The sequence below is a fragment of the Mytilus californianus genome, unplaced genomic scaffold (genome assembly GCF_021869535.1).
Source record: "Mytilus californianus isolate M0D057914Y unplaced genomic scaffold, xbMytCali1.0.p SCAF_15, whole genome shotgun sequence".
Classification (NCBI taxonomy): domain Eukaryota; kingdom Metazoa; phylum Mollusca; class Bivalvia; order Mytilida; family Mytilidae; genus Mytilus; species Mytilus californianus.
The window spans coordinates 7,542,391-7,593,763 of record NW_026262637.1 but is presented as its reverse complement, the minus strand read 5'-3'; the positions used below and the strand labels follow the sequence as shown (position 1 = coordinate 7,593,763).

The 51,373-nt window shown below is 32.4% G+C and overlaps 1 protein-coding gene and 1 long non-coding RNA gene across 3 annotated transcripts; one reads left to right on the top strand and one right to left on the bottom strand.

Moving 5' to 3' along the window:
* The first annotated feature begins 234 nt into the window (after positions 1-234).
* LOC127725309 (uncharacterized) lies at positions 235-12,206 on the top strand. 2 transcript variants are annotated; one of them, XR_007992911.1, is made up of 5 exons: positions 235-302; positions 6,158-7,233; positions 7,598-7,659; positions 8,593-8,641; positions 12,069-12,206. It is a non-coding gene; the product is annotated as an uncharacterized LOC127725309 (long non-coding RNA). The 2 variants fall into 2 exon arrangements; XR_007992912.1 differs by lacking the exon at positions 6,158-7,233.
* Positions 12,207-20,029: 7,823 nt separating this feature from the next.
* LOC127725951 (baculoviral IAP repeat-containing protein 8-like) lies at positions 20,030-43,213 on the bottom strand. The gene is made up of 10 exons (XM_052233256.1): positions 42,714-43,213; positions 41,904-42,070; positions 38,286-38,409; positions 32,379-32,542; positions 31,926-31,980; positions 29,657-29,755; positions 29,260-29,343; positions 26,769-26,807; positions 24,350-24,556; positions 20,030-23,489 (listed from the first exon to the last, which is right to left on the bottom strand). Exons 1-9 carry the CDS (start codon positions 43,012-43,014, stop codon positions 24,360-24,362), a joined length of 1,230 nt encoding a protein of 409 aa, XP_052089216.1. The 5' UTR covers positions 43,015-43,213; the 3' UTR covers positions 20,030-23,489; positions 24,350-24,359.
* Between the last annotated feature and the right edge of the window lie 8,160 nt (positions 43,214-51,373).

Sequence of the window (51,373 nt, the reverse complement as noted above, 5' to 3'; positions counted from 1 at the left end):
TACCTTTAGAAAATAACTTATAAAATCGAACAAAGGGTACTTCATCAAATTTATCATATTGTGTAGCAAATTTTGGTATCTATCGTTAGATATTTACCCGTTGATTGTCATTATTCATACAAGCATATTCCAAAAAGACACAATTATTATACATGTTATAATAATAATTAAAATCCAACATTGTGTCATGATACATGTGATCTTATTTAGTCCATTTAAATCATTACTTCCTGTGTTTACATATATTCATAACTTACGGTCACAAGGAAATGGTAAACAACTCATTGCATTGTGGAAAAAAGGTTGGTACTAACTGGTTTTTACAAGTTTCTGTTGTTTGAATAGATTAACAGTAAATATATAAAGTATTTGCTAAAGAGGTCTGTTTATAAGTCTTAATATAAAAATGTTTGTGATATGTGTCAAATTGTTAGTTTACATAAACAATACCGGAAGGTAAATAAATTCCTGGAAAAGAAAATAAACTTTTTTAACATTTTTAAATTTAAAGCATAGAATCAAAGGAGCTAACCGTACTTCTTCAACGATAAGAGAGATAAAGGATTGGGAAACTTTATGTACCATAACTATTTGGCAAAGATGGATATATGCTTACACTATTAAATGCAAACCTATGAAAATGGCAGCCTGTTTAGGCCCGAGAACTTATAAATTTATATGTAAACGTATTTTGTGTTTCAAAAATTAAATATTTTGGGGGTTTAGAGATTGATTTTGTATATCTGCAGAAGACGTTGAAATAAACAAACACCTTAACTTCATTTTACACGGTTTATGTCATCTTTTGTGTACAGATATCAAATTTTCTCTATTGTCTATGTCAATTACTTAAACATAAAACAGTTATAAACCGAGGAGAATGTCTCTTTAAATATTATTTTAATGTTTCTGTAGCACCGTGAAAATGCACATCAAAATTGGGAAAATGTTTAATTTTCTGAACAAAAAACGCACGAAGGTCCTACCAAACCCCTATGCACTTGTTTCGCTGTACTTTGATTAAATGTCGAGGAGCAAACACAACCATTTTTGTGCTATCTAAAAGCTGAACCTTTCATAACTAGGACATGAAAGCCAGGCAATGCAAGGGGAATTACTGACAAAGGAGGATCAGCGAGTGACTGCTCACTGGAATTCAAATGTATTTTTAGGGGATTATCTTAGAGAATTTGAAAATCAGCATGTTTTGAAAAGTCTTTCAATAAACGGAATGGGGTACCCATGTCTCAAAGTGAACTTTTCTGATTGGGTTCCATTAATATATCCTCCAGAACTAGAAATTAAAGAAACAATAGGCACGGCTTCCTCCGCCTCATTTTTACCGGACTATTTACCGGATTTGTAAGAACATAAGCAACACGACGGGTACCACATGTGGAGCAGGATCTGCTTACCCTTCCGGAGCACCTGAGATCACCCCCAGTTTTTGGTGGGGTTCGTGTTGCTTAGTCTTTAGTTTTCTATGTTTTGTCATCTGTACTAATATTTGTCTGTTTGTCTTTTTATTTTTGGCCATGGCGTTGTCAGTTTGTTTTCGATCTATGAGTTTGACTGTCCCTCTGGTATCTTTCGTATCTCTTTTAGACTTATACTTCGAATTTGACAAGCGGTCATCTCAGTACCAGAATCTATGACAAACGAGACGATTTCCCTCACCTTAGTAGCAATATACTAGCTTCCCCTACATATGGGATATACATTTCCAGACTTATTCGGTATTCAAGAGCTTGCAGCTGCTACTCAGACTTTATAAAACTTCACCAGTGTCTGAGCAGAAAGTTAATGAACCAGGGTTATGTCGCAGAATATCTCGTCCTTTTTTTTTTAAAGTTCATCGGAAGATACCAAGACCTTGTTGATAATTATTCTGTATCATCTTCACAAATAATACATGATGGTCTTGAAGAATAAAATGTATAGGTACTGACGTTGTTTATCATCTTGATAACGTGCTATAGTGTTCTTTTATTTGTCTTTGTAAATTTTTGACTTTTACTGTTAAGTCCATTTTTGGTAATATCCTTTTGGCGTGGCTCGGTACTTATACATCCCGCCATTATGTTATTGTGCTATGGTCATTTTTTTGTATTCATGTCTTTCATTTTTGCTCATGTGCTTTGTCTATATGCTATTTTGTTTTTCTTTGTTGACATATTTGTTTGTTTTCATAGTGATTAAGATTATAACACAAAGTTGACTGCTGTACCCCTATTTTTGACATATTTACCTATTATGTCTGTTTGTTTTGTTCATACATTGTTGTCAATATAATTGAATTTTATGCGACTGTCATACAAGTGAGAGGTTTAGCTAGCTATAAAACCAGGTTTAATCCACCATTTTCTACATAAGGAAATGCCTGCACCAAGTCAGGCATATGACAGTTGTTTTCCATTCGTTTGAGTTGTTTGAACTTTTGATTTTGCCATTTGATAAGGGACTTTCCGTATTAAATTTTCCTTCGAATTCGTTTTTTTTTCTATTTTATGTTTTATAAGTCTTAAAATAAAAATGTTTGTGATATATGACAAATTTTTAGCTGACATAAACAATGCAGGAAGATATATAAATTCCTGGAAAAGAAAATAAACTTTTCGTACTTTGACCTATAATGGTTTACTTTTATAAATTTTGACTTGGATAGAAAGTTGTCTCATTGGCACTCATACCACATCTTCTTATATCCATTTTATAACATTTTTGAATTTAAAGCATAGAATCAAAGGTGGAAGTGATACTTATTGACCAATAAGAGAGTTAAAGGATGGGGATACGTTTTGACAAAGATGGATATGCTTACACCATGAAATGCAAACCTTTGAAAATGACAGCCAGTTTAGGCCCGAGAACTCATAAATTTATATGTAAACGTATTTTGTGTTTCAAAAAATTAAATATTTTGGGGGTTTAGAGATCAGCCAAATACAAACGAAGGCACCTCGGCAAAAAGATGTTATTAAATTTGGGGACTTTATATCAGGAATCTAAGCAAACATTAAATTATTCGTGTAAATTAAATTTTTTTGGCATAGCATTTCTAGTGTAAAGTAAACGCAAGCCTACAATCCTAACTGTGTTCCTTTCAGTTTGCTTTCCTTGGACATAAACATAGTTATACTTAGTTTTAAAAGATAATTTGGTTAATACACGTTAAAAATAAGTTTTATCTCGGAGTCGCTTCTTCAATGTTTTCATCTAAAGTTTATTTGTATTTATATGAAAAAACACATTTTATACAATGATACAGACGTTAATACGTTACTATGATATTCATAATTTCTGCTCAAAAACACCACCACTTTCATTTGTGTAAATTGATTTGAACTAGTAGTTTGGGACAAATATTAGAAATAATAGAAGTTGGTAAGTAGACAAAAGAGCCTTCTCATGGGCTTTTTGATTATGTGATTACTTGACCGTTTTTATATTGATTATTTGATTATCAGACCAAATATTTCATGATTATTTGATTATTTGTTAAGCTAAGACTGTATTTTTGATTATTTGATTATTTTGTTTAAAAAAATAACTAATGATTATGTGATTATATTGGCAAAAAAGTTATGATTATGTGATTACTTGGACACACCATGAGGGGCCTCACAAAAAATTTTAAAAAATCAATGTTATCATCATTTTTCATATGACTATTCTTTATCGTTCCTGGTTATCAGTTTATTTATTTATGCTTAGATCAGCCAAATATAAAGGAAGGCATCAAAGAAAAAGCATATTATTGAACGTAGTGACTGTAAATAAAAAAGGTTTGTGAATGAAGTTCATTCAAATTCATAGGAGGCTTAAGAGCCTGTGTCACGCACCTAATTCTACTTATTGTAAAAATAGACTAGAAGCATAATAGATACTGCCGATCGTTCGTTCTGCCTGTTTTTCTATACATCTAGTTGCTTCAGTTCTCTCAGTTTGAATTTCTTGTTCATTTGAAAACAATATACACAAAACAGATGTTCCATAACCTTTTTACCAATTGTTTTAACACAAATAACATGCACTGTGGATTTAGTACTTGTTCTTTGCTAACGTAAGGTTAAACAACAATGCCAAAACCGGATCAGCACAAAAGTATACTAATGAGACGCTTATCCTAGAAATATGCATAAATTATTATAAAATTATACTTTTATTTCTGTATATCTAGTTTTTATGACTTTAAGTTTGCTATTCACAAAAATATTTTTTCGTCAGATACTAAGTATTTAAGATTTATTATTTTCCTAGATCCATGCCCACCAGCCCCCATCTCATGTTAATGTATAATGATGTAATAGTGTAATCTGTATGAAATATAAGAGATGGAAGGAGCATTTAAACAATTTAAATCGTGACTTACTGTTCATTTAAACTTTCAAGGAATAAGAAAAAACAAATAATGATAAGTCTATATTTATTTTTTATCAAATCAAGGATCTTTAAATTATTGATAATCCCTAAAATCATTTCAGGGAATTTGTAGAATAATTATAAAAATCTTAAGTGATTATGTAAAGTCACTGGTCATTTTAAGGAATTATATATAATCACTAATGATTTAAGTGATTCTACATAATCCCTGAAAAATCAGGGATTCTACATAATCCCTGATTATACAAATTCACTGTAACATATATATAGTTTTGAGTTGTCCGTGCTCTGATTTTGTTTTTTTTAGTGACTGCTTATAACTGTAAACAGTTTCATCATGCGAAGTGACAGCTACGTATTGTATAGAATCATTGAAAAGTATGCATGTTCGTTATACAAGAAACAATTAAATTTGACATAATTTCATTGTTCACAAATCAGTATTAGGTTTCCGTGATTAGGTCCATTCCTAAAATAGCATAAACAATAGGTCGTCTGACCGGGTTCATCCGATCTAAATTTATAATACTTTTTCATGGTTCGTAAGTGAACGACAAGTTCGTTTCGGGGGTAGGATGAGCGATGGGTCAACATTTTGGGGATAAACAATGATTGTAAGGACGATATGCCCATCTTGTTAGGTTTGTGTAACATTGATTTTATTTTTTCATGGTTCATTGGTCAATACTAAGTCTTGATTATATCCGTTTAGCGGTTACTGTATACACTACGTCAACTTTATTTAACGTATACATTTACTATATCTGACACTGAGTTTACAACACCACAAAAAATGTTTTTAGACGCTAATAATAGATTTTAATTTAGCCCAAAGAGTCTATCCAGCCTTTTGGACACTGCAGTCATATTTCATAAATATCCGACATTTTTATATTTCATTTGTTAGAAACCGAATTCATTTGTAGTTTATCCTAGTCTTGTTACGATATGTGCATTATATGTTATTTAGCATACATGTAGTTAATAATGTCAGTAATTTAAATAGTAATCATACGTCACCAATCAATATTGAAGGGAATTGTGTATTCTTAAAGATGTTTGCATACTACCTCATTGTACCTGTCAGTACAATACATTTTAATAAATGTGTATGCACTGATAATTATCAATCATATCAGTGGTTATTCAAACAATTAACTAAGCTATTTATTCCAACTTGAAAATGATAATAAGAATATTAAATGTATTGGTAGAATATTCCATAAGCGGAAACGAGAAATTTTAGCAAATACTGGAAAAGATGACTGGTATGTGTTACAAAATATACATTATGTTAATATAGTAAATTTGCATACATATATTTTTTATCCCTGTAATGTAAACAAGTTGAGCTTGTCATGTACACGTTTCTAGTTATCTTGATTTTCCTGGTAGTCATATCATCAGAGAATGCAGCAATTTAAATGGGAGTTATTCACCTCTGACTAAGCAAAGTACAGGGTAGCTTTTTTGTCTTTTGATTTCATTTGAAGGATAATTGAAAAATGATGATACTTGGGTAAACATTTGTGTTACACAATGAAAAATAATTATAGAAATATAGTCAGAAAAAACAATAATTTATGGACGATATAACGACTCACAAATTTGGAAAAAAAGATAAGTTTAGGAAAAACCAAAATATCAAATAATTTGTTTCTATGATATTTACATTGAACTAGTAAAAAGTTACCAAAAAACTGAAAAAGTATCAACAATCACATTATTTTGAACATGTTATATACTAGTAATTTGTTCACTCTTATTATTTCAGATCATGGTCTTTAAAAATAAGACTACTCAATATGGCTATATCAGGTCCAGTACTCATACACATGACCTATCTATTCTTTTTCGTTACACATTCGTGCATTCGTGTATAAATGGAATGGTTGCTAATATCATCAAGAATTAATTGTGTGTGCTGTCCGAATAACTAATGACACAGGTGCAGACAGACAAATAGATCTAGTTATAAACCAAACTTTAAATGAAATAACAGAAAATCAAAATAGTGCCTTAATATTGTATTATCCTAATCCTTCCGAAGACAGGAACAGTCAATACAGATTACGTGAAACTGTTGATACAAGTATTCGATCGGACAGAAGGAATATAATACAATCTAATTCCAGAATAGACAGTAACAGGTTAACACATACTTTAGGCTTTTCATTGTTATCGAATCACCCCAAAATCGTTATAGATCTAATTTGCAACCGTCTCCATATATTATGGTTTCAAGTTCACGAGACATGGAAGGAATTTCTCCTTTTGATTATGACCACAATGAACACCAAAATAGAAATAATGCATGTATTTCGATGCACGAATCTCCTTTCATTGATATTCATCGTAACAGACCCAATTGGCGGAATTCTGCAAATACAGAAACCACAAGACAAAGAATATCGCGAACTGGTGTTATGGCTATCAACAATTACTCACATTTGATATGTAGCATGAACAGCTTTTTTAGATCGTTTCCTCCTGCTGCTTTCACCTATACACCAAACAATAACTCCTTACGAGAAACAAATCGTCGTCATTCATATAGTTCAAAAGGTACTAGCAAACAGAAACCGACTGTTTCTGAATTATCAGAACTTAACAGAACAGAAGCCAACATTCATTTAAATAAAAGTAATGAAAAAATGCAATGATATTCATCTGTCGTACACAGACAAATCTCATCTAGAAAACAATCACGTCGAAAGAGATATAAGCAGTCTAACAATCTAACTGATGAATTAGATGGTGGACGTAATACTGCAACAAGACAAGACGTTACAGGACAAAAAACGACAAACTCAGAGCAATCTTCAATTTCTAACCACAACCACAACAATCGTAAGTTTAATTTTTATGATTATCGTATGCAATTTGCTAAAAATACGAATGATCAATCTATGACACTCGTAGATGAAAGTCAGTTTTAAAAGCTCCACTTGGAAACTGACAAGAAGGGAATTCGCTTGCGTAATAATAACATATAACTATTTTCACCTTTCGTGAAATGTTTTCCTGGACAACACATAATTTTGTAAGATAAAATATGGATATGGGATAAGGTTTTCTTTTCGAAAAATCAAAATTCTATATAAAAAAAATTAAGCGGACTTAGGCTTAAAAAATATGAAGAAAGAATAATTTGTCGTTAGATTTGTTGCTTGATAGAATAATATCCTGAAAAGTTTAACTCTAAATTGTACAGGAATTATCAACCACCAAACGATAAGAACAGCTACAAGCTTTAATAATCCAGGCCCTGTCATGGTGAGTATACAATATTTTACATGTAGGTCTTTTTTGTATACATTTATAAAACGATTGGAATATAAGTGGTCCGAGGACACAGTTATCGTCCTTTGATTTTTGTTGTCTACAAAAATAGTCCCTGGTGTGGACAGAGTATAACTTGCAAATTTTTTTCATACACTTTCCAATTTATTTCTTTATCTTTTATGCATGAAATATTAAGTAAGGGGATGAAACTACATGTTAAAAAAAGTTGGGAGCTGAATCTTTATGTAAAGTAGTGTTTTGGTCAAGTTAAAAAAGGTCAAAAACTAGTATGTCTGAAGCTGTCAAACTGAGTTTTAGAACCCTAAACAAAGAATTGTCAATATTTTGAGTAAGAGCTGGTAAACTTTTCTATAATTTTAATATTATTTGTCCTGAAAGTAGTACACTACACTGTAAAAATCTTTTTGAGATAGAGCAGGTGCGATTTTTTTAATTTGAATTTATTGTCTAAAAGAAATGCATTTCGAAATAACTGTGTTCTCGGCCGGCCAATTGCTTGATCAATTCACACAGCCAGTTTGGCCACAGGTGAATCAATTTTAAATAATATATCCAGCAAATCATTACATTTGAAACCGACGATCAAAACAAACAAGATATGGAACAAGTCGGAAGCCAATATTTCAACGACAACAGTTAGTCGTGCTTTAAGTGCTGATAGAATGGATAGAGTGGACAATAACTTAGAACTTCAAAACGATCTTCCATCAATTAATACATAAATGTATTCCATGATACGTTTTTATTTCCAACATTTCGGAGCTTTTTTTTTTTGGATTATATAGTAAACAAATGAATAACTATGAAGATAATGAAAATATATGTTCTGTATAATAAATGTCTGTGCTAAAACTACACCATTCACTTAAACTGGCATTGATAAAAAAAAATCGTTTATTTGAGACAAGAACAGTTGATCCAAGTGATGAAACGGATGTCCAAAGTCGGTCAGGTAATGAAAACTTACAGAAATATTGCATGTCCTTTTTATAAAGATTTTACATTTTGTATGTACTTAGGTGGATGCATAAAATAAATGATTTTTAACATCTACACGATTATACAAATAACTTTTTAACAAATAACGTCATTTTAAGACCCATTAGATAATGCATTTCAGTCAATACAAAATGTGAAAAGGAGGCGAAAGATACCAAAGGGATATTTAAACTCATAAGTCGAAAACAAACTGACAATGCTATGGCAAACAAAACAAAAGTGATCAAAAGACAAACACGAGTACACAAGACACAAAACATAAAAAAAACTAAAGACTGAGCAACACGAAACCCGCTAGATCCGGTGGTGATCCCAGGTGCTCTAGAGGGATATGCAGGTCGTGCTCCACAGGTTGCACCCGTCATGTTGATCATGTAAGTACAAACCCGAAAAAGTCTAATTATATAGGTCACGTTGAGGGAAATAAAGGCAACAGTAGTATACCGTTGTTCGGGATTGTCCTTACGACAATTGGAACATATCCGTCGTCATCTGTTAAACAAATATTCCATAACGGTCAACAAACTCGTCACGGCGTCCCAAAGATTTTGGAAAAGATAAATTCGTCTTTACCACTGGGAACTCGTAGTATAATAGCTTCCTTGTAACCAGCAACCCTCTATCAAGAAAATCATGATTTGAAATGCAAGCTCTGGAATATCGTATCAGCTGGAAGATCTATACTACAATTGAAAGCGCTGCTGAAATGTTTCTACATATAAATGGAAATTTCAAAATAGGGAAGCTGCAATCATCTATTTTGTCGTAAAGTTTTGTTCTCAACCGCCCTTCATTACTGATTTCTAAATTTAAGTCAAGATATGATGCAAACTTTACTGTATCTGTTATATCCTTTATTTTAAGTTCGATGGAAAAGATGCGTTCAACATAGTCACCACATTTGAATTATTTAGTGAGAGGACATCATTTATATAGCGGAAGAAATTTATTGCATGCCAAGTAAACTAGTTTAGTAAGAGATACTAGTTTGTGACCGATGTTTAAATCTCTTAAATCATATGAGAAGTTATACATCACGATAAAATAAAAATAAGTCCAGCCTTATTCTAATATATCGGTCTTTGTTTTGTACTCATGGTCACCTGGTCGTCGTACAGGCACATGCGTACAGGACAGTAAATTTCGTCGTGAGAATCCAATAATGATGTATATCCCATTTTCGTAATCGTGGTAACAATTAAAATTTAAGTCTTAAATATTTGACTGAGACAAAAAAAAAGTTATATAGGAATCGAATTTACGTACATGAAGAGTAACTCCTTGTTTGATTGTTTTTTTTATAGACACGCAACTTAGATAAATAAAGCATACCCTTTTCTGGAGATAGATCATTTCACTACAAACAATGTTGTTTTAGAAATTCATCCCTAAATTTCTATACGAGATAGTTCATGGATTTTTTAACTGTGTAATAATCCCAATTCTAAACTGTTGGATTTGCTAAGAAATACTCATAGATTGAGTTTAAACCATGCAAACAATTTAACACTATAAGATTCACACGACGATGTATGCATAGTTGATAATCTCTAGATATTTTTTCGCGTTCAGTTTTGCACACAATTACGAAACAGTATTATTTTGTATGCATCATGACGATACAAGAAAAACATACTGCCGATATGATTAAGTTAACACTTTCAAATTTAATAAACAACAAGTACTCAAAGGAAAGGCCAGTGAGTATTTATTTTCGTATATTGTTCATTTTTGTTATTATCATACGCGTGCGTTTTCTGTTTAAGGTAGCACTACAGTTTAATGATGAATTTTAGTGTTTTTTTTCCACGCTATTTAAGAGTATTAATCCATCTGAACATTTTGTAAAAATCCCAGAGTCATAATGATGTCACATCAGGGAGTTAATTAATAATTTAATTATGTTAATAGAAGCACATGGTTAATTCTTTATATTAGAGCATATGGGAGGAGCTAATCTTTCAATCATTTGTTGATACCAAGTGTCCAGCTGTTACCAGTAATTTCTGAACACAAGAAAAATAATGTGGGCTTATCTTATTATTTTGCTATTAAATCTAATTTATTTTATAATCATGGAGGTAAACAAAGAAAAAGAAAAAAACAATTTTTATGGGAATTGTCATCAAAAAATGAAAATAGAATCTTTATGGGTTCCCCCTTTAGTTTGTCTTTGATTTATGTGATTAAATGGAGTATTTTTTACAGGACCGTGTCCCAGTTTTGGGATAATTTGTTTCTGTATGATTTTAGGGGTCTTCAAAGATGAAAGGTAAAATGAGGTTTGGCACCCAGCAGTAAAACCAATATATCTTCTAATTGGAGGTATTTATAAAAAATCTGAGGCACTATTTTGTAGCTTGTGTATGGCCAATTAAAGGGATGAAAACAGATTTTTACTACCATTTGACCTGAATGTGCTAATTCCATCCAAGTAGGGAAAGCACTTTTTTGGCAGTTAATGAGATATATTTTTTATTCGATTATACCAAAAATAACTGTATCTATAGATTAATAAAAGTAATACTTTAGCTTAAAAATGAGTTAAAGCTTTTAAAAATCCATTAGCAGTTTTTGAGAAATCATTCTTTAAAGACTGTTAGTTGAAGTCAAAAAAATCAAACTGTAGTGCTACCTTAATACATTAGATATTTTTCTACAATTATTGATTTTAAATTGTTTCTGTTACCTAAAACCAGCAGAAACTAACTAAACCTTCATAAACATCATGTAACTGTTAATTGAAATTGAAAATAGTTTAAAAGATTTCTATTTAGAATAAACAAATGTATTATAAAAATATGACACAGTGCATACGACACGATTTACATGTCCGGGTTTGGAATAATTTTGATACTGTTTGGTTTTATCAGCTCTTTACTAGTTGTATCAAGGTTCGGCCTCTGTCATCACTCAACAGACTTTAATTGTTGAAATGCGTATTTAATGCAGTAAAATTGGTACCGTTTATATTTTTACTAAATGAGCTCTATGATTTTGTAGAACAAATGAATGATAAAATCATTTTAGACCGATTTTCGTTCGCAAAGCTTGTAATTATCAAAGATAAAGAACTGTAATGGACAGGCTTGAAACAAAAGATTAATAATCATTAACAGTGAATCCGTTTTGCGGGAGTTGTAACTTTAAAAAACAAAAATCAAAAATCAAATCAAAATTCAATTTGAATTTTGAAGGTACGACAGCTGTGCTTTCTGGGCATGTGATAAACTCGAAATTAACTCGAGTCTGACAGTCCACCTGTAACGTTTACGTTTATAATGCCAAACCGGCAGTGGTTATGTTTATATTGTCATCAAATTCATTTTTTTGTTGTTGTTGTGTAGTACAATATTGAATGATACCTATCATATATACAGATACCAACATAGGGGAATATGGAAGGGCTCTTGAACTGCAACAAAACAGTCTTCCAGAAGCCGCTAGGTCACTTATTGACAGTGGTCATAACGAACGTAATGTTCGGACAGCATTAGTCAGGTTTTCTCAGACAAGAGGCAAGTCGTATCCATTAATCGAAATTCTTCAAAACTTATTCTAAAAATTACTCTCGTATTCCAGTCAAAGATGAATATATATATTATATTTAACGTATAAAATAAAAGTACTCATAGATCGTTTATGTCTGTCATAAAAGCGTTGATCGGATTACATTGTATTACATGCGGACGGGTTTCCTAATGTCAATACGAAAAATGAAAAAGACACGAAAGAAAATAATAACTCTTCACAAAAGCATTTTAATAATAAGATTATAGCAAATTTAACTTTCAATCAAGTTTGCATTAATTTTTGGAATGTTTTTGTTGTGTTATATGCCGACGTGATGAGTCGAGCCATTTCCGACTGATTGTTACAGTTTGTTCTTATGTTTTGCTGTTACAATACTGTCTCTGCTAAGGGAAGAGTTCGCATAAACATGTTGTGTCTACTGACATGTTCAACGTCAGATACTGTACCTGTAATTCAGTGTTAGTCGTTTATTACTACTATACTGTATGTGTTTTGTTCATTTTTGGGGGACATACGATGAACTATAGTTGATAACATCCTCGTCCTTTTGTCTTGTGAAGATGAAAACACACCTCTTGATTCTAAAACGTCCAAAATATATGTAATGCAATCAATATTCCACCGTCCATATGAGACGTTGAAGTCTCATTAAACGTTTTCAACTTTTTTAACCATACAAATCAAAATATAGAAAATTGGAGGGAACACAGTTTGAAGACTTATTGTTTTGCTCAGATCTACTTGTCATTCTTCCTCATCTTCGCATCTGAATTTGTCCGCAGCTAATCTCTGAAACAGCAATTCATACCTACTTACGGGTCTACGTCATATGTCAGACCTACATATCCAACCTGCATTCAGGTTTGTGTATGGGGTCTATAAAGGGGTACATTGAGGGGCCATGAGAAGGGAGGGTTTACTATAGAACCATATGGAAAATTTATGTTCATGCTTACACGGCTATAATTTAAAAACATTAAGTGATAATGGTATGGGGTTTTCAATAATAATCATGAGACCATTTGGCCTTTTTAAGCGTCAAAAAGTCAATCAAATTATTGAAAAAAACGTAAATGATATGAATAATCTAAAGAATTAAACATTTTCAACATGACAAGGCAAAATAGAATGAATCATAGGATGAGTCCAAAGGAGCCTTACCCATCCAATCTATTTAAGTTAGATTAACTGTATACTGCCATCTTGTACAATAGCAGTACACAATCAGTCTATAGTTCTTTGCCTAAATCTGCAAATTTTGAGAAAGATTTGCAAGTTATGTGTAAGACTGTTTATTTGTATAAAAAATAAATAAGTGATTTATTGTATTATCGAAATGTTTTAAACAAATTCCAAATATTTGTGTTTTTAAATCAATTTTCAACGTTGCCATTTAAGGGGAGATAACTATTATAGTGAAAAATTTATACTGGAATGATAGTGAAATTTTCACTTTTCAATTGTAGCAAGAAAAAGTTCGGTGACACCATTTTTTTTTATTTTCTTAAAGCATATTATAAAACCTATCTTCTCATATTTCATTTCAAAATTCTATCTCATAGATGTTTTTATTCACACAAATGTGTTTTTACATGAACAATCTATGCATATTTGGGCAATTTTGCACGACTTGCAGCGTGAAAAATAGCACGGCGACCCATTCTTTTTATTATATTTTTGAAAAAAGTAAAGTAAAATCTCCATTTTGGCAAAGTATAAGAAAATTCTATCTAAGGAAATATATACCGATGATTCACCTCAAGAATGTTCAAATATTATTATAATGATTATTCACCTCCCCTTATCGATATATTTTCTTCGTTGTCATGTCAAGATGCTTTGGATGGTCAAACGGTAAAGTCCCCAGGGGTATGTATTAATGGGGATACATTTGTGAAACTTCGTAACTGCATCCTATTTTTATGTAAAATCGTGTACAGTTGCTGAAGCAAAGATTTGAAATCAGTTTGAAACCGATCAAGTGTGGGACTAATAACCTTCGTATTGCCAATACATGGCTTATGTCGGGTATGAATTATGAATATTAACGCTAACCGAAGGCCAGATTCATCCCTAACAATGCTACCTTTAGGTAAATATCTAAACGCACATATCGCAGTATAGATTTTAATTCTCAGTGTACGTATCTTTTTTTTTTTATTTTGTTATATTTAGTTCTCAGTGTGTATGTTTGAACCGTTGAATTCTCGATAACATTTTTTAATAAATCCTGTGTGTATTTTGTAATTATGAATTTATATTTTCTTACAGGTCATAACTGTCCGACGTTAAGTGACCTACGCCATGTGCTGGTGGTTGAAATGAGTTGTGAAATTGATGACGACTAGAATGTTGTTTGAACATTGGAATACAAGGGGAACGGAACAGACTGCTTATAATAAAGTACTCCAATATCTTGTGTATGATTTATGCGTTATAGGGTTAACCATTTTTGATACAGAAAATTTACTTTGGCCACAAATAAGTCAATAACTATAGGATAATTGGTGCCCTTATCAGCTTACTGATTCCATCTGGCTAGTTTTGATCCCAACTTGTTAATGTATGGGTTTAACCCCACACAACAGTTAAAGGCTCGCGGATGTCAATATGTGTTGGCCTTGGGGTAACTCATACTGGTCAGGTAAATGTGTTAAAATCACACTGAAAGGGCAATAGTTGTGCTAATAACTCATCAAAGATACCAAACTTATAAATGTGTACTCAAGACGCGCATTTAGTCTACTCGGGACTCACCAGTGACGCTCGAATCAAATTAGGTTGAAAGCCAAAGCAAGTATGAAGTTGAATAGTATTGATGACCCGAAATTCCAAACAATTTTGAAAAAATCGGGAAGGTTATCTATGAATGACGATAAATATTCACTACTGTACTCGTACTCTGAACAAGAAATTTATTATACTTAAATTGACCTGTGTACGTTGTTTTATTTAACGCCAATTTGTCCCAGGTAAGAGTTGTCCTATTGACACTCTTCCTACATCTTTTTTTATTACTACCTGTAACGTCTATGTTATATAGGCACCTACGTTTTGATATTGTATTTATATTGTGTCATAGATCAAACTTATTCTATCAGTGTATGTTTACTTGTTTTTGTTTAAATGTCTTTTTGATCGAGTTAAAATTGAGAATGGAAATGGGGAATATGTCAAAGAGACAACAACCCGACCAAAGAGCAGAAAACAGCCGAAGGCCACCAATGGGTCTTCAACACAGCGAGAAAATCCCGCACCCGGAGGCGGGCTTCAGCTGGCCCCTAAATAAAAATGTGTACTAGTTCAGTGAAACGTCATACTAAACTCCAAAACATATAAATGAACTAAAATTAATAAAAAAAAAATACAATAAGCCAATTCAATTGATATTTTATAGTGTTTCTTTTTATGTTGTAATGTTACACTTCTGTCTCAGGTAAGGGTGAAGGTTGGCGCCTGTTAAAATGTTTAAACCCGCTGCATTTTTATGCACCTGTCCTAAGTCAGAAGCCTGTTGTTCAGTGGTTGTCGTTTGTTGGTTTGGTTCATAGGTGTTTCTGGTTTCTCATATTTTATATAGATTAGACCGTTGGTTTTCCTGTTTGAATTGTTTTACTCTAGTCATTTTGGGGCCCTTTATAGCTTGCGTGTTGAAAGCCGTACTTTGACCTATAATTGATAACTTTTGATACATAGTGACTTGGATGGACAGTTTTCTCATTGGCACTCATACCACATCTTCTTATTTATACCTGGTTACAAAATCCGTAGTATTTCGAACAATTCAAAGTTTTGTTGACATTTAAATTTTAATAATGACCGATCAATGATATGTCATGTCATTACACAAATGCTGAATACCGGACTGGTGATACCCTCGAAGACGAAACGTTCACCAGCAGCGGAATCGACCCCTTGGTTGTTGAAACTCAATAAAGATACCTGGCTTATCATGTTTGTTTTTTCGTTTATTATTCTGTAAATGAATTGTTTACATTTGTCATTTGGGGGCTTTTATAGCTTGCTATGTAGTATGAGTTTGTTGAAGTTCGTATTTTGTGTTATAGTTAGCAATCATACCACATCATCTTGTTTTTAAAATATAATAGTGTACACCAGACGCGTTTCGTTTACACAAAACCAAACAGTGACGTTCGAATAAAAGTAGTTTTAAGCCCAAAGCAAGTATAAATTTGAAAGTATTGATGACCAATAATTGCCAAAAAGTTTAGCAACATTTGCCGAGGTAGTATATGACCGGGTTAAACAATCTTGAACAGTAATTGAATAAAATGACCAATAAATGATATTCCATGCTAACACAGAAATGCTGACTACTGGTCTGGTGAAACCCTAGGGGACGAAACGTTCACCAGTGGCATGGACCCAGTGGTCGAAAAAATGTTTTACCAGGCTTAATTTTTTTATAAATTACATAATAATTGCAAAATTAGTAGCTTGGAAGGTTTAACTCAATTTTCGAATTGCATCCACTGAAAAGCTGTAAATAATCCGAAACATTCCTGTAAATACAAAACATTCATGTCAATCATGTCAATAGTTTCTTTTCTTCCGTAAAACAAATTGTGATTTGATCTTTTAAAACTGTGAAAATAAATTTGATAAAAGACTTACAAAACACAAACATAGAGCTTTACATACCATCTTTATGGCGGACAAGCTTGCAAACTGGATTCTGAACTATTCACTAATTTACAAATATACAGGTTTAGGTGATCTTAATGTATATAGGTAATTTGATTAAAAATTGAACATAAAATGTAATTAAAAAACAATGAAGCACGACGTATAAGTTAATGCGACACTATTAAGGGCATTTCTGCACACATAGATTTGGTCTTACTAAATATGCCTATTTCGGTATGAACTTACACCTTAAACACTGTCAACGAACACAGCACAGTAATGTGTTGTCATTTCTAAGGTTCACTAATATCAACAAATTGTATTTATTAAACACCTCCATTTGCTGCAAGATGAGTCATGACCATCAAAATTATATACTGCCTAATCTGCAATCCTCTGCCCAAACACAATTATGAATAATACATATTGGTACAAAAATGTTTTACATACCGTTTATCATAATCAGTCAAGACTTCCAGATATATTCCCAGTAAAGATACACATTCTGCTGGCCATAGACTGCGTGCAATAATTACGGATATTAAAGATAAAAGTTCAAAACAATAATACAAATACTATTGACATGATAATTGCGAAGCGCTTATAACAGATCCGCAAATTAAATAATTGATTTGTTAATATGCCAATCGAATATCGCCCTGTCCTCATTAGATTTTAATACACATGGATTATAATTTTATATGACATTTTGTATAGCCACATTATACAATAGCTCAACAATACAGTATACACCGGAAGACATCTTTAAATCCGGATATACCATCCGTAGGACAGGAAATCTACAGCAACAGGCAAAAGAGACAGAAAATACAAAATGGAAAATCAAAATTCGTAAATCGAGGAAAAACAAACGACACAATGGCCAAAAATAAAAACGACAACAAGACAAAATACTGTAAAAAAATAAGATATTTCGCGCATTGAGCAAAACGAACCCAACTTAATAACAGGGTTGGTCTCAGGTGCCCTGGAAGGGTAACCAGATCCTGCTTCACTAGTAATGTCGTCTACACTACGCATAATAAAATGCGTTTTTGAGTCATATTAATACTTACGATTCATATGTAATAGCAGATTAGAGAATGTCTTTGTTCTAACCCTAAGTCATCACCAATCCATTAACCATCGGCAAATTCAAAAATACATATTCATAAATTTCGGTTGAATACCTGTTTTTAGACCGGCTCCCAAAACTTTGCAGTAACTTCGGCAGGCACGTCAACATGAAATAAAAACGCCCTTCATAATTAATATGTCCTTCCTCCCATAATCATGGTCCTTTATTCGCTGATGATTGATCTTACCCAAAGAACTCAATGATTAACAAAATAAAATGGCGTTATATCTTGCAATTGGTGACATTAGAATTAGTATGTAATACATTTAGAAGCTGCCCCCCAAAATATTCTGTTTTTTTCATAAATTGATCAATCTTTTGTTTTTCTTCGATTACCCCTGTTTTACAATATCCCTAAGCAGCCCAGAAAAGCAGACTTGGGGGTGCTTTGTTATAGAAAATTGAGTATTTTTCCAGGGGGAAATGACATATTCACAATAGATCTATATAAACGAACCACGCGTTCGGACTTTCTCTTTTTTGAATTTTCCTTTGAATTCGGTATTTTTGTTATTTTACTTTTTTCAATGGATTAATAGCAAGTGCACGTGTATCACATACAAAGATTTCCTCAATCATTAAACTCATCCAAGAATTAGATTATTTGAAACCTCCATACAACTTTGAAGAGAATTGTATCCCCATTTTATATTTTAGTAATTACTGTACATGTACTTTTTTAGCGTGTAGTTATTTTTGCTAAATCAGTATTTCTGATGAATTTGTGTGTATTTAATTTCGCGGTATTGCCGAAAATATCAAAACATTAATACATACTTGTGTAGATATTTTCATAAAATATTCAAATTTTCATAATTAAGTCTTTATTTGTTAATCAAAATATAAACTAATAAAGAATAGGTCAGTGATATTGATTACAAAATAAACAAAGATTATTCAATCATCAAAACAGTCGTCCGTTAGAAAGAGATTATTTTCCGATTAATTTGTAGTTACACTCTAAAACTGTCAGATTTCGCTTGAGTCATTATTTGTTATCTTTTGTCCCTTATTGATTTTCTGTAATGATCACACGTGCTGTTTTAACAGTTCCACAGTTCAAATGGGGTTATGAAGAGAGGGAAACCAGGATACCAGTTGTAAATTCTGGAGAAAATTGTTCAAAGGTTTTTACATCCATTTAAGCTGCATATGTATTCGCGTGTATTTATTTTCGCGAAAATATGTCTACCACGAAATTCATGAAAATAAATACACCACGAAAAAAGTACATATACAGTATTTGATTTTAGATTTTACTGAATATCCAACTCATCCATGGTTTTCCTTAAAAGGCCGCGTAATTCAGATTTGAAGAGGATCCGACAACAAATTAAGACAATATTGAGATAGTGAACGTACTCGGGACTAAACAATATAACCTCCGTAACGAAGGGATATCATATTGCAAAGTGATTTAAAAATTCTATGTTTTACCCAATTTGTACCAGATTGTACGTTTAGAAACGTGATAATTTCAACTTCTCAATTTTATACATTCCATTTCTCACCAGTAACATATCTCATTGGATGACGTTTACGTATATTAATGAATACGTCACTTTCATGTTAACATTATACGGACTTCATTTAAAGGGTGTGCTCCTGACACAAGATCTGCTCCAACAGATTTATGAGGAAAAACGACTTATTGACACTAAATAAGTTTTACGGTCAACCTCACAAATTGGTTTTCTGGTACGATGTGTCTGTGTCTCAACTCACCAACAACTTGTTTTTTGCGGTCTTAGATCATTAGGTACTAGTCGTCTCATCTGTGATCACCGATTATGATTAGATCCGCATGGCGGGTTTTGCATGAATAGCAGAAGATGCTTATTCTGTCGATGCACATGGTCTCGCTCCTTTTGGAGTTCATGTGATTCCCTCAGTTTTTGTTTTTCCACAATGATTTGTATCTTTTTTATGGATTTATCTGATTTGAACATCTGAACATTTCAACTCCTGTATGCAAATTAACCTGGTTAAAACCATGAAGTATTATAAATTAAGATAGGAAAATTAAAATTTTCTTTTTGTTTATTATAACACACTCGTGAGTAGCACAACATTTATAAAACTATAGGTATGCTAAGAGTAAAAGAAAATTAATAACGTAATTTTAAATCTATATAAATAAGCTTTTATTGTATATTTTCACATAAAAAAATACTCAAATTAAAAAAATACATTTATCAAAGATTTAAATTTTTTTTTAAATGTGACAAAATGAAAGAAAATATATTACAAAACGAATTCTCATTCAATAACTGTTCAAACCCTCTCTTGTATTTATAAACAAATTATATATCAAAACAGTTCATTTTACTAATCTTTATCAACTTATGAGTAATAACTCAAATATATGAGCACCTGTTCTTATACTTTCCAAGCTATCTTTGCAAAAATTAACATCAAATGCGCGAACACAGACCGGGACCATATGACCCTAGATTATCATAATTGCATGTAATAGAAGCGAGAGTTTGAACGTTCAATGGAGGCAATTCTACTGACAATAAAATTATAATAATGATAACAGAAATCACGCAACTGGTGACATTTGCAGATTACACATATCAAAGAAAACAGGAATGAATATAATATATCAATCTAACCCTCTAAATGGCACATATGCATAGTACATGTAATCAAATTTAGAACACAAAAAAAGAACATGTATTTGATATCACGAATAGGCCATCAAATTATAAGCCAAAACGATTCATTCCTTCCCATGATCGACTCTCCAAAAACGACCTGAAATCTTTAACCAATAAAAACGCATCACGAATCTATGATTTTGATTGGTGCACCCTGGTAAAAAAAAAGCCAGTTATCAGATAGATTTATTATGTCGAAATAGGAAAGTCCCGATAATTCCGAATAGTTATTGTGGATTTTTCATTGGCTAGGCCTTCATGCGTTAGTTAAGCCATCGTAGAGCAGCTTGTATAACGACTGATTTCTTTAGGTTTTCAAATTATTTGATCCAAGTTTTTATACAGTGGTGAAAAACCTCAGCAGTTAACGGTTGAGGAAACCTATAGATTTAGCTTACATTGTAAAATGAATTGTGTATGAAATCAAACGGTACATATCCGAAATGAGAGACAGGAATCACACAGTATGCACAATTGACAAATTTATCATACAATTATACTTTAAATCTAACTATTGTATAGTGCAAAGTAACATTAGATACATAATGTGTAGATGATAACCCATTTAAAGCATGTTGATATGTGAAAAGCTAAACATTAATAATGACTAAAACGTTGATCATTTGTTACAAAGGAATTAGAATAATACAATGTAAGATACAGAGTTATTTTCAGAAACTTATGTTTCTACATACAACTTATTTGTAGACGCCTCTTTAAACCACATATACGTAATTTATCACTGTCGATTTGTATTCAATGAATTTTTAACTCTTAATATTGGTTCCATTTGAACGATGCCTTGTTTTTCCAGTAAGAATAAAAACAACAGTAGTTAACCATTGTTCAAATATCATCAATATATACGCTTCTCGCTTCTGTTGTCTCCAATGTCTGTAAACTCGATGAAACATCAAATAGTGCAATCAGCGGCCAACTGTCACACGATCCCTAATGCCAGGCACTTATATCTCAAACACTCTAGTCATCAAGATGTATGACGTTGGCCGCTGACTTTCAGTATTACGATTTTCCATCCTATCCCGCTCTTCGCTTAAAGTGCTTGGTTTCCTGCTTGATAATTATCAGAAGCACTTTAACCCGAAGTCTACGGGATATATATTTTGTATGAATTACCTGTATTGAGGTCAATTTTTAAAACGGAAAACTTGCTGGAACAAAATACTTTTCTAGCTATTTGGGTTCATCCTGTCCACAATTGGCGCTTAACAATTCAAGAGTAAATCACAACAGATCAATATAACGAACCACGCAGTTCGATGGATAACTAGCACGTGCACGTGTATCATAGTAAGAGGTGATTGGTTTTTTCTTTCTTTCTAATCTTATTAATTTTTAAAAGATGGACTATGTTCAAATATACAAGGATAGAGAGAGTGCAAATTTTATACTTCATGATTAAAGTAATCAATTTACTGTTAGTGGTGAGTATTTAAGTAAAATAATAGACATATGCAATCGTATGTGCAGTTAGTAGTATATACATTATGTATAATTACATAAATTAAGGTAAGGTTGATAGTTAAAATGTATTAAACTAATTAATCAATCCGGGTTAAGAGCCAAATAATAAGTCATTAAAAAAGAAAATAAGAAATTATACATTGGCTATAAAAAGTAAGTATCTTGTGAATGAATATAAAAATTAGAAGAGTATAATTAGCTAAAAGTTAGAAAATTAACTATGTTTGTAAAATGATAGTTTTGTATGCTTCCCATTTGAAATATTTCCGTACATTCCTTAAGAATAAATTTCACTATCTTTTGTTTTGTCGTGTTTTTCTTTTGGTACTGTAGAATGTTCCTTTCTTTCTAAAGTGAAATTTCCCTGTTTATAAGACCGTTTTTACAGTTTCCACAACTGTTCTATTTCAGTTGAACAATGTGTGTCTTGTAGGCATACAATATCATTTTTTTTTACACCATACAAATATAGCATTTCTCTTTTTTAATCTCGCATTCCGTTCACATTTAGAGATACTATATACAAAAAGACATAAAGCATAATCAAAGGGCTACAAACTAAATTACAATGTTATAGTTTAGGTCTACATAATTAAAACAATACAGTTAATATATGTTATGACATATACGATAAACACGAAAGTTTCTATTTTCACATTCGATTTTTTTGTTTATAAATATACATTTAGATTGACTTTCAATCAATGTTTTTCTATTGATCCTGGTGTTGCGCTGGAGCTTTTGATACGCGTTTTGCTTCGTGGAGTTTGATACACTATTTCGCTCGAGTACTGCATATATCCTAGAAGAGTATCACTCATTTGCTGTGCACCATCTGTGTTGATATGCGCACCCGTTTGATCGTTGTTATCGTACAGTGTTTTATTTTGATAACCGATATGTACAAATTCACTCCATAAGTTTATGTAATCAAGAAAGGGAGTTTTGTTACACATTTTGCGCATGAAATTGTTTACGATTAATGTCGCTGTGTTTAGCGTTTGAATATTTAGAGATTTGCCAATTCTGGGTCGAAATAACACAATGCAATGTAAGCATTTGGAAATGTTGTTTTAACTTGATTAATAGCACTTATAATGTTAACAATTTTTAAAACCACAATGACAATACCATTAATGATCCAAATTTAAAAGCAAACTGCAGGCGGTATTGACTATTGAAGAACGTTACAAAAATGATTTACAATATAAGAAAAGAAATATGTGCCTGTTTCTTGCATTTGATATCATAAGGGGTAACTCTTTTTATTTTTATATATTATTAAATGATTTATCTTTGTATGAGCCGTTGTTTTTGTCACATTTTGTTACAATCTGCAAAACAAAATTAAAATTTATTAATATTTATTAATGTCTTAAAATTTTGACTTTAATTCGTCACCTCTAGTTATATATATATATAATATATAAAACGATGATCCACTTAAACAATTGAAACCATAAGAACACTGTCTTAATATGTTTTACATTACTGTACTTAATTCATAGTGAACGCACTGTATAACCATTGTCTCTACGAGGTTATTTTTTCATATATACTCAATGTATGGCAACAAATCAATCGAGCAGATAAACCATCTCTCTGCCACTACATAACTTATACTTTTACCAATCAGAATGGGACAAGGGACCCAGATCATTGGCGTATTTTACCAGTAGCTACACTGCGGGTGTCAACAGTGGCAGCTAGGATTACTGTGTTTTTTTTTAATTTTTTTTTTGTATTAGTCAATCTAAAGTGTTCTGTAGTGTTCTTTGTTTTGTGGACTTATTTATGTTTTTCGTCTTTTTCTTATTAGCTCTCTTCCACTTATGGTGTTTGATGAACATCTTTTGAATATTTACCACATATCACTATATTTTATGGATGTCTCGTGATTATTTAGACAACAGTCACGTGATGTTCGATGTCCAAATAATAGGCACGACTAAAGGTGCTCCTGGTGATGTAGCAACGATACAACCGAATATTGGACACAAAATATAAGCTAATTTGATTAAAGTGTAATTCACTATAGTCTTAATATTAAAATGAATTTGTATAGAATTAAATTTTTTCTTTCGTATATTTATCATTTTTGGTATGAAAATGAGGAAACCCTTCCGAATGTAAAACATTGTAATCCGATTATTGCTTTTAATAAGAGACGAAAACTACGAAAGGGGATTATTACCTTCGTACTTTCACGATAAAAAAGTTTTTAATCTTTTCTTTATCCTTGTATCACAAATTGGACAGAAGTCCATAAGGTCAGCACACTCCTCACAGGTCTGTCGATGTCCACAGTTAACAAACAGCATACAAATATCATTTGTTCTACATCGAATACATTTCATCTTGTCTTTCAGTTTTCTATTCAATTCTTTTATTTTCTTAGGATCTAAATTAAAATAAAGTTAATACCAACATGTGTATTATGATATAAAATGCAGATGTTGAAATCTGTTAGATAAAGTATATACTTTTCGTGTTTCAAGAAAACGACTGTGTTGATATATATAGGACATCTGTCTGAAGGCCGTGTCGTATTTCTGATACATCATTTGGTTAACATTAACATTTTTTTGTTACATATTAAAATTTGGTTTATCTTTACCGATTTATTGACGATCTTATGGATATCTCACATTTATTTGTTGATATGGTAAAAAAATCGTAAGGGCTCCGCGGAACCCAGTGTCTCGTCTACTTTTCCTGCTAGTCACAGGCTCAACAAAAATGCGGAAAAAAATTATTAAAAATTTTCCTATAGATACTATCTTTTGATTTTAAGAAGCTTCTGTCCAAGTTTGGTAAAAATCCAGAATGGTTTATGAATCTAATAAATGTTTCAAAAACTGTAACTACAGACTGTATGTAATGTTAACTGGTTCATTTATAAGTTGTATAAAGAAAAACAGGAAATATATTTTTACAAAATTTCCTTTTAAATACTAGCTTTTGATCATAAACAAGCTTCTGTCCAAGTTTGGTACAAATCCAGGATAGTTTAAGAAAGTTATTAAAATTTCAAAACTTTAACCACAGAGTGAATATTTGTGGACGCCGCCGACGACGACGACGACGCCGACGACGGATTGTAGGATCGCTATATCTTGCTTTTGCGACAAAAGTCGCAGGCTCGACAAAAATCAGGCCATTAGTTTTCTCGTTTGAGTTGTTTTACATTTGTCATTTCCAAGCCTTTTATAGCTTACTATGATGTATTGGTTTTGCTCATTGTTGAATGCCTTACGGTAACATATAGTTGTTAACTTCTATGCCAATTGGTCTCTGGTGGAAAGTTGTCTCATTTACAATTATATCGCATCTTCTTATTTTTATATTAAAGTCGTGTACTCATTTTTTTGTTAAGGAATCAGGTACAAGTTAAAAAGTGAAACGTCGAGAAAAGCGTTGGCAATTCATTTTTTTGCGGGAAAGATAGCTACATCTACATTCAAATAAATCAAAATTTTACATCCGATGATGCTCTTATTATCATCTGTATTGTCCCCATAAAAAAAATTATATCCTAAAGATGATGATCAGAATAGTAAAATTTGAAAGAAATTTGACAGATCTACCAGGTTCATTAGAAGATGTGGTTTGATTGCCAATGAGACAACTCTCCACAAGAGACCGAAAGATACAGAAATTAACAACTATAGGTCACCGTACGGCCTTCAACAATGGGTAAAACCCATACCGCATAGTTAGTATTACTTTATACTTCCTGACTCATTGACTTTGAAACTGCTTTAAAGGGTAAAGTACAACGTATTGCAGATCGAATACTAATTCCCGTCGACCATTATGATTCGGTGTTATGTCATTATCTGTTTGGTTGTCTTTTATTTTGAATGATTCTTCATCTCATGACGTTTGAATGCAACAAAAGAAATCAACGCATTTCCCCCTAATCCGTCATCATATCAGATTGATATTTAAAATCAGACCTTAAAATTGAAGGATTTGAGAAAACACGGTATGGATTGTGTCTACAGGAGACAACGTACATATACTTAAAGAATATTAAATCCAAAACTTCAATTTCAAAATATATTCAAAAAGTTACCGAATAATACATTAAATTTTCTATCCATGGTGAATCATCATTGTTGTTCGGTAACGAATTGAATTGTTTTCGATATTTGATTCTTGATTTAGCAATCCTTTTTATTACATTGACCTTAAATGAAAAGTAGTTAATATTAAGTAAAAAATCAAAGAAACTATTATATCTTACCCATGCATTCTAACTTCGTTTTTATACCATTATTAGAGTGCGGATACGAAAACAATTGCAATTTTCCAAGTTATAAAGGGACATAACTCTAGAACGGTAAGGGGCATAACTCTTGAACAGTAAGTGACTCACTGTCCGAATTCGAACTTGTCTGCAAGTTTTAGTTCCTGGCATTGTGAATGAGTTTCATAAAATTTATATAATTAGATAAAGAAAACTTAAGTTAGAGTGAGGAAACGAAAATGAGACGGACGGAAGGACGGGGCATAAAAGGATGACGACTGATTTAAACTTCAACTGTCAGAAGGTTTGCGTGTTTCGTAATTTGAACAGCTATACTTCAGTTGTTATGATATGAGCTTACCTTGTTCCTCTGGTTTTTCTGTTTCAACAAAGTTCTTTGCTGTCATAGATAAATCAAATATATCAATGTTACATCTCAATAAACTGGATACATTCATTTAGAAGTTCCGATTATACAAGTGATTTGTATCGGTGTTCGAACGTTGAATTGTCATTATTGACAAACATATCTTATTTTAACTTTTAAGATCATATAAAAACGGGATATCAAAAGTATAATACAAAAAGCAGACACCAAATAACACCAAACAGTTCATACTGATGAAAGACAATATGTTACCCTAAATATTCATTGCCGTTTGTTTTTATTATTTTATACTTTTTTATTTATTTTGGTGCTGTTGTATACTGTTCAGACGAATACAGTTATCTATATAAAGGATGAATGAAAAATATTGTCGATAGCAATTTTGTGTCTCCTCCAATATGAGAAAAGTGCGCATTTTGAGAATATAGTTTACTTTAAACCACAAAATATAAAATGCTCCGTAGGCCGCAGCTTGATACGACCGCAGAGGTCAAATCCTGAACAGTTGGGGCAAGTATGGACACAACATTCAAGCTTCAAGCTTGATACAGCTCTGGATTTGGATTCTGATATAATATTTGACACAGCATAGGTTTCTGACACAAAATGAATGTGGTCTAAAATCTTGAAAATTTTTGAAATTGGACGTTTACCTATTATGGTCCAATATCCAAAATCTAAATACGTGGTTAGATTCAGCATATTAAAGAACCCCAAGAATAAAATTTTTGAGGAAATCAAACAACAAATTTTAATTTTGGACCCTTTGGACCTCAATGTGCACCAATTTGATAGCGGGTCCCAAAATCCAGAAACTAAATACACGGTTAGGTTCAGCATATCAAAGAACCCCATATATTAAATTTTTGTTGAAATCAAACATTTATTTTAATTTTGGAACCCGATCTGGACCAACTTCTGGGCCCAAAATCAAAAATCTAAAAGCATGTTTAGATTCAGAATATTAAAGAACACCAATAATTCAATTATTGTTAAAATCAAACTAAGTTTAATTTTAGACCCTATGGACCAATTTGAAAACCGGGCTAAAAATCAAAAATCCAAATAAACGGTTAGATTCAACATATCAAATAAAGAACCCCAATAATTCAATTTTTGATGAAATCAAACAAAGTTTAATTTTGGACCCAAAATCCAAAATCTTATTTCACGGTTAAATTCCCCAATAATTCAATTTTTGATGAAATCAAACAAAGTTTAATTTTTGGCCAAAAATCCAAAATCTTATTTCACGGTTAGATTCGGCATATCAAAGAACCCTAAGAATTCAAGACTTTGAATAAACCCCATTAAAATTGGTCAAAAATAAGCAATGTATACAGAGTATAAGAAAAGAATTGTTTTTTGTCCCTTTTTTCCTTACGGGTGGGGGCCATAACCCTCAAAATTATTCCCAATCTTCCTTTTTTGGTATTAAACCTTGTACAATTTCATAGAGATCCATATACTTATACGGGTGTTATTGGCCGGAAACCAGAGAATTCTTTTTTTTTAACCCTTTTTGGCTCCTAATTCCTAAATAGTTTGGGCAATAACCCCCAAAATCAATCCCAACCTTTCTTTTGAGGTATGGAACCTTGTTGTACAATTTGATAGAGATCCATACAAAACAAAATGCTTGCTTTTGTCCTCTTTTGGCCCCTTATTCCTAAACAATGAGGACAATAACCCCCAAAATAAATCCCAGCCTTCCGTGTGTGGTATGGAACCTTGTGGTACAATTTCCATACATGTATACTCAAGTAGTTGTCTGAAAACCAAATGTCTTCGGACGACGACGACGGTGACAACAATGTATGACGTCCATTATCACTGAACTAGTATACATATTTGTTTAGGAGCCAGCTGAAGGACGCCTCCGGGTTGGGGAGTTTCTCGCTGCATTGAAGACCCATTGGTGGCCTTCGGCTGTTGTCTGCTCTATGGTCGGGTTGTTGTCTCTTTGACACATTCACCATTTCCATTCTCAATTTTACGTATCATTATACGACCGCAACAATTTTGCGGTCGTATAAAAACAAATATCAATCAACAGTCAGTAAACATGTTACCATTTCTCTAGTGAACTAATACCCGAAACCTTATCAATAAATGATAGTCCCAATTATAAGGAGTATATAGAATTTATATCACAAAAGTATGCATATTTTCGAAACGTATGTATATTCGTTTATGATTTACAGAAAATAAAGTATAATTAAGTGAAAAGAACTAATTCGATAGTAATACTATGTAATTTCGGTATTTAAACACAATGGTAAGATTATCTTTTGTTGAGATTGGGAAGAAGGGATTTGACAAACACAACCTTGTAAAGTTTTTTTGTGTTAAGAAATGTTATAATTTCATGGTGTCGTGTTTTTGTATTTTGTATTTGTAAACATTTGACTTTAGGAATGTTTATATATGAAAACAAATTTTGACGTTTTGTTAGTTAACATACCTGCAAATGGACTGTTGATTTGTTGCTGATCATTCCTGTTAAATATCAATTCTGTTAGGGCTTCAGTGGTAAAGTTGCTGTGACCTTTAACATATAAAATAAACTACTGAAAAATATTTCATTTTTATATACTTACATCATTCATGTTTTGTTAGATATCAGTGTTCTTTTGTTTATTGGGAACACCGTGCAATATTGTTCAAATGAACTTTATTTGATGATGCTATTTAATGTTTTTGATACGGTCATCTTAAAGAGATAGTATAGTTTTATGGTTAAATTATCCTTTTAGTAGAGACAGAACTATGTCTGTTATATGTGTTCATGTACTTCAATTACATTTCATAACAGTCAAGTTAAAAACTGTACAAAATATATTCATATTGTCTAAAACAACCTTTTCTTTTTCTGAATTCTGTTACGGCATATCTGATATTTTCCTCATCTATTTCTAGTGTCTTCAATTGTTTTACAACCGGAGAGTCTCTGATATCGTCTACAAAATGTTGAATCACACATTTATTATATTCATTACACATATTTAAGTACATGTATTTCGCGGTAAAAAATATTATTTCTTAGCATAGTCAGCATTATTCATAATAAGTTAGTTAACCCCAACAACATTTGATCACATTTGTTAGATTTCTTGTTCATCCTGTCTCTGTTATGTGTAAAAATAGGATTATTATCCACCATTCATCCATCATTCGTAAATATAAATCAACATTCAGACATCTTATACGTTCGGGTATTTCACATCCAATATTTTATGGTAATATTCTTCACAAAGCACAAAAATGTCGGCATTCACCTCAAAAGCTAACCAAACCTTTAAACAGACTTATTCGGAAAGTCATTAAGGATTGCATATTTTGGTATTAATATTGATTCACTCATAGGGTCTTTGCATCGGAAATAAACACATTTATTCTAAAACCAGTTATTGGCATGATACGGGTTATGTTCTTCTTTATGTATCATTGTCATTTTGCTTAGTTCCTTTTGTTACCTATTCTGACATCGGACTCGGACTTCTTTTGAACTGAGTTTTACTGTGCGTATTGCTATGTGTTTCTTTATTCTACATTGGCTAGAGGTATAGGGGGAGGGTTGAGATCTCACAAAACATGTTTAACCCCGCCGCCTTTTTGCGCCTGTCCCAAGTCAGGAGCCTCTGGCCTTTGTTAGTCTTGTATGTTTTTTTTAATTTCAGTTCATTTATATGTTTTGGAGTTTAGTGTGATGTCCATTTTCACTGAACTAGTACACAATTTTATTTAGGGGCCAGCTGAGGACCACCTCCGGGTGCGGGATTTTCTCGCTGCGTTGAAGACCCATTGGTGGCCTTCGGCTGTTGTCTGCTCTTTGGTCGGGTTGTTGTCTCTTTGACATATTCCCCATTTCCATTCTCAATTTTATTATTACCGTCAGGCAAATAATGTCGATGAAATCGGTCCAAGGAGCCATCAGAAACATGCAGTATGCTTTTATCATTCTGTTTGTGCGATTTGGAGATGAAAACCAACAAAAAAGTGTTTATTACATGTTATATGAAAATATTTTAAATTCCATTGACCATGACTGACGGAGCTAGTTATATGAGATAATTCAATGTTAAAACAACACCATACAAAATCTCATCGACTTATCGTCAAAACGTAAAACAAAAATACCGGGATCAAGCAGCTGAAACTGTGTAAAAATACATAACTGACAAACAACACAACTGACTAAAAAATTCAAACAAACATACAAATTAATCTAACAAAGACGCCAACAAAAAGCTTATTGTAGTAAATAGTAAATTTCACGTTGGTTGTTCCTTTTACATGACCTATCCACAGATTTGTATTTCTTAACTTTAGCAAGTGTTGCCCTGAATTCACTTCCCTAACCAAGTTTTTGTTAGGGTTCGTGTAGCACTTTTTTTTTATTTTTCTAACTAAAGTTATGTTACTTTTGTTTGCTTTTTCGTCGTTTTCATTTCATGCCAAACGTATTCATCTAATTTGATTAGCGATTTCCTTTTAACTAACCTCAACACTAATTTATACATGTTACATGTAATGATTCATTACTTTCAAAGTTAATGGAACATGAATAAGGACGGAAGTAATCGCTATGGAAATGAGATGTGCAAATGCTGATTAAAATGATAACTTAATTAGAATTAATAAACCCCTAAATTGACAAAATCACAAGATTTACATTTCAACATACAAAACTTTAAAATTCCATCGACCATCACTTCATATAATATCACAAGGAATGAGATTTGTCAATGTTAATACAATTGTATACCAAACCTCATTGACTTATCGTAAGTTGATCCTTTAAAAACAACATACTTTTGTTTTTTTTAACTTTAATACAATGTAATTGCCACGCACTGCCAACCATTCGAATCTCAGGTCATCCCCCGGTTCTTGTTGGGGTTCCTGTAGCTCAATCTAATAATGTTCTTTTAATGTTGTTTGTATTTATGTCGTTTTTATTTCATGCCATGCTCCTCTCTTTTTTATTGAACATATGACAGATGATTGTCACTTTTGGTACCTTCTATCTCTTATAATTTACAACTTTCGACACCGGAAACAGCAAACCAGAGTCAGTATCGCTATGGTGACATATTCCATACAATCAAATTTGCTTTATATATATACCTGGTAATCCAGACGAAGAACTGGTAGAGGTTGAGTTTTCAAGTCTTTGCTTTTCCTTTAAATATTGTTGAAAAAATTAGACAGTTTCTTAACATCATATGCATACTGACAGATATTAGGTTGTCAATTTTACGAAAATAACTTCACATTAACATAACTGCATCTTATACATGCGTAGGTGATAAGATTCTCACATTCCTCTTATAGCCGCAATATATGTGACGGAAGAATGTTTCTACAAATGAGTGACCGATACTAATATTTACCTTACATCATTAACTGTGACTTCTGATTAAAGGTTGATGTTGGATCCAGAGACAGAAAGCATTGAAAATTAGAAAATAAAGGATAAGAATGCATTGTGTATTCCTAACATGATTATGTGATTTGTATCATGAATGCTACCCTATATTCCATACATTAAATAAATGACTTGTGTAAATAACGACATACCTCAGATTTACGTTTGATGTACTCTATAAACTCTCGACCTTTCATTTTGATGACAAATTTACAGAATGGAAACCATCGCGCATGCTCCTCCCATGGGACGTCTCCTGGTTCCCAATTACGTAGTCCCCCGTCACAATAATGACAGCGTACAGTGTCTTCTTCACCTGCATTAAATAGAGTGAAAATCATAAAACATTGAAAAATTGTATTAAGTCGTGTATACTTTACAATATAACATTACAATAAGCATAATAGTTTCCACGGGACTTGCATTGTATTTTAAATACGACCATTGTCATATCGTTTTAGTAAAATAGTAAAGAAAAATGAATATATCTAACTGATTAACTTTTTTTTATAACCATCTGTCCTTTGTTTCAACAATTGATTCTCCATTGTTTGTTTCTGTTCTTCTAATGTATGCAGCGAAATTTATATACACCATAATGGAGACAAGAAGACAAGTATTAACAAATCCTGCAATGGCACTTTAAGAAATATTGATACTGTCCAGTGACGCAGTTATCCTTTTTTATGAGTACTTTCATTATATGAATTCCAGTAAAAAAAGTTGTGTGTGGATTTACATTTTCTTGTTTTATATTAATTCTTCTTCTTCTTCTTCTTCTTCTTCTTCTTCTTCTTCTTCTTCCAAATACAGCACACATTCAACATGATGAATATTCTGGTAAGTTGCGTATGATTAAAACAGGTTAAAAACAGGATGAAAACAAATTGTTCTGTTGATTTAGTTGTGGTTTTGGTCACTTGAGACTTGAATATCTCAAGAGACTTTGCTGTGGCGATATCTGGTGGCAGTTTGTTCCAATCCTTGACGGTGTTTATGAAGAAAGACCATTTCCTACAGTCTTTGGTGGCTGGCTGTGATAGGTAAGTATGTTGTCCTGTCCGGTTTGAGCTTCTTGTTGGTTTTTGTAGATATTTATTCTTGTCTATGGCTACAAGGTCGTTTGTTATTTTGTAACACATGATGAGTCGAGCTTCTTTTCGTCTTGTTTGTAAGCTTTTCGATCCTAGTTCAGTTATCATGGTGCTGACACTTGATCTATTTCTATGTCTGCTGGTTACATATCGTGCAGCTCGTCTTTGTACCTTACAATTTTATATATGTGGTTTTGCTGGTATGGGTCCCATATAGTCGTGGCGTATTCCATTTGCGGTCTTACTAATATTTTATAGGCATGCTCTTTGATGGATTTTGAGCTAATGTGGAGGTTTCGATGTAAGAAACCAAGGCTTCGGCTGGCTTTTCCTGTGATGTTGTTAATATGTTCTCCCCAATCTAGATCATTTGCAATGGTGCAGCCTAGGTATTTAGTTGATGTTTCATGCACCAGAGTATGGCCGTGGAGTTTATGGTCCCACTTGATTGTCTGCAGGTTTGTTGTTCATGCTTTTTTGGTGCAGTAAAATATGTACCGTGCTTGTAGTCTGTGTTTGCCTTTATATATAACAGCTGGGTTTTTTGCTTGTGTGAAAGCTGTCGACGTTTGCACATTGGCCTCTGGTGGATAGTTGTCTTATTGGAAATCATGTGACATCTTACTTTGATAAAGAAACGACAGAGAAAAAAAGTTGTGTCTTCTTTATCTAGATCATACTCCTCACTTATTCAATTATACATCCATGACTTTTCTTTTTTGCTTGAGTGTTTATAATGAATGTAAATACAGATAAGGACATCGGAATAGACGACAATGGACAGCGCACAACGACAACCACATGACAGGTGCAATTATTCTGTTTCGGTTAAGGTAACTTTCAATTGTTAAGTCAACCATACCATCTGCAAGAATCTTTGGCATACAATATACCATAGAAAGACAAAACCATAAATACAAAAAAAGTGATACGTAAGTTCTCAAAACTAAAGATTGACCAAGAATCTCACAAATACCTGGGTAAACTTAGATGCTTCGGAAAGGTTCCTGCTATAACAAGCATTCTGTGAGTATTGCATGGCAATACATAGTCCCCTACCGGTTACAAATTCATTGAAATGGAACGAAATTCTAACTTGATCTATAACTTGTCATGGTGTAAACTACATAAAAATATCAAGTCAAAATCTTCAAACATGACGAAAAAAATGTTGAAAACTGATTATTTAAGTGAATTTTCTATGCCCAAAGACCATAACTCTGCACAAAATTATCAGACTGGAACAAAATTCCAACTTGATCTGTAACTTGTCATGATAAAACTATATACTAATTATCAAATCAATATCTTCAAGAATGACAAACAAACCTACCACTAAATTCTTCAAACAATTTACCAAAGAAAAGGGAAAAAATCCAAAATGTCATTTTGTCTTTTAAAAGTCTTTTAAAAAATGAGTTATTTCCTTTTGAACAGAAATCTACTAATTAATAAGAATTTCATCAACAATTGAATTCTAAGGAAAGGGCTTTAACGGAACAAAGATAAAAGCTAAAATCGTGAAAATTGAACTTGACCTGTAACTTGTCATGATAAATCAATAAACCAAATATCAAATCAATATATTCAAGCACAAGAAAAAAAGTCTGGAAAACTGATTTGCCGGACTGACAGACAGACGGACGGACGGACGGACGGACGGACGGACGGACGGACGGACGGAGTGCAAACCTAAAGTCCTCTTCGACTTCGTCGGTAGGGGACTAATAAAGAACTCGATTTTAGTGCTTGCGTGTTGAAAGTAGAAAAATTGGAGGTATTTATTTTTAAAAAGGATATTAAAATTACAAAAGAGAGCTGCTAGATTAATACTAGAAACAGACCCTTTCGCTCCTTCCGAGCCCTTATTCAATCACTTAAACTGGATGACAGTTGAACAGAGAATAAAATATCACAAGTCATAAGTGCTATAAAATGACGCACCATCATATCTTACTAACAAGTTTCATTATGTTTCAGACAGAAATCCATACCCCTTGAGAAATGCTATTCAAGGAAACCTCATACTCCCTTAACCAAGAACAGAATTGTTCAAAAAATATTTTATGTATTCTGGACCATTCTTGTGGAATAATTTGCCAATACCGTTAAGAAATATTACAAATGTTAATTCTTTCAAAGACAAAATAATAGATCATTTATTGAAATCAACCTAGCTGTATAAAAAATATTGAAAACTAATTATGTCATCACGTTTATTTTTTCATAACATTTTATCAAGTTGTATTGAACATTTTTATCATACTTGTCTTTTTATACTAATGTATGCAATGTATATGTTTGCATTTTGTTTGATTTTTTATGATGAGGGCCTCAGGGAAGATTAGTTATATAGCTAAATGTGTAACCCTCTTAAAATAAAGTATTGTTGTTGTTGTTGTTGTTGTTGTTATTTAATTAGGCCCATGCAATTCTTAAAATAGTAAAATTATCCAATTCTAAATATCAAAATTGCATGGGCCAAATAATGTTTCTTATTATACTTCCAACTTTTCTACTTTCTGCACATTAATTATATAAGATATCTTATAAACTATATGAGATATCGTATAAAGTACATAAGAAATCTTGTGTACAAAATATTTTTATAATATCTTATATTCTTTATAAGATATCTTATACACTATATGAAATATCATATATAATATACAAGATATCTTATATAATATATAAGCTAGCTCATAAAAACTAGATAATATAAGATATCTTATATATCATATGAGATATCTTATATACTATATGAGATATCTTATATATCATATGAGATATCTTGATGTTAGAATAAATAGTAAATTACGGCTTGCCATAAAGTTGACATATTTGAGAGAGTATCGTTTATGATTGAGAAAGGATAAGCGGTATACATACATGTACACTGTTGATAAATTATAAAAAAAAACTTCCTCAGGCAAAGCTGACCTAAGATGAAGTTGACCAGATCTTCATGTCTATTTAGGTCATAAATCTCCTGACATTTTAATGTATTAATTATTCCTGGCATTCAAGTGCTTAAGTATGAGCGTTCTTGATGCAAGTAAATCCAGAATATCGCTTTGGACGCAAATAAATTGCATTTCATTTATTAGCCCTGTGTCGTCACCTCTGCAGGTGGATGTTATTCCCCGAATGCATCATCAACTCAGTAGTTAGTGCTTACGTATTGATATATAATTCATAACATTCTTTTCTCATTCTCAGATAAAAATTGAGAAATTATTAAAAGAAAATTAAGGTTCGAACTTCCTCAGGAAAATGTTAAACCTAAGTTATGTTTGGCTATTCTCTTTAGGTCCATTTTAGTCATTAAAGCTCCTGAAATTTCTATGTATATAATATCAATGGCTTTCAAATGTTTGGATTTGAGCGTTACTGGGGAGAGCGCAAAGGACGCACGAAAAATAAATAAATAAGATCGCATAGGACACAAGAAAGGAGTAGACCCGGTAAGATCCATTTTTGACCCCAAAATATAGCGTTTTTACAAACGTGTTTAAAATATAAGCTTTACCGATTTACTGAAAAGTAGAATACTATTGTTACATAAATATGGACAATAAAATGGACATGCACCAGGTTCTAGCATCAGTATATCAATTCATGCAAAATTACTGAAATATTCACAATTTTAGCAATAATCGTGCTAATTTTTAGACGGTGTTTTGTCGCAAGTAGCCGCACTTCTGTCTAGTCTTAATATTTAGATATATGTTGCATTGGATGATAATACATAACATATATAAAGCTTGAGACTGAACACGGATGCGGCCACTTACATTTTAGAAGATAATACATCTGAAGAGTAATGTTTTATGGCATATATTTAATAGATTTTTCATATCTAAGCTTGAATTTGAGGTTTTTGATGACCAAATCAGTGCAAATCTTTTCACGTAAAATTATTGAATCGACTAACTTTTTGTACCAGACATGTTTTTTTTTCATTTCGACATAGTTTTGGGACAAAATAGATATAAGTCAAGGCTTTACCCAAGAAATGTTTTACGTACATTAACATATATACGTAAAATTTATCTTGTAACAAAAAAGCTTTTTTTGGGGGGTTAAAGTCTTGGCTCATATCTAAATATCAACGCAAAAATCTCTAATTTAAAACTATGTTGAAAAGTTTTTGCAGCTTTGCACTAAATGCAAGAAGTTTCAAGCTCTGATGAAAACGTCTTACACAAAATTCAATAATATTTATGCTCATATCGACACACTTAAGTCTTATATGCATCTAAAGAATGTATTTGGTTGATTTTTAAGCTTTTTTATGTTCGAATTCAAGGGCTAAAAAGGGGTCTTTGCGTTACCCCTCCTTTGACGCAAATCCGACATGAACGTTTTGGTCTTCTTAAATGTTTTTAAATGGTTTCTTCATAAAATTGTGCTTTACACGTTAATCTGTTGGCGTCATGAATTAACTGATTCTGAAGCAGTATCAGTTTCTTCTATTTCTAGTATATACTTTAGCCATATGTTCAGTTTTTAATTTTGACAAAAATACCTCTTTTATCGTTTTAATTGCTTGTGGAGTTGAGGATGTAAGAATAGTGGAAGATTCTAAACCTGCAAGCTAAAGGTATCTGGTTTGTTTCCGTTTTATTTTCGGTTTTTTTACTCGATTGTTAGGAATATTTGGGTTTGCTTTGCTTTTTCTGTGTTATACAATGACCTATTCGATACTGCAAATCAATATACTACTTTATGGTTCAGGCTTTCAAAGTTGCCTGTTTGGTATCATTTTGGTTTCGTGTGAATTGAATGCATACATAGCGGAAGGTTCTAGTTGTAGTTAATAAGTTGACGTCCATATAGTTTTCCTGTAACGTAAACTGTTACAAGTAGGGTTTACAAGGAGACATGGGCACAAACGATGAAAATGTTTAAATTGTAAGATTGGATATAAAGTTTTGTTTAGCATAAAATCAATGAAGAACATGCCTGTATAGAAGAATCCTGCATCCGCTAAAATCTCTGGTGTCTGTTCTATGTCTATTCTCCAACCATCAAATGTTGCTTTACGTGATTCTTTGTCGTCAAATGCAGCGTGTTTAGGATTATAAATCTGTGTTAGAAATAAAAATGTTTATTTAATGGGCACAGTATAGCTTAATATTAACTATGTTTTTTGCTACTAGCTGTTCTGACCTATCACAAAAAGAAAAAAAATATTTAAAAATTCAATAAAGATCCATACTGTGGATTCATTTATTTTCGTGGTTACCAATTTTCGTGGATTGAGAAAAACTTACATTTTCATGGATATTTAATTTTGTGGATTTGCCAAAGTCTACATACAACCTTATAAAAAAATGTGTAGTTCAGTTAACATTTAAATTCGTGGTTTACTTGTACCAACGAAATCCACGAAATTGGTACCCAACAAATAATAACGAATCCACAGTATATAAGATCATCTTACTCAAAAGCATTACAGAAAAGCTAGGAAAACAAAGATACGACTCTATAGGCATTATCTTGTAAATTAGCTTGACTGTTTTAAAGACAATGATCCAAAAGCTCATTTGAAACTTCTGCATAATTACATTTTAAGTGATGGTGGAGATTCGTGGGAACTTTCACCACACAATGTACATGTACCAGCAGAAGAATAGTTTAGGGAATTAAATACTGCTAAACACATGATTTAGATAAATTATTTTAAGATAATTTATTTTGCACTATCAGGGAATCCTTTGACCCGAGTTTATTTATTCTTTTATATTTGATTTTAAATATTAATTACACGACATTTCTGTGACCCAGCATTGATATCAAATATTTAACTAAATTGCCTTTTTTTAGCTGACAATCTTTTACTACTCTTTGATTCAAGACATAATGCATTAAATAAGTTAGAAATCTATTGTAGAAATTTGGGTTTTAAAGTATATCTAAGAAAACGAAAATATAGCGTTTATTATATATGGTCGTATTAAAGATGCACAGCCAAATTCGTGTGGTATAAACATGTTTAAAAGCTTTCTTTGAATATACTAATTACTCGACTAAATATGTTTGCTAATTTTAAATAACATTACATGTATGTTTCATTATAATACGTTATTTTGATTGGATAACTGCAGTCTCGCGTCATTCTGAAATTAACCTTCATTTCAAAATTTTAAATGAATTGCAACATTCATGATGACACGAGCTTCCACAATAAAGTGCACAGGTAAATAAAATAAAAACTTGATATAAATCGTGTTTTCATTATCCTAGCAAAAAATGTAATTATAAGTATTGAATGCTTCTTTTAGTAATTTTATAGGGTTGTAAAAGCGTTGACCGTGCGCACATTTTTAGAATGTACTTCGGTCAACGCTTTTACACCCCAATAAAACAAACAGAAGCATTCAATTCTTAAACCAAATATTTCCACACCATAGCACATTTTCCATCACACAGTAAAACCCGAATTATCATATGGTTCATAAATGTGGTATTGCGGTTGTACACAGAAGATGACCTGAACTATTTCTTTACACTGTGTGAATATTCAAAAATTGAGAAAGTACATCTCAAATTCTGTAGGTTTGCAGAAGAAATAAGTAAGCACGCTAAAAATTTTGCAATATATGATGAACTAGGTCGCTTTCCCCTAAATGTTAAAAATTTTATTAAACATGATCAAATATTGAAAAAATAGTTCACATTTCAAATACTATTTTAGTTAGTTATGAGTATTTACGAGTCCTTACGAGTCCTTACGATTTTACATTTTTATAACTTTTTCCAAATCGTAAACAATACATAAGAAAACGTAAAGTAAACGTATCTATTCATAAAATACTCATAACTACCCATTACGTGCTCGTAATAACTCGTAACAATCCGTAAAGCCATCGAAACACGACCAGAATAAAATCGTAACCAAAACGTCACCTCTCGAAATAATCCGCAAACTTATCGTAAACAAACCGTAACAAATCGTTAAAAAAAATTGCAACGAGTCATTTTCGGATTCTTGCGAGCAGTTTACGGATTGTTACGTATTGTTGAGAGCGGTTTGCGATACTCACGGATTGTTACGAGTTATTTATGAAAAAATCAATCAGTGAACATGCGTAAGAAGATTTTTGACATGTTAAATAATTTGCCTCTCCTTTCACGGATCCTTAAGAGTGTCTGCGAGTTGTGACGAATTATTTACGGATACCAGCGAGTTATTTGATGATTGCGGCTGTCTAAGAATTGCCGTAAGGACTCGTAAGAATAATGCGCGTATGTGAAGGAAGAATTAATGATATTTAACTAAGCTGTATTTAGAAAAATCTTTCGGAATTTCGGGCCCTCAGTGCTCTTCAACTTCGTACTTTGTTTGGCCTTATTAACTTTTTTGATTCGAGTGTCACTTGTGAGTCTATTGTAGACGAAACGCGCCTCTGGCGAACTAAATTTTAACCCTGGTACACATATCTATGATGAGTTTATTAACAACCACTAAGTCGATGCCTCTCCTGGTGAAGGTTTCTCCCCGATGATATCACCAGCCCAGTAGTCAGCATTTCTGTGTTGACATGAATTATCGTTGAAATGGTGATGATTTAAAATTAACTGGTAACAAAACTTTGAATTTTTCGAAAAACTAAGGATTTTTCTACCCCAGAAATAGAATACCTTTAAGTAAGCTGTATTTGGCAAAAATTTTCGGAATATTGGGTCCTCAATGCTCTTCTACTTCGTACTTTATTTGGTCTTTTTAACGTTTTGATTCGAGCGTCACTGACGAGTCTTTTAAAGACGAAACGCGCGTCTGGCGTACTAAATTTTAGTCCTGGTATCTATGATGAGTTTATTCACTGTCAGTTGTAATTTACGCTATGTTTTATATATGTATGTGCATGTTTAATGTTATACAAGTGGTAAGACAAATAAAATATTAAATTAATTGTGTTTGAAAAGTATAATGTTTTCATCATACCGCTCATTCTTGGCGATGTGATTGGCGAATACAATAATTATTTGTTTGTTTGCTATTTTTTTTAATTCTTCACATCTTTGTCATTTGTTCTTTATGGATGGTTGACAACAATACCAAATCTTTTTATTTTGGAAGTGTAAGCGGCTTCTACTTCACTAGTTGAACTCGTTTTGCATATGTCATGTAATTTCGTGTGATTAGTGATGTCACAATGAAGAAAATGGACTGAATTGCTGATACGTTAATCATTCCAACGCTACATAACTTCATAAAAAGCAGAATCACTCTTTCCGGTAAATGTTGATATGAGAGACAATCACTGGAATATCGTTTCAATTTGGCAAATAAACTGTATATGCTGGTGAAGCTGGCATTTGTTTTTGTAGAAATGGGAAGTTCAACATGGGCGATAATCTTTCTTTTTTGTTAAAATGTAACGATATTTCTCTTGAAAAATTAAATATTCGAAAATTCTAAATGTTTCCAAAAATGCCAAAATGGAGGTAAATAGTAAAACAATATTTTGATATGCGTGTAAAAAGAACCCAGATATCACCACGATATCACCACGATATATCTTGATTGTACTTCTATCCTACCCCTTAATTAGGATGAATATTTCATATACTAGCCTTTTTCCAATCTTGCTGAATATTTTCGATAAATTGTTCTCCTTTTTCAGATAACAAAAACCAACACTTTGGATTATGTCTGGCATGTTCTGTCCATGGATTGTCCTTTGGGTCCCATTCAGCCAAACCGAGATCGCAACAAAAACATCGTACTATGTCATTTTCCCCTAAACAAGAAGTTACACGTTTAAATGTAATATATGGATGTAATTTAAAAGTATTCAATGTAACATAAAAAAAAATTAGTAACATTCAAAAACATTACTGAGATAATTCAACAAAAAGGTAAAGTGTATTCATTCGAGGCCAACAGCGCAAAATTCCCGACCGGTAGTGCAATCAACATTGTTTACAAAAACATTACATGTATAGAAAATACAGGAATAGTTTTAATTGCAAGGAAAGGTAGTTAGGCTTCAAATTATATCATATTATTTTCGAATATACCGTAAATGCTTCATCGAGACATGTAGAAAACACTACCTTGCTTGCAAAAAATTGATTAATACGGTTTTATTTTACTAATCATAAGCTTTAACTTTTGAAATATGAAGTTTTGTCAGCCCCTGTACATAGACGGCAATAGCCATATAATCACATATTAGTTAAACATTTCTGGTTTTTTTTGTTAATGCTCTCTTACTGCATACTTTATTTGGGTTTCTTCCTGTTTTGAATTGTGCACCACTGTTGAGTCAAGCATGCTTATAGATCATAGGGAAGCCATATAATCAGCTATGACATCAAAACGAATTATCCGAACGATATTGTCATACATTATTTTACAGACGTTATTGACTGTATTGTTACCTGTGTAGAAATATCCGGCTTCCGACAGCTTTATTGGTGTTTGCTTGTGTGTAAACCTCCATGTAGCAAAGGATCTATATCTGGCATCTTGTGATTGATATTGAGGGTATTTAAATTCTTGTTGATACGATTGAAGTCCATCTTGTGTTATCTGACTGTTCATTGCATCCATTGCTGTAAATGCATCGTTCAGACCTGTCGTTATTTTTTCTTTAATGTCCCCATTATGGTGATCCGTAGTAGATGGTTGGGTGTCTTCTGTATTTTTGTCAATAGTCAATCCAATGAATCCATCGGACATTATATCAAAAGGCTTACACGGAGATTGATTTGTTTGCCTTTCTTGAACAAAGGAATGCTTGTTTTGCTCACTGCAATCTAAATGTCCACTGGTTATTGTTTGCCTAGTCTTTGTTTTTTTGTCTCCAGATGATAAATTGGTAAGAGTTTCGTCTAATACATGGTTTTTATTATTTGATAAAACTATGTTACTGTTAACTTTGCTGTTACTTGCTGTTGTTGCTGTTCTGTAGTAATCTTTTGATTGTTGTGTTAACTTCAGATTATATCCGTTATCGATTACAAATTGACAGTCTTTTGCAAGTCTGGCATGGGCAAATTCTGCTTTTTCATTTTCAGCCCATGTTAAAACATCTGTTTTTAGGTTGCATTTATGACAGTGAATTTCTGTTCCGTTTCCTCTGTAGTAAAATCCAGCAGCAGCAAGATGTAAAGGATACACTCTAGGAAAATGCCAACCGTTGTTCACAAATGTATGCACCCGACTTTCCGTCGTTACAATGTCAGCACGTGGACTTGGAGGTCTAGTATCTGCGGCTTTACTTTCAAATGATCGATAGTCTATTTGTCTTGTATTCTTTGCCTCGCGAGGATGTAACGTTAAGGGTAAGCTCTTTTGTAAAGGATACAATCTAGGGAAATGCCAACCGTTGTTCACAAATGTATGCACCCGACTTACCGTCGTTACAATGTCAGCACGTGGACTTGGAGGTCTAGTATCTGCGGCTTTACATTCAAAAAATCGATAGTCTATTTGTCTTGTATTCTTTGCCTCGCGAGGATGTAACGTTAAGGGTAAGCTCTTTTGTAAAGGATACAATCTAGGGAAATGCCAACCGTTGTTCACAAATGTATGCACCCGACTTTCCGTCGTTACAATGTCAGCACGTGGACTTGGAGGTCTAGTATCTGCGGCTTTACTTTCAAAAAATCGATAGTCTATTTGTCTTGTATTCTTTGCCTCGCGAGGATGTAACGTTAAGGGTAAGCTCTTTTGTAAAGGTGTATGGATATCTTGGCGTCTGCTATAATATGCTTCACTTGTTAAATCATCTGTTAACTTCATTGTAGATGTTCTCGACCTCTTTTTTAATGAATTTGCCAGGTCAAACATCCTTCTTTTATTATTATTTGGAAATGAGACTAAAAATATATACACCAAAAATCTAAATTTATATATAAATAAATATTCATATTTGAAATAAGAGTAGTATATATATTGGTATTTGTGTGTTTGTTTGACATTACCGTACTACACAAAATTAAAGTGAACAGAAGTTCAATCCATTGAGATGTTTATAACATTTTGAAGTACTTAAATAAAAAATCTATGGATTTTAAAGTTTTGAGTTTTATCGTTTATTATTTTGTAATCTGATCACTATTAGTGTATGGTGGTGGTGGTGGTGGTGGTGGTGGGGAAACCAAGAAATAATATACCTTTGATTTAATAGATATAAAAATCAGATATTCTGTAACAACAATGTCGTACAAACGTACTTAAATGAATGGAATGTTTGAATATTCTAAGGTATACGTGCATCACCTGTCGTCTTTCATTTCTATAACCAGAAATGAAAAATTACACCGATTGAAAAGCAAAATAACAGGCTTACACCTTCCTGTCCTGTAAAAATATTTGTGCAATTTGGTTGAATTTAATGATACCGTTTTAAAGGAGTTGCGGATTAACAAATTAATAATATCATAAGCAAAAATGGCTAGTGAATGTTTTGGCATAAACTATTTATGTTACTAGTATTGTTGTTAATATTATGGAAAAGGTTCTTTTTAAACACTTGTATAATTATATGAGGAGTAATAACCTTCTGTTCAATGTTTCAATCTGGATTCCAGCCAGGAGACTATACTGTCATCAGTTAATTGAAATATATCATAAAATTATCAGTAATATGGCTAGTTGGAGGGATGTTAGGATTGTATTTTTTTGTGATGGATCTAGAGCTTTTGTTAAAGTTTGGCATAACGGACTTTTATTTAAACATGTTAAACTTTCTGGCTTAAATGATCATCTCTTATCTTTGATAAAAAGTTATATTTCAGATCGTCAACAAAAAGTAGTTTAAGAAGGCTTTTCATCAACCCTTAAATGTATGCATGCAGGGATCAGTTTTGGGACCCATTCTGTTTCTCGTTTATTTATAAATGATATATTAAATGGCATTGTTAATGACATTAGACTTTTTGCAGATGACATTTCTTTATTTGTTATAGTAGAAGATGATCATGCTGTAGCAGCTTTCTTTGATTGATGACTTAGATGTTATCTCAAACTGGGCTAAATCATGGGCTGTTCGTTTTAACTCAAAGAAAACGAAAAATATTGTATTTACTAGAAGGGAAAGGGAGCATCCACCTGTGTTCTTGGGGAATTAATGGTGAAGAGGTTGAGAAAATAAATAATCTTTGTAACCTTGGGATAACATTCAATCATCAGCTTCATGGAACACACATATTGATATTATTCATAAATCAAAGCGCGAAAGCGCTGTAAAGGCAGTTAATTACAGGTTGTGTGTATTTTTAGTCCAGTTATATCATTATCTTGCATAGTACAGTGTACTTATCAGAGGTGGCTTTCAGTCTTTAAGATTTAGAGTTATCTAATGATATTGAACAAGTTTTATGAATGTCATATTCTGAGCACTTTATGAAGGCGATTGTTCTCACTTGTTTATGAACTAGTGCATTATGTCCAGTTTGTACCTTTTTTATCTATGTTTATAGTCAAATTGGTTATCAAAGGTACCAGGATTATAATTTAATACGCCAGACGCGTGTTTCGTCTACATAAGACTCATCAGTGACGTTCAGATCAAAATAGTAATAAAGCCAAACAAGTACAAAGTTGAAGAGCATTGAGGACCCAAAATTCCAAAAAGTTGTGCCAAATACGGCTAAGTTAATCTATTCCTTAGATAAGAAAATCCTTAGTTTTTTCATTGGCAATCATAACACATCTCCTTATTTATATAATGATCTATATTCAACGACCTCAGGTACAAAAAAAATGTATGCAACTAAACTATGATGGGAAACCTTTGACTTCTTTCTTTTATATAAACTTTTGATTTAATTTGGTACCATAGAGCTATGTAGAATAAATGTACATTGCAACTCTTTCAACTCCAAGCAAAATTATATTTCCAAGCATAAAGTAATTTATGAATGAAAAAAGGAGTTCTTAATTAAGAAATAAACTGATTCGCTCAGCGCAGCTGGATACACCCGCAGAGGTCCCACCCTGAACAGTTGGGGCAAAAATGGACACAATATTCAAGCTTGATACATGTACAGGTCTGAATTTGGATTGTAATTAAATATTTGACATAATATAGTTTCTGAATAAATGTAGTCAATGAACTTGAAATCGATTATATGAATTGAATTTATATTCAATTAAAGATCTCTTGCTGTTGTGCAATACACTGTGCTGTTGCGCAATACTTAATAAATCTGTTGCCAGACTATAAACAAATAAAGTTCAATTTCCTCTCAATGTCATATTTGAAATTTATGAAAATCAATAGGGAGATTACATCAATAGCTATAAATAATTCACCAAAGTTTCATGTGAACTGCTTAAAGCATTTTTGAGTTGTTGTCCAAAAACTGGAAAATCCCCCTTTTTTAATTAAATAAAACCCCATAACTCAGAAATGTAAAATCTAAAATTTATAAAATTCTAAAGGGAGCTTACGGATTGATAATTTAGTCTTAGATGCAAGATTTTTTTATCAGTTGTTAGTGGCTTTGAACTAGCTGTCAGTAACTGCGAGTACTCTCAGATCTGTACTTAGTGTCTTTTTGTTGTTTGGATGTACAACTAACCGACCACGTCCACTTGTATTTGTATTTATCCATCTGATGAGTTAAGCCTCTTTCAACTGATTTTTATAGTTCTTTCTTATATTGTACTGTTACACCACTGTCCCAGGTAAGGGGGAGGGTTGGGATCCCGCTAACATGTTTAAGCCCGCCACATTCTGTATGTACATGTATGTGCCTGTCCCAAGTCAGGAGCCTGTAAAAGTGTAATTCAGTGGTTGTCGTTTGTTTATGTGTTGCATATTTGTTATATTCGTTCATTTTTTGTACATAAATTAGGCTGTTAGTTTTCTTGTTTGAATTGTTTTACATTGTCATTTCGGGGCCTTTTATAGCTGACTGTGCGGTATGGGCTTTGCTCATTGTTGAAGGCCGTACTGTGACCTATAGCTGTTAATTTCTGTGTCATTTGGTCTCTTGTGGAGAGTTGTCTCATTGGCAATCATACCACATCTTCTTTTTTATATTTACATCAACAGATATAAAAAAAATTCACCAAAGTCAAGGTGAGACAACAAAACTTAGTTGTAAGATCTCTGAAATTTTTTACAGGGTACGAGTTTTTCTCATTGTTGGAGATTGTACGGTGACAGTAACACCTGTAACTGCTTAAACCCATTCCTTATGCACTTTAGTTCGATAAACTCACTGAATATCATACCACATCTCCTTATTTTTATATGCATTACAATTTACATGTGCATGTAATTGTAAATATATATATATCAGAACAAAATTCATTGCGTCACTTTTATTTATGCATCCTTTGGCACAATACAAGTTCTAAAATTACACAACATAAAACAACTAAATGTTATTTCAGATGAAAGTTTTGTTTCAGTTCCATTCATAGGATTTATTAGAATTTTGTATGTTTTGCCAAGTCCAATAATTCGCTCCATGTGACATAGAGACATAGTTGACTAAACCACCAGGTGTCGAACATTCAAGAATTTTCAGTGTTTCTGTTTTTATTTGATGAAAAGGTTGCCTGAGCTCTAGGAGCTTTAGGTTTTATCACGGGATATTCTGTGCTGTCAATAATAATCCAAGTCGTAGGAAACTTTAATTTGAAGTTGGATGGTGAAAAATACCTGACTAAACCACTAGATGGCCAAGTGTTAGCCTCACACCACTGTTTAGACATAAAAACAATCCATGTATACACAATATTCTTAACACTAAATTCAATCTAGAATCTAGACAGTTCAAAGTTGGTTGTATAATGCCTCAATTTCATCAAAGTCATAAAAAAACTGATTTTCAACTGACACCCTATCAATTTGAAAATATATGTATCTCAAACAATGTGCTGCTGGACCAAGTGTGGTCAAAACAAATAAAAATTTAGTATACAACTCTAAACCGGTATAAAAATGCATGGCTGTGTCACGTGTCTTCATTTCAAATTTCTCAGCTGAAAACATAGGCATTGATGGTGTTTGCGTAATTCCATCTGTGAAGCTCAACATTAGCTCGGCAGTTGGTGGTGGACAGTCATAAATCCTTTCTGCAGTATGAATGATTTCTTCAGGAAAACCAACTTTACAATCAAAACTTTCCTCTAGATTTCTACTACAATATTCATCAAGTTTAGTTCTTTTGTTTTCACAGGAAACTGCCCTGATTTTTCTTTTTGCGGAGGATTCAGTCTCTTGCTTGGTCCAGGAAAATAGGCTGGGAATGGCAGTAGACTTAAGTCTCTGTATGGTGGGTTTGCGCCCTGAAAAAGGTTATAAAACATTAGTTTTTTGATAATTAAATGAACTTCCATTAGCAATGTATACTTTGAACTACCTGGCGAAATATTAACTAGATTTATTCATTACAATCTTGATAAAACTATGTTTGCCTGATTCAATGTATGTTATGTAAATCCAAAGGACAAACAATGAGAGACTTATGCAACAAACATACATTTTTTGTACCTAAATAACTATAATATAGATGAGAGCATGTCATTGTTTTGTTCCTGTTAACATTGTCATTGATATTTTTCAAGAAAGTCTATGAGGCATAGCTTATGCATTCCTGTCCTTACTACATTAGCATAATTACTGCTAAAATAATTCTCAGTATGATATACCTCTTGTAAGAAATCATTATAATTGTAGCAATCACCAAAAAATCTCAAACAGATCACATTGAATCGTAATCCAAAAAATTATGACGTCTTGAATTACCCACCCCCTTTTATTCTAAAACGATAATTGCGGTTGTAAACAGACTTTGGTTTATTCGCATGGCGATTACATATATAACTATATATTTCACAAAGAAAATAGAGTTTTACCATGAATAGTTTCCTGCACGTAGTCTTTTTCAGTAAAACGTGCCTTGCAAACAACAGCTGATTGAGATGGACTCCACGATATCATCGTGTTCTCGTCCAATTTGCGTATGGGCCATGGCGTTGATCCAACTTTTCCTTCTTTTTAAGTCATTTGGAAATGCATGTCCTCCTCTTAAATGACATCCAGGTACACAACAACAAGTACTTCAAGTAACTTGGCATCGTTAATTAAAAATAAAACTGAAATAGTTGCACAGTGCAGAAACCGGAAGTTCAGGAACAGGATCCGCTACCACGGCGCCACCTATTCAGGAACGATAATTTGCTACTTTATATAACTGCAAATAACAATAACGTCTAGACGGGTTCACGTGCATAAACAGAAATGCGCTTTAAATTGTATAATATAATTCATGTTCAGTCGACCTTTAATTATTATATCAACGACTGAAATGATTTATAAACATCTAGATTGCAGATAACACTCGAAATTAACCCGAGCTCTTTCCACACGGAATTCAAATAATTCTAGTTTGTCAATCGGTTGACTGCTTAAAATGCAAAATACTAATATATTAAAAGTTTTTAAAACTAACAAAACACAATGATCGTTTCTCTATTTCCCAATGTAAATGAAATGAAACAAAAAACATTTTATATCGCAATAAGAAGAGGAGAGAATTCAACATTTCCGGATCTACTTGGAGCCTAATGACCCCCCACGTAGATAAGTTGGATATCGCGGAAGGAAGGATTAACCCGGCAACCAGAAAGGCATTAAAGCACTGCCTTTAAAAAGCATGCTCTCGTTTATCTGTACTTCGACAAGTTAAACATTTATTAGACAGGAGTTCACTTATACGTATTTACTATGCTTTTATTATACCTATATTAGAGTATGGTGATGTTTTTTTGGGGGGAAACTGCTCTCAGCACGAGTCCGAGCTTCTTACAAATATTCAAACAGAAGCTGCTAGAATCATTACTAGACTACGGCGTAATTCCTCAAGACATAAACTCTATGTTGAATAAGGATTAGAAAGTCTGAAGGATAGACGTAATAAACATAAGCTTATACTGTTTTATAAAATATTAAATGGGATGACACCTGCATACTTATATGAGTTAGTCCAGCCATATTTTCCCAGACAAACCCCTTATACTTTGAGGAATGGAAATAATACTTTAATACTAAGGCCCAGCTTAATTGAAACAACGGCAGAGGTCGAACCATGGACAGTTGGGGCAAGTATGGACACTACATTCAAGCTTGATACAGCTTTGAATTTGGATTGTGATTAACTATTTGACACAGCATAGGTTTCTGACACAGAATGAATGTGGTAATAGAACTGAAACATTTGAAATTGGACTTTTATCTTTTATGGTCAAATATCCAAAATCTAAATACACGGTTAGATTCAGCATATCCAAGTACACCAAGAATTTTATGTATTTATTTATTAATGGACAATAATAGCTAAGTTTTTAGAAATGCTCCTTAAAGGAATTTAGTTTAAACTGTAGGAAACCTTTTATTAAATCAATATTTTTTTGTGTTTGAATATTGCTACAAGTAGGGTACAGATGGATGTGCATGGTATATGGTCTACTTTCAACCATAGAAAATAATCTAAATACATGTTAACAATTTTAAAATAAAACAAAGCATGAACAATACTCACTAAAATTAATATATCTGAATCAGCAAAACTCTTAGGAACATTTAATAAACAGCTGCGCCATGAGCGCATGATACGCCCGTCGTCTTGTGTGTGAATTTTTATGCAATAAGCATAAATAGTTTCTGACATACGGCGTGACATGCGAAAACCCCCTTTTTTTTTACAAAAAACTCAATATCTCTAAAATAAAATTTTGAATCAAAACCAAAAAGTATACAGATCTTCAGATTAATATAACTAAGAAGTGTGTAAAATTTTCAGCAATAATCATAAATCGTTTTTGAGATACGGCGCGACATGTGAAAACCCCCCTTTAAAAAAAAAAATCAATATCTCAAAAATAAAATTTTGAATCATCACCAAAAAGTATACAGATCTTAAGGTTAATATAACTAAGAAGTGTGTAAAGTTTTCAGCAATAATCATAAACTGTTTTTGAGATACGGCGACACATGTAAAAAACCCCTCCCCCTTTTTTAATAAAATACTCAACATCTCTAAAATAAAATTTTGAATCATCACCAAAAAGTATA

Excerpts from the sequence above, each read along its gene's own strand:
- LOC127725951 (XM_052233256.1), bottom strand. The coding sequence starts at position 43,014 with ATGTCCGATGGATTCATTGGATTGACTATTGACAAAAATACAGAAGAC. Across the intron at positions 31,981-32,378 it reads ACATCAAACGTAAATCTGAG|GAAAAGCAAAGACTTGAAAA; the intron begins GTATGTCGTTAT and ends CAATATTTAAAG. Across the intron at positions 26,808-29,259 it reads AATCAACAGTCCATTTGCAG|CAAAGAACTTTGTTGAAACA; the intron begins GTATGTTAACTA and ends TATCTATGACAG.